This window comes from Rattus rattus, chromosome X (assembly GCF_011064425.1).
Source record: "Rattus rattus isolate New Zealand chromosome X, Rrattus_CSIRO_v1, whole genome shotgun sequence".
NCBI lineage: Eukaryota > Metazoa > Chordata > Mammalia > Rodentia > Muridae > Rattus > Rattus rattus.
The window spans coordinates 4,481,199-4,553,287 of record NC_046172.1 but is presented as its reverse complement, the minus strand read 5'-3'; the positions used below and the strand labels follow the sequence as shown (position 1 = coordinate 4,553,287).

The following is a 72,089-nucleotide window of genomic DNA, read 5'->3' as shown; positions in this document are numbered from 1 at the left end:
TTGATAGAGAGCTCAGGAGCTTGGTCACAACACACAATTAGTTGTACCTTGAAACAAGTGAGGATCCTTTCCTATCACCCTATGTATGAATGTTCTTAGACTACCTGGGATTACTGGAGGAGAATGCACTCTCTCTTGTCAGAAGACTCATTTGGACAAGAGCAATTCTGTACTAAAGCCAGCAGATGTAAGCTCTCAATAACTACCATTCTTGGTAGCTGAGGAAACTGTACAGACCCAGAAAACAGTAGTCTGGTGAGGCCTTAACATTGTCCACTAAAAGGAAGTCAGCATTGATATTAGTCAGTACAGCTCTTTCCCAAGCCTGAACAACAATACAACTGGACTTCTAATAAACATGCTTGGCGAAGAGTGTGCCAACATGTACTGTATTATTGAGAAGTTCTACTCTCATAATTTATTTACTTCTCAAAGGATGCAGGAGGTGCTAGTTATTTAATCTCTGAAGTCCTGGGATCTTATTTGTTCCATGTATGATAATTGAAAATTTTGCTGAGTGTAGTAGTCTAGGCTGGCATCTGTGATCTTTTAGAGTCTGCAGCACATTTGTACAGGCCCTTCTGACTTTTAGGGACATTGAGGTCAGGTATAATTTTAATATGTCTGCCTTTATATATTACTTGGTCATTTTCCTTAGCAACTTTTAATATTCTTTCTTTTTTTTAATGTTTAATGTTTAGATTATTATGTGGTGAGGAGACTTTCTTTTCTGGTTTTATCTATTTAGTGTTCTATATGCTTTTTGTTTTTACTTTTATAGGCATCTCCTTCTTTAGGTTAGGAAATATTTTTCTATGATTTTGTTGAAAATCCTTTGAGCGGGGATCCTTCTCTTTCCTCTATTCCTATTATTTGTAGGTTTGGTCTTTTGATAGTATCCCAGATTTCCTGGATGTTTTGTGTTAGGAGATTTTTAGATTTAACATTTCCTTCTACCATGTACCCATTTCTTCTATCATAGCTTAAATGCTTGCGATTCTCTCTTCCATCTCTTGGATTCTGTTAGTGAAGTTCTTTTTCGAATTCCTAAAACTTTCCTTTCCAGAATTCTCTCAGTTTATGTTTTCTTTATTGCTTCTATCTCCATTTTCAGGTCTTGAAGAGTTGTATTTGTATTCTTCAACTGTTTTTGTTTCCTGGCTTTCTTTTGGGGATTTATTCATTTCTCTGATTGTATTTTACTCAATCTATTTAAGGGATTTATTCAGTTCCCTTTTAAGGACCTCTATCATCTTCATATGGTTTATTGTCTTCTTGTGCTTCAGGCTATCTTGTAATTCAGGGCCTGCTGTAATAGGGTAGCCGTGCTTTAGTGAAGGCATTGTCCTGGCTATTATATTGATTGTATTTTTATGCTGGCATGTATACATCTGGGTTTGGGATGATTATGAGTCTAGCTGCTGATTTTTTGGAGGTCAGGAGAGGATGATGTGTGGGATCCACAGGAGCAATGGACAGGATAAGAGGAAGACTGAAGATTGGAGCGTTGGAGTGATTGGGTCATCAGAGAGAACAGAGATAGCTGAGAAGGGTTGTGGCCAGGCTATCTGGTCTTAGGGCAGGTATGGCCTGTGTTTGAGCAGAGGGGTGTCTATCTGTGCTTGGGTCTGGGACACAGGGTAAGTGTTTGGAGAAAAGCCAGGATGGGACAGTCTGTGGGATCCACAGGGCTTATGGAGAGGGGGAATGGGAGGCTGCAGCAGGTGTTCTGTTTTGGTGCTAGGGACTAATTTGAGGGATTGGGCCTGCTGGGGAAACAGAACAAGATTGAACTTTTAATGTGTTCAAATTGGTAAGGTATGTTGGACTTTTAAAGTTATTTGTGTTTTATATTTTGATGTTAATATTAATATGTCATCTTGGGGATATATTAAAATAGAATGGTTCTAACTGGAAAGTAGTATGTTTTTGTGTCAAGGTGACAAGAGATCAGTTGTGTTGGCTAGTTTTATCTTAACTTGAAATAAGTAATTAGAGAAAAAGGAGCCTCTATTAAACAAACATCACCATAAGATCAGGCTGCAGGGAAGGCTGTAGGGCATTTTCTTAACTTGTGATTGATGGAGGAAGGCTCAGCCCACTGTGGGTGATGCCATCCCTGGCCTGTTGGTCCTAAGTTCTTTAAGAAAGCAGGCTGAACAAGCCATGTGATATAAGCCAACATGTTATACCCCACCTTGGATGCTGTATCAGTTTCTGTTTGAGTTCCTGTCCTGACTTCCTTTATGATGAACAGTGCTATGGAAATATAAGCCAAATAAACACTTCCTCCCCAAGTTGCTTTGGTTGTGGTGTTTTGGCACAGTAATAATAATCTTTACTATGACAAACTCTATTTTCTTTGAAATAGGAATTGTTTTCAAAACAATCTTGGAGTCACATGATAGATTTAACTTTTCTTACAAGTGCTATTTGCTTCTTTACAGTCAGTATGAATGATAACCTGGGAATAACGTATATTTCTAAGGAAAATTACCACCAGACTTTTAAATGAATGCTTTGGAAGGCCAGATATCTCCAAGTTGCCTTTTGCTTTTAGAGTCAAACACAAACCTGAATCAACACCACCAGTGCCCACTTGGAAAGAATGTAGGCATTGCATTCCAGAGAGGTATAAGGTTGTATTACTCATGACCATTTTAGGCTGTTTTCTCTAAGTGCAGGGGAGGATAATTATTCTTACACTCTGTCCTCATTTCAACTTTCCAGTACTCACAGTCCTTACACTTCTTTGTGCAGTTTCCAAATGGTCATCTTTAGATTCCTTGGAAAGTTCTTCTCCCACATGAAGTGTATTTACTTGCCTGGAAGCATTATGGTTCGGCTGCTTGTGTTAGAAGATCTGGATCCTATGGGCATGTCCTCCGTAATTTCAGGAGAGAAAAAATGTTGACAAAAACCAGTCACAGATGATCACCATTCCCAAAGTGGACATGAAAGACTTCTGTTTTGAGCAGATGGACACCAATAAATGCTTTTTAATTGTATGTCAGATACCACCCACCGAGTAAACAATGAGGTTCTTAAAACAGAATGTTGTTTATCTTAGTTTGCAGTTTCCATGACAACATACCAAACACTGGGGTCTTATGAACCACAGAAATTTGTTTCTACTTGTTACAGACATTAGGAAGTCTGAGATAATGATGCCATTAGGTTTGGTGGCTGATGAGGACTGCATCTTGATCATAGACAGTGACATCTTTCTGTGTATTCTCTCAGGCAGAGGGTGTAGGGACATTGTTTCTGCAGTGTCTTTTATAAGGCACTGACCCCATTCAGGAGGACTCCACTATCATGACTTAATCACTTCCCAAAGGACCCACCACCAAACACCATCACCATGGGCTTGAGATTTTGGCATCACCATAGGCATTTGGTGGAATATGTTTTTTATTCCATCACATAAGATATATACTATTAATAAAGATACAGAAAATTAAAAAAATATAATTTAAGGAATTACTTGATGAGAGAGGAATTACTCTGTGAGACCTCTGTAAGTTGGGTGATGTTATGGGTAGGAATGTGGATCCAAAGAAGATATACATTAGAAGGTGACTATAGTAGTTGGTGCTTATTGCCCAAGGTACTCATCAGGTTAAGGCCAGAGGATAGACTGAGAATTTGAGACTAGCAGGGCAACATAGCAAAATCGTATCTATTTAAAAATGTTCGTAGATCTAGAGGTTGGTGCGGGAGGTCAGAGATAGATCTTACAATATGCCTAAGGTTCTGATTTCTATGCATAACACCAAAGGGGATATAGTACATGTCCTAAAAGTCAGTACCTATGAATATGACCTTATTTGAAAAAGTGTTTGCAAATATAATTAAGGATGTTAAAATGATTAAGTAATACCCAAATTTGTTGCTAAGTGCACATATAAGAGAAGAAACAGAAGAAAACTGCAGAGGATGTACATATAGAGCATGGGTCCATGGTTAAGAGGAATGCTGGCTCCTCTTCCAGAGGACCTGAGTTCAACACTCAGGCCAGCCAGTGTGTGCACACACACACACACACACACACACACACACACACACACACACACACAAACAAACACATGCACGCGTGCAGAGAGGGGGGAGAGAGAGAGAAAGAGAGAGAGAGAGAGAGAGAGAGAGAGAGAGAGAGAGAGAGAGAGAGAGAGAGAGATCTTAAAAAAGAAAACCTTTAGGTTAAATCACCACATGAAATTTAAAGGAGAAATTGGATAAAGCCATGAAATGCAGGTAGCCACCACAGTCCAGAAAACACAAGGCCTGGAACCTAAGAGGGAGCCTGGACCTGCTCTCGAATCATAATACCCTGTACCTGGCAACCTCCATACACACATGTGGGAGCTAACACATACATACGCATCACACATATATACACAAGAGGAAAATAATACCATACCTCACACAGACACTTTAGGCAGCCTGAAACAAAGCAACATTAAAAGCCACAATGAAGCAAAGTTAAAAAGAAGACTGGGAAGGGAAGTAATTCCAGAAGAGAATAAAGATTGAGTCAGTTAAGCTGCTGGGTCTTCTATTCAAGAAAGGACTTAGCAAGGAATTAAGCCAGTGAGCATTTCCTTTAAATCGAAACATGGAAATTACAGCAGAAAGAAAGTGATTGGGAACAGTAATGGCTAAGAAAAAGGAGGGAAGCAATTCAGAATTTACACCATCTTCAGCTCAGTCTCTGTCCTTGATTTTAACTTTCTATTTATGTTTAAACATTTCAACGAAGACATTGACTCTTATCTAGCAAGTTAGAAAAAAAATGGTAGTTTAAACTGGGTAACTTTGAGCAAATGAAATTCTTTACCATTTGAATAGTGATATGACACCGGCCCAGAATTGAATCTTTCTTCTTTCCCATGGGAGGAATTCTCTGCTTTCTCAGTCCTTATGATATATTGAGGCATTGACTCATCTGGAAATCATTGAGAAACCCAAGCATGGACATTCAGAGCATTTCATCCCTTTTACTACTTTGTGGGGTTCAGAGATGAGCAAACAATTTATACTCTGTGCTTCACTTAAGTTGAGTCTAGGGTTAGGGTTAGGGTTAGGGTTAGGGTTAGGGTTAGGGTTAGGGTTAGGGTTAGGGTTAGGGTTAGGGTTAGGGTTAGGGTTAGGGTTAGGGTTAGGGTTAGGGTTAGGGTTAGGGTTAGGGTTAGGGTTAGGGTTAGGGTTAGGGTTAGGGTTGGGGTTAGCTTTAGTGTTAGGGTTCGGTGTAATGTTAGGGTTAGGTTTTAGTTGTAATCGTACCTTGATGCCACAGATCAATAACTTTTATTTAGACTGTGAAATACCCTCTTCTCAAGCCCAGTGTGGGTCAACCAATCTTTTGGCTTAGGTTATACTTTTTTACTTGGAAGGCTGTACTGTATTGATATAAACTGAAACTCTGTTCGATATATGGTAAATGTAACCAAATACATTCACAGTGCAATTTGCAATGGGCATCTTGTAAATGGGACTAACAGGAGGCAGAACCACAAGTGTGTTTGGCTTTGGATAATTGAACAAACTTGAATTTGGCGAGCAACCTGCAAATTTGGATGTACCACTGGTCCAGGTTCTCTAAAAACCTGAACTGATACTTGCACCAATCAGTGGATAGAAGCCTGAGATCTGTGTGGTTGAATTAGGAAAAGCTGGAAGAAGCTGAGGAGGAGGGATACCCCATAGGAAGACCAGCAGTCTCAACTAAAGTGGATTCCTGAGACCTCTCAGACCTTGATCCACCAACCAGGCAGCACACATCAGCTGGTATGAGGGCCCCGACACTTATGCAACAGAGAACTGCCTTGTCTGGCTGGCCTCAGTGAGAGAAGATGCAACTAATCCTTGAGAGACTTGAGGCCCCAGGGGAGTGGGGAGGTCTGATGAGGTGTGGGAGGGACATCCTCTTGGAGATGGAGGGTGGGGGGAGGAAGTATGGGATGAAGAACAGAGGGCAGACCAGGATGAGAATAAAGACTGGATTGTTAAAAAAGATTAAAGAATTAAAAAATATTGAACTGATAGAATATAAGAATATAATATATATAACACATAACACACAACACACATATAACATACAACACATAACATATGGCATATAGCATGTAATATGTGGCATATAACATGTAACATATATATACATACATATGTATGAGATTTATTAGATTGGAGTATAAGATATCAAAATAGTACAATTACTGTTTTGTGCTTGAAATGTCAAGGATCTAATAGTTGTTTAGTTCATGAGGCTGTTTGTCTATTAATGGCCTGGAGGATTCCTGGAGAGCTGCTAGTTTTCAGTCAATGTTGGAATTCTGGAGACATTGTTCTAGTATTAGTGAAAGAATGTCATAGCAACATTATAGATGAAATTGCCATTGAGAGTGAGGTTGAGCAGGAGTACTTTCTGTCTTTCATGACCGCAGAACTTGCTGCCAGGAATTAAAATGGATTTTCTTGGTTTAAAAGAATCTGATCAGAAAAATTCCTCACAGAAGTGTCCAGCAGCTTGAGTTCCTATTGAATCCATATACATTCACATTAACAACCAAAATTAGTCATCACACCACCCAAAACAGAAATTATTAATACCAAGAATCACCTTAAAGACTCCTTGAACTTGCCAAAGTTTAGAGATAGGGAGGAGGCATGTTAGAGCATGTATCTAGCATGAGCTAGTCCCTGAATTTCATCCCCTGCACCATAAAATCTTATTCTCCAATTTTAAATGGACCATACATCATCTTTTCTTGAGAGAGGAGTACTGTTGGCATTTGTTCTTTGCAATGAATTTAGTAGAATATGTGAGAGGTTTTAGGGGTGGGGGTGTTGATGGTCTTGACTACTGTATTAGTCAGGGTTTTTTCTAGAGTAACAGAGCTTACAGAATGATGTGTAGTCCATCTAATCCAACAATGGCTGCCTATGAATGGAAGGTCCAAGAATCCAGTAGTTGTTCAGTTCACGAGGCTGGATGCCTCATCTGGTCTTCAGTATACACTGGAATCCCCAAGAAGTAGGCTTTAATGTCAGTGAGGGAATAAACTTGCTAGTGAGGCAAGAGCAAGCAAGCAGGCAAAGAACAAAAGCTTCATTCTTCACTGTTCTTATATAGGCTTCTAGCAGAAGGTGTAGCACAATTAAAGGCAGGTTTTATCAGATTGAAAGATCTGGATTAAGGGAGTCTTCCCACCTCAAATGATCTGGACTAGAAGAGGACCTCCAAATTAAGTAGAAATCCTTCAGAAGTAAATTAAAACCTAGACATTTGATTTTTAGTTATTTCTAGTTACAGTCAACTTGAAAACCAAGAATATCTATCTCAGCTACTTTTCTACCCCTTAACTATTCAACTTTTTAATCTTTTCTTTTCTTCATTATGGTGGTGAGCATGAGACTCAGAGCTTTGCTAGGTAGGCATTTGGTCACTGAACTACATCTCTGGCTTTTTTCTTCTACTTTCCATGGTTTCTGGGATGTTACATATGCAAAGTAGTCAATTCATATTCCTGGGAAGATGTTCTAAGACACTACTTCAATAATTTAATTATTTCAATAATTCGAATCATTTAAAAAGTTTACATTCACCTCTACTCCGGCAAGGAATCTAGTTTCAGACAAAATGTGTGGAAAGGTGAATATCTAACTTATTTCACATTGTGGAATTTTTCAGCAACTTCAAAACAAATAATGGCACTTAGAGTTCATTACTTAATATGCCAGCATGAATTGGAAATATAAACTGTAAACAGACTTTCTTGGATTTTTTCCTATTAAGTACAACAAACACTAAATATCTACTCAGTACATGGTATGAGTTAAGTAAATGTTCGTCCCTCTTTATACAACATAAGTGCGAGATACTCTCAAAGTAATTTCATAATCATTGCACAAGCTAGATAAAGACACTTACCATAAAGGTTGTAATATGTTTTAAATGTCAGAGCAGTAACTGAACAATTATAATAGTTAGGGCTTATTTTGTTATTAATTTGTCACTCTTACTGTGACATTAACTTTCTTCTTCCAAATTGCTCATTTGACATTTTTCCAATGCAGACTCTAGGTCGTGAGATGCTTCACAATGGACACTGAGTCATTTTTTCCATATCCTTTTTTTTTAAAGCATACAGAGACCCTCACCGGCTCCAGCACTTGAGAAAGTGGGCCCTGTGCCTGGACTGAGCAACACAGTGGAGCTGGCTCCAGGGATTGAGCCAACCCCAAGGGCATGAGAGCAGGAGGGCTGACCCTGTCTCTTGCCAATGGCAGCATTGAGTGGCCTAGCTGGAGCAGATCTGAAAAGCTTGTTCTGGTGGCACAGCTAAGGGAGAGCTGGCAGGCTGACGAGCTCAGCTACCACCCAGGTCCAGATCCAGGGTTTTGAGTTGACCTACACCAAAACTGTATCATCTGCAAATGGTTGGGATGCATGAAAGAGCAGATCCTACCAATCCAAAGCTGCATGATACAGGGCAACAGCAGGATAGCTGGGAGGAGTCCCAGTGAGGATCCAATGACTCATTGCAATGGACATTGGCAAGTGAAGATGTGTGGACAGAGGGACATACTGTGACACACTGCGACACATTACAGCTTCCATGATGAGATGGTTTTATATGCTTTGTTTTGTTTTGCTTATTTTTTATTTGCATGGATTTTCTTTTGAGAGGAGAGGTTGCAAGGGTGGACAGTAGATATGAGAAAACTGGGAGATGAGTGGGACTGAGATGTTTGATAATGAAACTCATAAAGAATCAGTAAAAAGTTTTTTTTTAAAGCACATACATTTCAGCATGATAACTTTATAAAAGATGCTCATATGAAGAAGAAGCAAATGCTTCCTTTCATTATCACACAGTCTTTCTGAAAGTGCTCTGGTGACTGGCTACTGCTTCCATGTCCCACCACTGTTCTCTGCATTGGTCTGCATCTGACAAGGTCCGATTCTGAGCTTTGTATGTATATTTAAAAAGTAGACCCCAGTGTATTTGTTGCCCTTTAAAATATATTTATTTTATGTTTATGATTTTTTTGTCTGTATATATGTCTATATCCATATACATATCTGGTGCCAGAAGAGCCAGAAGCATGCATTGGATTCTCTGAGTCTGATGTTAGAGGTGACTGTAAGCTGTTACATTAGTGCTAAGAATCAAACCTGGTCCTTCTAGAAGAGCAGCCAGTGCTCTAAACCTCTGAGCTAGCCCTCTATATCTTTGACTGAGTAGAATGTGTTACAAATTTCCCCTTTCAATACTGGTAGATTCATCTATACAATTGTTTAACAAATACCTATTCATCATTATTCTAGATTTCATTGATTTAAAGCAAATACTGGTTCTTCTTTTCCATGACTCCAGAAGAGGAGTATGCTTCTCTGTCAGTTCCAATAAAGTGAAGCTTGCTCATATGAATTGTAAATGCCAATTAAATAGTAGTGGAGGTGAAAATGTTCCATACTGTAACAGAAACTTTGAAAGGCATTGGAGATTCTAGTTTGGGGGGATTCTGTCCTTCACTAAAAGAATAACTAGTATCCTATGTCTACCAGGTCCCTGGCATAGGAAGCTACATATGGCAGATCTGAAACCAAACCCCAGCTTAGGTCAGAGTTGCTAGAGCTGATGTTAGGACCGCAAAAGAGAAATAAGTGCTTGTTGTTGTAAGGCCCTAGCTTCCTAGGATTTCTGTGGCTCAGTGTGATCTGAGCAAAGTTGACAGAGTTACCTTTTATTTGCCACACATTGTTCTAGATGGTACAGGGAAAATGACAAAAATAATTCTCCTTGTAGAATTTACTTTCAAAGGCTGTGTAGTAGTTGGAACAGAATCTATGTATGTAGTCCAGGCTGGCCTCAAACTTGAGATTCTCCTGTCTCTGTCTCATGAGTGGTAGGTTTACAGGCCTGTCCCACATCCATCTCCTTTACATCCCTGTCATTTCTATCTCCTCCTTCCCATTCTTTCTGCCATATGTTCACGTCTCCCTTCTTTGATACCTACTTGGAACATGGCAGCAACAGCAATTGGTGCATGCAATATCATCATGCAGCTTCTAGCCATGACCTAGCCTTATATACAAGTAAAAGACCTTGCCTCATCTTATCATCAAGTCTAGACTCATTTTCAAAACTCTGTCCTCTTTTTCCTTTTGCATTCTCACAGTTGGCTACATTAATGCGCTTGCTGGTTAAAGCTCACATTCTGTGGCACACTGTCTTCTGAGCTACTAGAATTGCCCATCCAAGACCATTGTCTTGATTCCCTAGCTGCTGGAAGTATCCATGGATAATGACTTTTACAGTTATCCCCCTGTAAAGGGCACACTCAATTGAAGAGAGCAACCTCACCCTTATACTTATACTCCCTTTTCATGGGCAACTTAAATCTAATGGACTTCGAAGATAACAGTAGTAAGGGGAGCTACGAAGAGCTGTCTTAGAATTGGAGATGACACTGTTGATAAACAGCTGGCCATGCAAACACAGGAACCTGAATTCAGATCACCAGGACCCATGTTTTTAAAGCTATGGTCAGTGGATGCCTATAATCCTATGCCTGGGGAGATCGAGACAGACAGTGTGGCTGAATTGGCCAACAATCTCCAGGTTTAGTCAAAGTCTCTGTCTCGGAAAATTATATGTAGAAGAATTGAGGACATTCAATATCCATCTTTGATACCCACAGGCCACATATATATATATATGTGTGTGTGTGTGTGTGTGTGTGTGTGTGTGTGTTGTACCTACAAACGTGCATGCATACACACACACACACACACACACACACATGCTTACACACATGCACAGCTGTCATGAAGCCACTGAGCTTTATTCCCATCCCAAGAAATAATTCAGCAAAGATGTATTTTTTTTCTTGAGGGTAGTTGCTGGCATAAGTAGGAGGACATCCTTGGAATCTGACAATATCCTTTCCTCCTTTCTCAAGGGGCACACAGTGATCCTGTGATAGTTGTGGAAGGACAGATTTATGATTTCAATAAAGCTCTAAGTTCATTTTTTCTTTTAACGTTTCTGTGTGTCTGTGTGTGTGTGTGAGAGAGAGAGAGAGAGAGAGGAGGGGAGGGAGGGAGGAGAGAGAGAGAGAGAGAGAGAGAGAGAGAGAGAGAGAAGAGAGAGAGAGAGAGAGATGGGGCTTTACATTTAAGTTTCTCAGTAAGCGTTAATGGCCTGTGTCACAGTTTAGGTTTCCTAGGAAACAGACTCTGAGACAGTTAATGTGCAGGATAGTTATTAAGGAGGCCTTCTGGGATCGATGACTGTGGAAGGGAGGAGGAAATAAGAGTGGTCCCAGGGAAAGGCTAAGTTGCATTAGTGACAGCCTCCCCTCTAGGGAATTGGAAAGCTAGATTGCTCTTTGAAGGTGTCTCAAATTAGGCCAAAGTGACCACTCATTTATACTCTTGCTTTAGATATCATTATATGTGGGCTGGCCACAGGATGGTGTGATTTTGTTAAAGAGGCTCTCTGCAAGTGAGGCTGACATTGAAAGGAACTGAGAGTTGAGAAGCATTAGCTCACTGGGCTCCTGCGACTATCAAGCCTTTCCTTGTAGGGGGATTTGAGAGGAGTATCACCATATTCAAAACAGCCTATGTCTTTTCCAGCTCTTCCCTTCTCTTCTGCTTTGTTGCCTTTCCTTTCTGTCTTAGTAGCAATAGAAGGCTCTTCACCTCCATTTTTCTTCACCCTTCCTCTCTTATTAGAATATAGCTCTCCCTTCATTTGTTGAGCAAACGTTCACATACTTTAAGGTGAATTTTTGGGCATTAACTCCACCAAGATGTTTCTCTGGGTTCCTCAAAACAAGAGAAGATGCTTTCAGGGTTAAGGGCAGCTCAGTGGTAGAGTGCATGCTTGGATTTGGGTTCAATCTCTCTATCACCTAAAATATATAACACCCTGGGGGTTGGAGATGTGCCTCAGAGGTTCATCATCTGGAGAGGATTAGAATTTGGTTCCAAGCATCCACTTTGGGAGGGTCTGAACCACCTATAACTCCAGTTCCATGCTATCTGACTTCCTCTTTTGGCTACTTTAGACTGTTTCATATACACATGCATATACATACATACATACATACATACATACATACATACATACATGCATAAACATAAATAAAAATAAAATCCCTAAAAAGTCTACTCTTTTATTACAAAATAGCCTTTCTGTACCACTCTGTTATTGCATATTTGTTTATCATTCCAGGTCGGAAATTCTTTCTGAGCCCAGCCCCAGGCAACATCTGACTCAACCTGGGGATTCAGTTTGTGTTTGCCAGATGCTTGGAAGAGTGATAGCTTTCATTAACACCAGTTGTGTGTGTGTCACCCACTGACTAAGAAATACAATCTACCTACTAGAATATCAAGTATGCTTATTCAACTTTTATCTGAATCCTTTGTACTTGCCTAGTTGTTTCTCAAATGAACAACATATAGGGTACTTTTCTCAGCTGCTCTTTACCAACTAATAGTTTAGGATGTTTTGGTAGATCATAAAGATATTTTTGATGTATAACAAGATCTTGGTTCCCCCATTCTCTGGTATCAATTTCCAATAGGTAGGATACTGTTGGTAGTAGTTGTGGTAGAGAGAGGAGATGAGATTCCACAGGCAAATACAGAAGTGTCTAAAGAACAGGCATTTGGGATAGCAAGCTCCAGTCTGGGTTAAGGTTGGGTCATCAAGTAAGAATATGCATTCATTATCTCGTTTGTATACTTACTTTGCACAAGGCTTGTGAACTAAGAGTTCAAACATGAAAAAAGGTGACAACCAAAGCTTCCTAGTATGAAGCCAACTGATAACACCAGTGCCAAACCAGGGCAAGCTGAAGATGGACAATGAGACTGAGCTTAGGATGGCAGACCACTCTGAGAGGGTATAACTATGTAAAAAAGGAAACTAGTCCTGCATATGGATGTGAGTCCCCACCCACTGCTCAGGCAATGTTCATACTGAGTGCTTGGATAGTATTAGTGAACATTTTTTCTTAAGTATGAGACTGGCAATTAATAGAAGTTGTGTGTGGACTGACTTGCTTTTGGGCTGCCCCTGCTTCTGTTTTCTCTGTTAAGAATGCTAGGCAAGCAGCAGCAAACCACTGAATTGAGAATAGGACCCCTGTTGAAGGAATCAGAGAAAGAACTGGAAGAGCTTGAAGGGGCTCGAGACCCCATATGTACAATGCCAAGCAACCAGAGCTTCCAGGGACTAAGCCACTACCTAAAGACTATACATGGACTGACCCTGGACTCTGACCTCATAGGTAGCAATGAATATCCTGGTAAGAGCACCAGTGGAAGGGGAAGCCCTGGGTCCTGCTAAGACTGAACCCCCAGTGAACGTGATTGTTGGGGGGAGGGCGGCAAGGGGGGGAGGGTTGGGGAGGGGAACACCCATAAGGAAGGGGAAGGGGGATGTTTGCCCGGAAACCGGGAAAGGGAATAACACTCGAAATGTATATAAGAAATACTCAAGTTAATTAAAAAAAAAAAAAAAAAAAGAATGCTAGGCAAGGACAAGTATGGGTAGACAGACCAGTTAGGCACTTACTGCAATAATCCAAGTAAGAAATGGCTAGAGCTTATAGGAGTTTGGCTCAACCAGCTGTTGTCTGAGAGGGACAGCTCTTACTGAGTTCCCATAAAATGGGGCCAGTATGTGAAGAATAGGGGTCATATGGGTCACAAGGTCACAAGTGTTGTCACTAGAATTTGAAACTTACTGTTTATAGCTTTACTATTTAAAAAAATTGGAGACAGGAAGGGAGTAGTAAATGTAAATCTGTCGATTTATTGGTGAGGGAAATTTTAAATTTCTCTGTGCCTTGCCCATAGCACTGTTAAAATTTATAGACAATATGAAACGAATATCAGGCAGTTAGCACATGCAAATGTTCTGCAAGGTAAATGATCAGAATCTTCCTGGGAGAAGGCTCCTCCTTTGGTGCCAGGGCCTCAGGAAATTTTCACCTATGGTTTGGGGGAGATGTTTTGATTCTTTATTGCCTACATTCCACAGCTACAATTCGATTGCTTAACACATTTAGGGCATTCTACCTTTAATGTAGGGAAACTATTTCCAGAAGGGAGTCACAATAGCTGCCTACTAAAGATGCTTTTACCTAAGACCACCTGAAAGTTTCAGAAAGAGAACTCCTGCACTTTCACATCTGGATAGATCTATAAAATCTATTACTCACACGATATGTTCCACTACACCCACACGCCCGTCTGCTGTATACCAAGCTGAGGTTTTCAGGAGCCCTTAGTTGATCTCAACCTGACACAATGTCTTCTTTTCCAGTCCCTGTATTCTCTCTTAGAAAAGTGTTCCATTCGTTATTTTCATCCCAACAAGTGACTTCAATGGTTCCACATGCATGTACCTAGTTTTCTTGAAAGTATGTGTTTGATTTCACCTCACACCAGTGAGAATGGCTAAGATCAAAAACTTAGGTGACAGCAAATGCAGGAGAGGATGTGGAGAAAGAGGAACACTCCTCCATTGTTGGTGGGATTGAAGACTGGTACAACCATTCTGGAATCCAGTCTGGAGGTTCCTCAGAAAATTGGACATTGAACTACCTGAGGATCCAGCTATACCTCTCATATACCCAACACATAACAAAGACACATGCTCCACTATGTTCATCGCAGCCTTATTTATAATAGCCAGAAGCTGGAAAGAACCCAGATGCCCTTCAACAGAGGAATGGATACAGAAAATGTGGTACATCTACACAATGGAATATTACTCAGCTATCAAAAACAATGACTTTATGAAATTCATAGGCAAATGTATGGAACTGGAAAATATCATCCTGAGTGAGGTAACCCAATCACAGCAAAACACACATGGTATGCATTCATTGATAAGTGGCTATTAGCCCAAATGCTCGAATTACCCTAGATGCACAGAACACATGAAACTCAAGAAGGATGACCAAAATGCGAATGCTTCACTCCTTCTTTAAAAGGGGAACAAGAATACCCTTGGCAGGGAATAGGGAGGCAAAGTTTAGAACAGAGGCAGAAGGAACACCCATTCAGAGCCTACCCCACATGTGGCCCATACATATACAGCCACCCAATTAGACAAGATGGATGAAGCAAAGAAGTGCAGGCCAACAGGATCTCTCCTGAGAGACACAGCCAGAATACAGCAAATACATAGGCGAATGCCAGCAGCAACCCACTGAACTGAGAAAGGGACCCCCATTGAAGGAATCAGAGAAAGGACTGAAAGAGCTTGAAGGGGCTCGAGACCCCATATGAACAACAATGCCAAGCAACCAGAGCTTCCAGGAACTAAGCCACTTCCCAAAGACTATACATGGACTGACCCTGGGCTCCAACCTCATAGGTAGCAATGAATAGCCTAGTAATATCACCAGTAGAAGGGGAAGTCAAGACTGAAACCCCAGTGAACGTGATTGTTAGGGGAGGGTGGTAATGGGGGGAGGATGTGGAGGGGAAGCCCATATAGAAGGGGAGGGGGAGGGGTTAGGGGAATGTTGGCCCAGAAACCGGGAAAGGAATAACACTCGAAATGTAAATAAGAAATACCCAAGTTAATAAAGATAAAAAAAGAAGAAAAATCACCTTCCTTAAGAGTGCCCATATGTATTGTATAAGCAAAAATAAAAGAGGAATATGAGGATATGAAAAAAAAAAGTATGTGTTTGGACTTCATATTGAATTTCCCAAAAAGAAGTGGAATGATCACAGCAGTATTTAATGTCACCTTAGTTTCTGAGTGACTCTTGAAGATGCTGGATGGAAGTTTATGTGACTTACAGGTAAACAGACTCTTCCAACATGGCTTTTAGAATGACAACGAAAAATTCTTAGTATAGAAATGGTCTCCCTGTCATTGTTTGGGTGGTCTCTGACATTTAACTAGTGTCTTTCCCAGTGTCTCACTGTAATCTCTCTTTTTATCTCCTTTTATTCTCTCACTGTTTTCCAGAATCTTCTATCTTCCTGCCAGTGTCCCACCTTCTATTTCCTGACTCAACTCATTGGCCAGAGGTTTTTTATTGACAGGTTTGGCTCATAAAAGATTCTGTGTACAACAAGTTCTTTGCAATGTGACCTTGTTATGCACACATCGAGAAATGACTTTTTTCTTCCCCATGGGTCAGCTTGGTGTTAGGATTTATTTTAGCTACTATTATGTAGTAGAAACAATGCTAGGAACTTGTAAGGATACAAAATATGAGATCTAGAGGTTTTGTCTTTACTACCTAGAAAACTGATAGCCCTGAGGTTACCATGATGTGAGGAAGTTTAAGTTGATCATATGATGATAGAGGCCACTTGGTGGAGCACTGGGGTGCCACATATGTATTGTACCTTCTAGTTTAGCCCTGCCACCATCTGAATGTAGTTAAGTGAGTGAGCCCAGCTGGTGTCATATGAGACAGAATTGCCCAGCTGGACCCTGTTCCAATTCCTGACCCACAGTATCACAAACAAATAAAACACAACTTCAGAGCATTCACAGTTGTCCCAGGTTGGGCTAATGAATACACATGGACATCAAAACAAAGAAGGTGGCCTTGGGAAAGCAGTTCTATGTAACTCAGACTGTCCCTGAAGTCTTAGGGTAGACTTCCAACAGCAGTGGGCTCCACAGATTCCTTTTAAAAGGAAGATCTGAGAAATGTATAGTGCCTAAATTATTCAACTGCATAAGGACTTGATTATAACCCTTTTCTGTTGGATTTCAACACCATCAGACACTCTTTCATAGTTTCTAAATATGCCACAATTTTCTGGTTTATATTCAAATTCTTCTTAAAAACTATTTTTGAGTTTATAATATAGTTAACGTTTCTTTTACCTCCTTTCTCCCTCCAAACCCTTCAATATGCCTCTCCCTATTGTCCTTCAAATTCATGGCCTCTTTTATTAGTTGTTATTGCATATATGTATGTGTATGTGTGTATGCATTCCTAAATTTAACTTGCTCATTATGTATGTTACTTGTACGTTACAATGAAAGTGATTTAATTTTTCCATGGTACAAAGAAAAAATTCATTTTTTTGAATGTGCAAATTATCATTAATTTGTAATGATGTCTCTGTCATGTTAACTGTTTAGTGCCTTGCTTGACTGCCAGTTTGCTCCTTTATCTGTTAGTGAAGCAACATCATAGTGTTTTAATCAGTGTGAATTTTAAGACTTGAACAGGACTCCCTCAACTTTGCTATTACTCTTTTCCAGGAGTGCCCAAGCTACTCTTGATCTCTATCATATACTGGTTTTGTGACTGGTAAATAGCTTATGTTTCTTTTCTTTCTATATTGTTAGGTAATTTTGTTCCAACAGAGATTAAATTGTAATGAAGGCTTTTATTACATTTTTTCTGCCTTCATTAATGGATAAAAAAATTGCATTGTTTTTCAGTGCTGGGAATGTAAGCCAGTACTTGGTGCATTCTAGACAAGCACTGAGCCATACCCTAGCCCTATTCTTATGCATTTCTCATCTATTTCTGCTGATAAGGTTTTGCTAACTTCTTGATACTTGGAAAGTTAGAACTCTACTTCTATTACCTGAACAAATTTTTACAACATTGGAAAGATTTCTTTGCTTAATGAAACTCTACAAACCATCTGGGTCCAATATGTTCATATAGTTATTTACCCACTCGGTGCTTATAGGACTACCCAAATTTTCTATTTTTCAGTCAGTTTGTTTATATTTCCTCTGCATTTTTTTACTTGAATTTTTAACATTTTTTGACATAATTTTCATAGAATTATCTGGTTTTTTGTTTGCCTGTTTTGTTTTGTTTTGTTTTGTTTTGAGACAGGATCTCATGAGTGCCACAATGGTCTCAAATTGGGTAGCCAAGGAACATTTTGCATCCTCTGTCTTTATGTCTCCATCCCTCTTGAGTGCTAGAATTACAAGAGTTGGCCAGTATGTGCATGCCTGACCATAGTATCTTATATTGAATTCATTCTTGGCTTATTTTTATTTGCTCTGTTGTCTGTTTTTTATTACTTAACTTTATTATTTCCATTCTTCTCCACTCTTTGGAGTTTTTATTTTCTTTGATTAAGTTCTTAAATTCAAGATTTAGCTCATCAATTTTCATTTTAGCTCATTTCATAATTTTAAAACTTTTGACATTACAACTGTAGATTTGTAGACAGTTGGGAAACTAATATAGTGAATTCCTTTGTCCTTTTAACCAACTCACTTTCTCCCACAGTTGTTGTGGTTTGCCCTGGAATTATCTATATTTTGATGCTAATTCCACTGCCCCAAGGACAGCTGCCTATTCAGTACTCAGGAATCAGGTGACTTCACCAGAAACTTCTCCCCATTGAATTTGTAAAATACAGGTGAGGGGCAGGTACAGGATAGAAGGAGGGCTGTTATTGGAGGAGAAGGGAGGATGGGTGGGAGAGAAGTTTGAAGGAAGAGGTGGAGACTGAAACAGAAAGGAGGAGAAAGGTGGGAGAGAGAGGGAGAAGCCAGGGCAGGACAATGGAGGCTGACTCTGTATTTACAGGAACATCTATCAATGTTCTTAAGGGATGGATGGTACCAGGCTTTGTATGTTTAAGTGGGCAATTATATCTTACCAATTCGGTCAAAGATTATTGTGTTGTGTGTTCTTTTATGTGACGACAATTTGAGTGTAGCAAAGTGTGCGGCAGCAAGAGACACTGGGCTGCTGCGGAGTTGGGATGTGTTTCCACCAAGATATCTAGCAGATAACTTGGGGCACCGCGGTGCCAGACCTAGCGAGGTAAAGACACCGATACTTTTTTTATATTTTACAACAACAGATGGCCCCTATAAAGATACGTTTTTTGTTTTTTTGTTTGTTTGTTTTGTTTTGTTTTATTTTAGGTTTCCATTGCTGTGAAGAGACACCATAACCAAGGTAACCTTGGCAAACATCTAATTGGGGCTGTCTTAGTGTCAGAGGTTCTGTTCATTATCATCATGGTGGGAAGCATGACAGCAGCATCCAGGCAGACTGGTGCTGGAGAAAGAATTGATAGTTTTACATCTTGATCTGAAAGCAGCAGGAAGAGACTGTGTTTCACGACTCAAGTAGCTTGAATATAGGACTTCAAAGCTCACTCCCACAGTGACACACTTCCTTCAAAAAGGTCATATCTACTCCAACAAGGCCATACCTCCTATTAGTGCCACCACCTGTGGGCCAAACATTTAAACACATGAGTTCATGGGGGTCAAACCTATTCAAACCACTACTGTAACCATGGCACAATATCTAGAAAAACAATATTGATGCAATGTATGGATATACAATTTTGTCCCATGTATTAATTTATGTAACTTCCATCACAATCAAGAATAAAAAATGATTCCATCCCTGCAACAATGTCTTTCCTGCTACTTTTTAGTAGTCACATCAATCCCTCCTACACCATTTCCCATCTCTAATTCTAGTTGCCTACAAAAGTGTTTGTCTTTAATAGCTATGTGAGTGCAATATGTTCTGCTCCCTTCTGCACAGGTAATTGTAGGGCACTGGATTATTTTTGTGAACATATCTCTGGAAGCTTATTTTATCCATTCAGAAGCTGTACAAAGACCTTTTCATGTTCTTCCTGGGCTTGAAGAACACAGAGGAGACAGATTCCACTGCACTATGTGAACAATGGTAACTTGGAACCCTGACTGGTAGACTGCAGGTCTCAGAAACCATCAAGCAATCAATAATAAATGAAGAATACAGATAGATGCTTTGGAGGCCATAGGTAGCTGTGAGCTACTCATTCCTCTCTCCAAAGCACAGGACAGATTGACATCATTGTGGAGATCTGAACAATAACACTGACACTGTCCTGAATGCCACCATTCCTTATTGTCCCTGTTGCATCACTTAGGGTCTTGCTAGGCATGGACAGAAAAGTTCTCCTGTTCTGGTGGGTGGTATCTAGCTCTTGCACCTGCTTCTTAATTCTTTCCAGCCATATAACTTGCCCTCTTAACAGTTACTAAATCTGGTTCTTTGCCTAAATGATCAAGCACTTCATTCTTGCTGCATGAGGAGTAGTAATAGGAAGAATATCAATTTCACAACCTATCACTTGTCCAGCTTTTCCAGCAGGCTTTACTCCACATTGAAAAGAAGCTGATACATGTCCAGGACCTCTTGGTAGGTCTTATACATCATATAAGATGTAAATGTCTTTCTCATTCCTTTTTGATAGTCTCAAAGGTAATGAGGTAGGCTGAGCCTGTCTTAGATTCTTACTCAGGATTCATGGAGCCTGGGGAAAACTGAGTCCTGAATCCCTTAGAGCCAATGAAATCCTCCAGAAGTTGACCTCTGTGTCTCAGTAGGTAAAAAGTTAATGCTCACCCAGGCCCTGGGTTTGATTTGTTCCACCAAAAGAGAAAGAGAAAATACCAATATCTACCTATTCTCGATTCTGTAGTTGGACATAGTTAAGGAATCATTTGGGAAGGATTAATGGCTTTATCTGGGCGCAGGAAGTCAACCCAGCCTTGGAAACGCAGTGTCTACTGTGTAAGAAGTAAGAGCCCATGATTTGACTTTGCCACTTTTCATGGACCAGGAAGGATGTGCTCTGCTGCCTTCTGATGGAAGGCAGAAGAGGCCGAGGGATATTTCTTACCAATTCTTCTGGAAATTCTTCATTGCCTTGAGCTGTAGAAACAACAGAGATTTGGGAGGGGGACAGATTTTGCAGTTCTGAGAAGGAACTGCAAAAAATGCTCTGGTGAGTTTTTATGTTCAGAGGGGTCACTAGTTGCTGGGAATCCTACCCATATTACCTAAAGCTTTTACTGTCATAGATGATCTCCTTCTCCAGGGCCACATCCTTGGAAGATCCACTCCCTTTTAAGTAGTCTGTTGCAAGGTAGAGACAGATGAGAACCCATGGGGCTGACAAGGCCTTTTGGTACTCCAAGTCTCTATCTTCTTCATGGTCCTCATTCACCTTCAGCTCTGCCTCTGAGTCAAAGGCAAAGCCAGAGATGTCATAACCAGGCTTCGTGTATCAGTTACAGTTTTCTAGAGGAACAGAACTGATAGGATGAATATATTTGATTGTGTTTATTAAAGTGGCTTACAGGCTATGGTTCAGCCAATCCAATAATGGCTTTTTATCAATGGAAAGTCCAAGAATTCATTCACAAGGGTTTGTTTTCAGTTCACAAGGCTGGAAGACCAGTCTCAGCTAGTCTTCAATATATGACAGAATCCCAAAGCAGTAGGCTTTAATGCAGGTAAAGACATAAACTTGCTAGCAAGAGGGAGGCCAAGCAGATCTATGTCCTTTATATAGGTGGTCACACAACATAAAAAGTAGATCTTCCCACCTCAGAATATCTGGATTACAGTTATGTCTTCCTACTTCAAAGGATTTAATTAAGAAAAACCCTCACAGATCTACACAGTTGTTTGGGTTTTAGTTAATTGTGGACATAATCAAGTTGACAATCAGTAATAGCGATCACATTCCTCCTACTTGAGCCTTAGAGGAATTTCTGGCATGTTGGTACCTCAGAATTCCCACTAGCCTATTGGGGATTGCTGGAGCAACAGTGAGGATACCCTAGTTTAAGTATATTTTCAGTGTGTTTGTGCCACAGCTTAGGTTTCTGCACTCATTGACCTAAAATGCAGAAGCCAGCCTTCCTCATCAACCTTCACATGCACATGTTGCCTGAGATCTTACTGATGAACTCGGTCTTCTATTCACTTCCAAAGCTGAAGGGGACAGACATGAACAACTGGAATTCAGGAAGTAGTACTCTGTAGTATTTTGCCTCACTGGAAAGAGGCTCTGGTAGTTCCAGATTGCATTCTTTGCATAATGGAAGTCTTGGCCTTAGACTTGGATGATGATTTGATGTGTACTCATGCCTGGGATGGGAAAGAACTGACTTTCTGAGAGTACCAGCTTTGGCTAGTATGAAGCAAATTCTAGGTTATCCCTGTTGATCACATTCCGTGTAATCAAGGTCCATGGGCAACCTAGATACTACAAATACATCGTGGATCTCTAAGACACTTCTTCAATCCTGGAAATATTGATGTCTGATTCATTACAGATACCATTTCAGGCCTTCAAGAGGGTAGCAGAGATATGGGCCTACCACATGATATATCTCATATGTGCACCTCATGATGCATCTCACAAACCACCAAATGATATCCTTTTGCACTCTGAAGGCTAAGCTCCCAGTTCTACTTCTTAAAGTTGGACATCAATGTATACTGTACCAGAATCATGGGCTCTTCATTGGTGTCAACACTGATCTCTGCTTAAGACTGCAGCAGTCCCTGAAAAAGAGGCAACCACAGATAGAAATGGTTAAGGCCTGGTAGGATTGTAGGGCTGCAGAATGCCATTTCTGGAACATTCACAGGTAGGCTCAGTAAGTCCTTTATGTAGATGCCACTGTTCACATGATGTTGCCTGCAGCAGAAGGTGGTACTTGCTCCCTCAGCCCTTTAACTTGGTTTTCACTGACTAAATACAGTATGGATATGTGGATATGTACACTATTCTCTCTCTCTCTCTCTCTCTCTCTCTCTCTCTCTCTGTCTCTGTCTCTGTCTGTGTGTGTGTGTGTGTGTGTGTGTGTGTGTGTGTGTGTGTGTGTGTGTGTGTGTGCACGCCAGCGTGCGTGTGTTGATGTGGATAGAAGTTCAAGGCCAGCCCGGGAAACTTAGTGGAAAAAATGTCTCAAATTAAAAGAAAATGAAGGGCTAGGGAGCAGACAAGATGTCCCACTGGGTAAAGGCCTTGCTCCTAAGACAAACAACCTGCCTTTGATATCTAGATGCCCACATAGTGGAAGGAGAGAATTGACTCTTGTAAGTTGTCCTCTGACTCCTACATGTGTGCATTGTACAAGCACACAAACACATCAAATAAAAAAAATTAAACTGAAGTTCTGGATTTAGCTCTGTGCTAGAGTGCTTGTACAGCATATACAGAGTTCTGAGTTAAATCACTAGTTCTAGCAAAACCAGTTAGTTGGGAAATGGTCCATCTTCTCTATTTGGAATTGGTGGGGTAGATTTCATAGTACTGCTTTTTAAAGATATTTAATGAAATTTTCCTGGAATTCATGTTTGATAGAATTCATATGGGCTTGGGGATTACTTTCTTGAGAATTTTAAAGTTACCATTTCGATTTCTCTAATAGTTAAAGGATTATTTTAATTATCTAGTTCATATTGGTTAAACTGCTATAATGTGTGCTTTTAAAGAAATTGGCCTATTTCAATTACTTGATCAAATGCATACATGTTGAGTTGGTCACGCTATGCCTTCTTTATTCTTTTAATATCTGCAGAAACTGTAGTGATATCCTGTGTGGTATTAGTAATCTGTGTCGTTTCTTTGTTAGTATTTGTATGCCTTGCTAGAAATCTGTGAGAATCAGCTTCACCTTATTGATTGTTTTCCATTATTTTTCTGTTCAAAATTTCATTGAATTTTTTTTTACTTTCATTTATATTGTGTCTTCTGATTTATTTTGCCTTTCTTATTAAAAAATACTTGGGTGAGGATCTCACTGTCTAGCTCATGTTAATCTTATATTCAGCCTCCATAGTTGAGGGATTACAGGTATACAGGTATGTACTCCGTACTGTGTCTATTGCCTTCATGTTTTCTTGTTTTCCACCAGGTCTGGGGATTGAAACCAGGATATCTAATGATAGGCAAATGTATCAGTATATCACATCCTCAGTCCATGAATAGGTTTTTAAAGGCGTGTAGGTGACTGATTTGAGACTTTTCCTCTTTTTGACGTACATAAATATTATAATCTAACACTTTCTTTCATAGTACTAGTTTAGCATCTCACAAATTTCAATGCATTCTCTTTTTACTTTCATTAAACTAAACCTATTTTTTGTAAACTTGGAGTCTTTGTTATTTGGAAATGTGCCTTTTGCTTTTAAATGGATTGATATAAGGTAAGAGGCAACTTTTGTCTCAATAATAATAAAAATCAAATTGAGACAGAAAAAGGGCAACCTTTCCAGGCAAATCTTTAATTGAAAGCTAATATTTCTCTTATGCAAGAAATGAGAAGCAGCAGCAGAAGGAGTTCACAGCCAGCTTCCTGCAGAGACTTTGCATCAAACAACAAACAAACAAAACAAAACAAAACAGAACACCCCAAGATACTAAGGGGGAAGGGACAATAGTGAAGGAGGGATAATTGGGGAGGGAATGGAAGGGAAAGGAACAGGAGGGGGTGAGGAAGCAATAACTAGCATTAAGGATATTTGAAAAGGACATATTAAATCCTATGATTTTATAAACTTGCATATATGTAATAGTTTAAAGGGTGCTACTTTACAGTTGGCATAATTCTCTCAGAAGTCTGGAGAAGTAGGAACTGAATGTGATTGAAATATATTATGCATGTATGAAATTCTCAATCAATAAAATTATTATATAAAAGAGGATTTTAAAAGACTTTAATTGAAAGGAAAAGGATCCAGGAGAAAAAAACATCGCATTGCTAAGAGATTTAGACTATTCCCAATTAGAGAAGAAGGAAGTTCTTATATCTGATTGCTAGAGTGGCTAACATTTTACAATTAATTGTAAGAATGGCAGAATTTAAGAATTATCCTCCCTATTTAAGAGATTTTTTTCCTTGTGTAATAAGGATCAATGGCCAGTTCTACTTTGCAAACATCACAGGATTACTTGGGAGCCAATGGGTTTCTGTATTTGTGTTTGTGTGTGCTTTTGTACATTTTGTGTTTGTGTTGTGCATCTCCTTTTCTCTCATCTCTCTCTCTCTCTCTCTCTCTCCCCCTGTGTGTGTGTGTGTGTGTGTGTGTGTGTGTGTGTGTGTGTGTGTGTGTGTGGTACATGCATGGGAGAAGGGGACATACAGGGCTAAAATTTAACATTAGATATCTTCCTTGATCTTTATTTTTTGAGACAGAAGCTGAGCTCTAGAGCTTATTACTTCAGCTACACTTCCTGGCCAATGAGCCCTAGGATCCAACTGTCTTCATCCTTCTGGTGCTGTGGTTATAGATGCATGAACCCACATACCTTACTTTTCCTCAGGTGCTAGGGCTCTGAACTTAAGTCCTAACACTTGCATAGCAAGCATTTTACTGACAGAGCCTTCCTCCCAGTCCTTTATCTTCAATTGATACAAGGAAGGAGAGGATTGTGAGCACATGTACTTTTGCTAAGATGAGATGTTTTAATTTGATAAATTAATCTTGTTCATTTTAAAAATGATTTTTTTAATTTTATATGTCAAATTGCTTTGTTTGCAAGTATGTATGTGTACCATGTGTGCCTGTTCCACATAGAGGTGAGAAAAGGATGGTAGATCCTCTGGAATTGAGGCTCTAGATCGTTGTGAGTCACCATGTGTGTGCTTAGACACAAACCAGATTCCTCTACTAGGGTGGCCAGTGCTCATAACTGCTGAAGTCCTGTTTGGCTAGTGTTTGAGACAGGATAGCATATTTTTGGGTCTCATATTGTCATACAAATATGTATGACATACATATTGTGTCATACATTTGTATGTCATACAAATATGTCAAGCATATCAGTATGCTCGACAGATCTCAGGTTTAAGGTAATCCTTTTTCAGTAGTCTTGGTTAAGGGGATTACTTCTGGTGTAATTGATAAGTCCGTCTGTCTGATGATTCTGTTATGACTTGGTAAATTCACAGATGTGGTTGTCAATGGCACACATGAGGTGTTCTGGATGATGTAGTTGCTGTACTTGTATAGACAGGACATAAAATCATTATGCCATTACATGTGCACTAAAAAATGGAGTAATTCAGGTCAAAACCGTTCTCTTTATAAAACAGAATGGCTGCAGGTTAGGCATAATTTATAGTTGCTATCCTGTACAACATAAGTTACCCAGAGCAGGCCAAGCCTGTTTTGCTCTCATGTCCTGGTTCAGCCTTTAAATTTTGATTATTATATTTTCCAGTTCTTAAATCTCCATCTGCTATTTTCTGTCTTCTAATTCTGTTTCATTGCTTAGACTTTTGTATTTTCTCAGTTTGTTTCTCTTATCTTTATAATTGTTTCTTAAAGTACACTTTCATTCCTGTTCCTTTAATATACTTGTCAGATAATTCAATTATTTGTTAATAACTTATTGCTGGCTTCTGTTAATGGCCTTTGCTTATTGAAGTTGGTTTCTCTCTGCAAAGGATGATGGTTATCAGTTGTACCCTGAATGTTTTCAGTATTTATGATTACCATGGTTTGAATGAGAATGTCTCCCATAGTCTTGGCCATTTGAACAGTTAGTCATCAGTTGGTGGTTGTATTTGGGAAGGTTCAGGAGGTATGGCCTTGCTGGAGGAAATGTGCCATTGGAATGGGTTTTGAGAGCTTAGAGAGTCTCCCCATTTTTTTTTCGTTCTTTCTGCCTTCTGCTTGCGGTCAAGATGTAAGCCCTCTGGCTCTCACTCCTGCCATTTTGCCTGTCAATTGCTACTATTTACCCTTTACCATGATGGTCTCCTATCCTTCTAGAAATGTAAGCCAAATAAACCTTTTCTTATATAAAGAGCCTTGCTTGTGGTATTTTCTCATTGCAATGGAAAAGTAAGAAATACAGTGACACACTGGATCTTAATTCTTTTTTAGTAGTCACCTATGATGTCATACTTTCAGGTCATATTGGTTATTTCCCTTATTACTATGACAAAATATCTTATAAAATAACTTAATAAAAGTTTTATTTCATCTTACAGCCATCCATGTGCAGCATATATCATTGTTTCCTTTCTTTTTCATTCCCAAATAATATTCCATTTTATGGTTATACTATATTTTAGCTATCAGTAAATGGACCTGGGGATAGTTTCCACTTTGAATATTTGTGAGTATTCACTATTGTGAATAATGTTATGAGCATTTATGTACAAATTTTTATGTGAACATGAGTTTTCATTTCTCTTTGATATACTATCAAGAGTGCAGTTTTTGACTCACATGGCAACTTTATAGTGACTGTTTTGAGAAACTACTAAATCATTTTTTCATAGAGACTATGTCACTTTCCATTCCTATTTCCAGTGTATAAGCCTTCTAATTTTCTACACCCTTGTCTAATTTTCTACTCACATAGTCAACCATCTTTGTTAGAATCTTCTTATTGTAGCCTCTCCAATTAGATGAAATGCCATCTTCTTTTGGTTTTTACTTTTGTTACACTTTTGTTAACATTTTTTGGGCTTATTGCACAATTGTGTATGGTCTTTAGAGAAACATTTACTGAAATTCTTTCCTTGTTTTTGAACATTGGGATATGTTATAGGACTGGCAAGATGGTTCAGTCGATGAAAGATAACCTGACCTCCATCCCAGGACCCACAGTGGTGAAAAGAACTGATTCCTGTGGTTATCCCTTAACTTCCATATGCATGTCATGGTATATGTGAGTACAGGCAGGCACACATATGAAGACACACATCTAAATAAAAAAAATGTGACTTAAAAATTGAGATATCTAGCCGGTTGGTAGTAGTACAAGCCTTTAATCCCAGCAATCAAGAGTCAGAGGCAGGCAGATCTCTGAATTCAAGGTCAGCTTGGTCTACAAAGCAAGTTCCACGATAGCCAAGAATATACAAAGAAATCCTGATATGAAAAAACAAACAAACAAAAATTTGAGATATTTGAATTAACAAATTCTTCATAAGAGACCAGATTTGGAAATATTTACCTCTCTCTCCCATTGTATTTTATTCTCTATTTCTCTCTCTCTCTCTCTGCTGGAGATGGAAACGACAGTCCCATACATGCTGGGCCAATGGTCCAGGGTAACCTACAACTTGCAGTTGTTATGGCTAATGTTATATTTTCAGTTTAAATTACTGTGTTTAAAAAGCTTATAAGCATAATTGCCTCTAACCTGGAAGCCCCACTTGCTCAAGGACAGATAACTTCCAGGAATGCTGGGGGCTATTCTTATAATTGTCTGGCCTTGTTTGTGCAAGATAATGGCCACAATATTGCTGCTTCTGCTTCTGTAAAAAAAAATCTTGCTTGCTTGATATAACCAAGACATCTGTTTGCTATCTGAACCCCAGATTGCAGAATGCATGCCTGCATATTGACAGAATGTAACCTTCTGATTACAGGATATATAACCTTATGTGTCCTTTTTTGCATTATAAAACCCTGACACATCCTTTTTTGCATTATAAAACCCTGACTAATGTGTCTCAGCACTACATTTGTGTATCCTGAGTTCCAGGTGTATTCTTGGTGCCAGTATCTGAAATATATTCATGGTCAGATTGATGAATTCCTGAATCACTCCAAACCTGTAACGCCATTCTGTTTTATACTTCCCAGAGTTGGGATTGCAGGCATATGCTTCCATGCTTAGTGGTGTTATCTTTTGATACAAACAAAAGTATTAAATTGTAATGAAGTTCAGGTATCTATTTCTTCTCTTTGTTCTGTGTACTCTTTTTGGTAAACAAATTCACTGACAAATTCAAGGCCATTAAAGACTCACTTTTATATCAAACAATTTTAATTACATTACATTTAGGTTTGAGGTTCCATTCAGGGTTATTTTTTGTGTGGTAAAGTGTAAAAGTGCAATTTAATCCTTTTGTATGTGGACATCTAGTTCTTTTAGTAACATTTATTGAAAGGACTATTCTTTTTCACTGAATTGTCTTGACACCATTGTCAAAAAGCAGAACTAGGGGTACAGTTGAATAGTAGAGAACTTGACTGATATGTACAATGTATGATGCTCAGCATGGAGAAAAAAATTAAATGACTGTGAATATCAATATTTATTTCTAGGCCTTTAGTCCATTGTTCAATATGTCTATATTAATGCTTGTACTATATATACATATTTGTGTGTGTGTGTGTGTGTGTGTGTGTGTGTGTGTGTGCATGTGTGTATTGGCTCTTGATTACTCTAACTTTGTAGTAAGTATTGAAATCAGTTATTTGGGACTTAAAGCAGGAAATGGTGGTGCACATTTGGAATCCTAGTTCTCAGAGCAGGAGAGTGTCTGGTTCCAAATCATCTGGAGACGTATTTAAGTCCCAGGCCAACTTAAAAAGGTGGTCAACAAATAATTGGGGACTGAGAATGTAGTTCAGTGGCTTAAAATTCTAAAGTCTGTTTCTAATATTAAAAATACAAAGATAAGACAATAAAAACTTCATGACAATTGAGTCCTTCAACTTTTGTATGTGTATGTGTGTTCTTGCCTATATGTATTTCTGTGTATCATATGCACATGGTACCTACAGATACCAGAAGAGGGCATCTGTCTTTAGAGACAGTTATGAATTGCCATTTGGGTCCTGGGAATTAAACCCTGGTCCATTGTAAGAGCAACAAGTGTTTCTAATTGCTGAACCATTCTGCTAGCACTCACCTTTGTTCTTTATAATGATTTATTAGAGTTATTCATAGTGATGCATGCCTGTAATTCCCTGCACTCAGGAGATAGAGGCAGGAGAGTCAGAAATTTGAGGCCAGCCTTAGGCTATTTTTCTGAAACCTTGTCACAACAAAACAAAACAAAACAAAACAAAACAAAACAAAAACAAAACAGGAATTCAAGATTATTTTAACTACTCAGTATTCTTGAATTTTGGTAGGGGTTGAATTAGGTCATTTTGGATAGTATAATGTTCTTAACAGTAAATCATCTGACCCCAAAACACAGATTGAATCCCCATTTATTTGGGTTTCAATTAATTTATTTCAGTAATGTGTAGTCCAAATTTTGGTTTCATAAAAAAATCCAGTGGTGTTATGTGAATATCTTTTTGTTTTAATCCCACGTGTGGGGTAAGAGGCCGCTTTACATCAAGTAATCAGGATTTTCCTCATGCATTAGCAGGGTGCGATTATTATTGTTGTTATTTTTGCCAGCTGCAGATCAATTCTGGGAATCTGAACAGGGTATAAATGAGAGAGCACTGAGAGGGCCTGTGGCAGCTGCTGCTGGTTTCTGTGCTGTGTTTGCTGGATTGCTGTTTGGAGATAGTCAGATGACAAAGATTGGAGGCCCTCTTTCCCTTCTAACCTTTCTTTCTTACCTAGTATTGAAGGGTTGGAAGGGATTAGGGTGGAATAAGGGTTGGAAGGGTGCTAGACATAAGACCCAATAAAATAGCTAAAAATAACACAAAATAGTAAATATTGTAGTTTTTAGTGTTCACATATTGAATTTCTGTGGGTATAAATGTATCTTTTACTCACTTGATATAATTGTTTTCTCCAAGGCTTACTGCTTCAGTGTGCTAAACTAGGCCTAATCTGGAAGCTTCTAGCCTCTGTACAATCTAAACTAGGTCTAGAATGTTCTCAGCCTCTGAGACTAACTGCTGACTAAGCTCACCCCTTCCTAGTTCCTTCTGAAATCTGGCTGGGTGATTCAGTCAACTGTTCTGGCTCAAACTCCTCTCCAAGATGACTGATTCAATCTGGCTTCTCCCAGCTTCACTGAGTTGCTCTGCTTGACCTCATACTAACTCTTGCAATCTATTCTAATCTTCCAGCTCCTGCTAATTCTCTGACTCATTCTATCTTTACCCATGTCTAACTTGTTCTATTTTCAACCTGTCTCCATAAAACTCCTTCTTCCTGTCTCTGCACTGCCCCTTAAGTAGTTTCTATTTTTTCTCTCTTCTCATGAGAGTTGGACATATTCTATTCTAACAAATCTTTCTCTGATTCATTACTTTGTCTGCCACTTAATTAGATATTGCTTTCAAACATGGATGCTTCCTTCTACAAATTAACTTTACCTTCCCTGTTTGGGATTAAAGTATGTACTAAGGGCATGTCTGTATTCCAGCCAGAAGGATTAAATGTGTATGAAAACAACACAATCCAGAAATTCACAGTATAATCAAATATCCTACCATGTGGGTAATTCTTTCCTCAGTATTTTTTATTTTCTAAGATCTTCATAAGTATGAGTACCATATCATAGCTTAGGGCCCTACACACAACTGAGTATCCAAAGAGCTCTAAGCTACCTAAAATTTCACTTCTATGACAAAAACAAACTTCTGTTTTATGCAGATGTGTGTTATTTGGATTAATCTGTCACTCATAATTGGGATAAAGTGAACAAATCTAAGATGCAATGATGTTTATTCACTCATTCAGCAAGTTCCTTGTTTTGAACATAGAAAGTGTCTTAACATTTCAAGGCACTAAGATGAAAAAGGCATCTGAGTTATCATCCTTATTTGCAAATGCCTTGGTTCGCTGGTGGATGAGACATACATTCTAATATCATTTTATAGAACATTTTAACATGGTGATCGTTGCCCACCCAAAGGAATACAACAAACCATGCTTGCCTCTGACTCTATGAAAATGGTAATGAGAATGGCAAGAGTTGTGATTCCTTAGAGCTGGAGTCTGAGGTGGGAGCTGTTGAGGGAGAAGTCTTGAATTAGAAAAAAAGGATACTTATGAAGTTGGGTAAAACTTTGGGAGAGAAGGAAATAAATGTTGGCAGTCTGAAAATGAGATCAAGGACATAGGAAAACAAGACCCACTGGAGAACAAAGCTAAGAAAATAGTAAGAAAATTTGGAGGGCCTAGCTGCACAGTCTATGGACAAGATGAAGATGCTTCAGAAGTATGAGCCAGAATAGGTTTGTTTGACTAGACACCACAGTTTGGATGTCATTTACTAGACACCACATTTTGGATGTCATTTGTTCCCTAAACATTCATGTGCTGAAAGTTTGATCCTAGACATGACAGCTAGTGAAAGTTTTAGCAGGTGGAGTTTAGTGAACATTGAACTATTTAGCTTTCATCTCTGACCTTTGATACTCTCATAAACAAATGTTACTGTCTGAGTTATCTGCCATATTGAAACACAGCATGAGGACTGCACCAGATGTTGCTGTCCTAGCCTCCAAGACCATGAGCCCAAACAAACTTCTTTATAAAGTACCTGGTCTCAGCTATATTATAATAGCAATATAAGATGGACTAATAGTGGCATATGAAGGGACAGAAAGAGTGGGGAAATTATGATTTGACTACGGGCAATAAGCAGGTACATTGTTTATAGAGAATTTAAAGCAATGTCATTTTGTCATCAGAGGTCAAAAATGGATGTTATATCCCCTTGGAACTGGAGATATAGATGGTTGTGAGCTTCCCAACATGGGTGCTGGGAATCCAATTCATGCTATTATCTGCTGAGTCATCAATCTCTCTGGCCCTATCTATCCACCTTTTAGTTTTGTCTTGAACCAGCAATTTTGAATGTCAATGATAAAATAGTCTTTGACTCAAAATATTTTGTCAGTCTAGGGCAGCACTAGCCAATAGAAAAATGTTATTTTTTTCCAAAAACAGAATCTCCTCTCTTCTGCATCACCCCTTGTGAACTTAATTTTAATAGCTCAACAATTCAATAACTATAAATTACTATCACTTTAACACACAATAAGAATAAAAATATTAGCAAAGTAGTTTATCTGTCTTTTTCATAAGAGGTGTTCTAAATGTGATATTTTCTTCTTATGGGACACCCTAATCTAGACTGGCTGTGCTTCCAATGCTCAGTAACCATATGTAGCTCACAGCTTCTGTATTACTTAGTATGTGTTTACGTCTGAATAAAACTGTGCTTACCCTTGCCTTGTAATAATATGTTAGGAGCTTCAACTTGGACAATACTATTACTTGCCCTTTTCATAAATATTACAGTTACATGAGGATCAGTTTGGAGAACTCTTAAACATGAGGATTCAGGGGAATGAGTTGACGTGCAGATTTTGTGGTAGTTTACAATTATCAGAGTTGATTTAGGCACATTTTATTATTTTTGTTGCTGTTCTGTTTTTTTGCTGTTTTCCTTTCCTGATCTTTTAAGGATAGGGTCTCACTGTGTAGTTCAGGCTAGATTGGAACTTGATGTCCTCCTTCAAAGTAGTAAGATTACAAGTGTGCATGACTGTGTCTAGCCTTGGGTACTGTTTTTACTTCTATTACTATGATATCACTGAAATGAGGCAGCATGTTAGAAATGAGCAATGCTACAGCAGTTATTCCAACTAGAAGAAATAAACCACTAGATGGGTTAAACCTAGCTTATGTTATCAGTTTCTGTATTTGCTTTTATATTTAGTTTTATCATTTTACATTTTGTTGTTCCCTAAGGTGGGGTCTCTGGAACTGAGGATGGCATCTGTCTATGTAGTCACAGATGGGATTGAATTCCTGATTCTCCCACATCTAGTTCCAGGTATCAGGATTACAGGAATGTACTATGAAACCCAACTTTTTAAAAAAATTCAAAACAGTACACATTATATGATTTAATATTTTTGTGGGTAAGCAGAAACACTGTTTCATACATACAATATTTTAGTGTATTTAAATAACATTGTTTTCTTGCTCTTTGAAATGCTATTACAAAACGTTATAGACTATGCAGTTTCTAAAAAATAAAATTTAATTTCTAACAGTTCTAGAAACTGGAAAGTCTTAATCCCAAGGTGCCAATAGATTCCATGACCAATGATGACCTGTTTCCTGTTTCTCAGTGATTTTGGTGTCCTCACATGGGGAAAGAGGCAAAAAAGCTCCCTTGGGTCTCTTTAATAACAGCACCAATACTACTCCACAGAGCATTTGAGCTAATTATCTCCAAACCCTAATCACCACCAGCTTAGGGATTAGGATTTCAACATGAGTTTGGGGAGATGGAAACACACAGATCATAGTAATTGTTAAAGTTTAAATATATTCTTCTAAACTGTTAGTATCATATTATTAAACTAAATAATCAGAGAATGATTAATATATTTTATATAAGCTTTCCATATCCATCCTCTTTGCCCTATACATATATTTTTAAAAATAGTATAAGTACACTGTTGTATAATCATTTGGAAAGCTGGGGTAGGTAGGGTGTTGAGTTCCAGGTACATCTGGGCTCATTGCAAGATCTTTTCTCAAAAATGTTAGTATAAACAATACTGTGACCTTCATATTATGGACTATGCCTGAGTATGTATGGCATTCACAGCCTTTAAATCTATTGCTCTTGCAAATTGTTACAGCCACTACCATTATTAGAAATAGATCCACATGTTGAGAAGATCGAAGCAGAGCAGAAGAATACAGCTCTGTGCCTGAGAGAGAAAATAGAATCTCCATCCAACTGTGTGCAGAGAAAATCAAAAGCAAAAATAAGATTGCCAGCCTGAACAATGAATCACAATGTAAAGAGATGAGAAATAAATGAAATCATTTCCAAATTTGGGGACTTAAAGGGCAAATATTTTGTGAATGAGAATTTTGACAGGGACATCCCCATTAAGCAAGCCTATATAATTATAGAATCAATCTTGGCGCCTAAAACCAAAGATGATATAACAAAAACCTGCTATATTAAGTGATTAATGTCCCAGTGTCCCTGACCTGCTCCTGTGTTAATGTGGAAAAAACATTCCACTTTGTGGCTGCTTAGATATCAGTTTCTCCTGCAACATTAGGAAGAGATGGTAAGTTCTGTCTCTGTCTGTTGCTTGGCTTGGAAAACAAAATAAAATCACACCTCTCCCCCAAATAAAACAACAAAAATAAAAACCACCACTAACAACAACAAAAACCAGGTGTTTCATTTTTATTTGTGTCATTATCTGACCTTACGGGATTTTTTTCTTAGAGGTAGCTATTTTTCACCACCATTCATCATAGTATCATAAGTCTACCCTGAGTGGCAGTTATTACAACCTGCCACTTCAAGATCTTTATATAGATTCCCCCTCTCAAACACATTGAGACCAGAAATTGCATCAGAAAGTGGGCACTCTGTATCACATCACAAATCTCGATATTTTTATACAGCCTATGCAGCCAGAATCCCAAACTAATGGAGATGTCAAATCCGCCCATTCTTTACACAGAGCTATTAGTGGGACATACAGTTTTTAAATAGATAAATTGTCAATAAGTGCAACCTCCAAATGTAGGAAAAAATTGATGTGAAGTGACTCTTTGGAACTGTGTGATCTTGTGATACTTGAGATGCCACTCTTCATCCAGGAAAAAAAAAATAAAATAAAAACATTGTTCACTTGCTATAAAGCCCTTGGGTGTAACATGACATTTACACTGTATAAAGTATGTATACCATGTTTATTTATTATGTATTTCCTCTGGCTAAAAAAACCTGAATATGTAATCTACAACATCCAAATAAACGATTTGACATATTTTATACAACACATGTTCAAATAATTAATTTTTCTCATGGAAATGTCATACCATTTAACTCATAGCTATGAGCCAAATATTTCTGCAAGAGTTTGTAATGAATATATGCATAACTACAGATTTCCCCTACTAATTCTTCCCTTAAATATAATTTAAAGGGACAGAATTAGAGTCTGCTGCACTCCAATTATCAAATGCTTGGGCATAGTAGCCTGTCAATAACATGGTTCACCCATTTGGCAGATTTTATCACATGTTATGAATTTAGTTTGTTGCCTGATCTCATTGGAATCTCACTTTATTACTAAATATAACTATATGTGATATGTTTTGAGAATTCTTGATTGCCAAGAAACATAGCAAAATAATTATGCATATACTGGAATAAATGATGATCCAGAACTCAGTGGAGTCGGGAGCACCTGTATCATTTAGATTGGTTCTAGCAACAGGTAACAGAAACAATACACAATGTGACTTAGGTGAAAGTCATTACCACGATGGAAGGCAGATCAAGCTTCAAGCACTATATAAGCAAACAGTGTGCACACTAAAACTTGTTTAAAGAGGTCAAAATCATCACCATTTAAGTATTTCTGGGAGCTCAATGGTTAAGAGCACATACTGCTCTTGAAGAGAACATCAGCTCTGTACCTCACATCCACATCAGATGGCTAACAGTCACCTATAACTCAAGATCTATATACTGGGATTGGACACTGTCTTCTGGCCTCCAGTGGCACCTACACACCTAGCACACATAAACTCATATATGTATATGTATGTGTATGCATATGCATATGAGTGTATGTATGCACATGTACATACATATACATAAAAAAGAATAGGTTCTTTCTCATAAGGTAGAACCTATTCTTTTTGTTTGTTTGTTTCAAAGGCTTTATTTTTACTTCGTACAAGACGTGGGATAGGCTGAGGCGGCTGGTGCAGAGCAGAGGGAGCCTCTTGGAAAACCGAGAGGCCTAATGGTGCTTGAGAATGAGGCGCTCAAAGAGATACTCACCCAGAGATGCCTGGGTCATGCCACTCTGTGCTGGTTGTGGCCCTGCCAGTCTATAAAGGTTGGTCAGGTGGTGGCCCATCTTCTTGATGAGCTTCACCTCTTTATCCAGGAAGTGGCTTCCCAAGAAATCACAGAGATGAGGGTCTGTGCATGCAGACCTCAGGGCATGCATATCCAAGAGGGCCTGAATCAGTTTCTTCTCCAGGGCCAAGGCAGCTCCCATTGTCTCCTGGGATTTACCTCACTCATCTTGAGATGGCTTCTGCATGTCCTTGAAGACTGCACTGCCCTGGTGATTGTTCTGCAACTTGAGGAGATGCTCTGCGCCCTGTGCTTCTCAGCCAATTCACGGAAGAAGTGGCCTACATTCTCCAAAGCCACGTCATCCGGATCAAAGAAGAAGCCCAGAGAGAGGTAGGAGTAGGAAGCCTGCAGGTGCAAGTTGACCATGCGGTTCGTGGCAGCTTCCACTTTGGTGTAATAATTCTGAGGAATCTGAGAGGTCACGGCTGATCTGGAGCATAGGGCTGAGATGGAGCCGGTGCTGGCTGGTCCTAGGAGCCGGAGGCTGCAAGGAGATAGCCCAGAGGTTGCGACTGGAGAGACTTTTAAGGTGGCTCAAAGCTAATAAAGTGGGAGTAGTCCCCGGGTCTGTTCCATTCAAACACTATTGAAGCAAGACACAGGACAAGGGCCCTCCAAAGAGCTGCTCTGAAAGAACCTATTCTTAAATATTTAAAAAATATATATAATGATAGCCTTGTCTGGCATCAATGAGGAAAGGCCCTTGGTTCTGTGAAGGTTTGATGCCATAGCATAGGGGAATGCTAGGGCTGTGGGGCTGGAGTGGGTAGGTGGGTAGAGGAGTACCCTCATGGAGGCAGGGGATAGGAGGAGTGGAATGGGGAGTTTTCAGAGGGAAAACTGGGAAGGATAACATTTGAAATGTAAATAAAGAAAATGACCAAAATTTTTTTTTTTTTAAAAAAAAAGAAGCATTCTATCACCACAAAGATTAGGACTCATCGTCTCCTAAACATCCACTCATCAGTGAATTGAGGACAGAGTGGGGGGATGTGGTCAGTCCTCACAAGGTTTTTACATGTTTTAATGTTTACTTTCTCCTTGGTTATCATATATTAAAAGCTCATGAAGAGGAGGGTAGGATATAGTTCCTTGTCATGGTGCTTGCCTAGAGCAAGGCCCTAGATTTGATTGTCAGCCTTGAAAAACCAGTAAAACACAGGCTTTTGCTTTTGTTTGTTTTGTGAAGAGAACCTTGTTACCTAGTCTGTCTCTGTTTTTTATTTTAATTCATTCCAAGGTCTTTCTCTGTACACAAAGCTGGCCCAGAACTCACTATGTAACTCAGGTGGAACTTGAACTTACAATGTTTCTGCCTCAATACCCCAAGTGCTAGAATTTCCAGGCATGGATGACCTTGCCCAGGCTTTCCTATACGTTCTTTACTTTCTTCAGTTAATCTTGATTTGGGAAGGAAGAAAGGAGGAAGAGAAGGAAAAGGAGAAGGAGGGGGAGCAGAGCGGAGGAGACCACCAACGCTGCCCACCCCTGCCCACATCCCTGGCCCAGGAGGAAACTGTATCACGGCCTCTGGGCACCGTAGAGGAGGGCCCAGGGAGCAGCAGATCCACTGCGCCTGAGACACCACCTGAAGGGACCGACCGGATAAACAGTTCTCTGCACCCAAATCCCGTGGGAGGGAGAGCTAAACCTTCAGAGAGGCGGACACGCCTGGGAAACCAGAAGAGACTGCACGCTGCACACAGTACTGACCCCAGAGGAAAACAAAAGCTATCTGGAACCCTGGTGCACCAAACCTCCCAGAAGGGGCGGCGCAGATCTTCCTGGCTGCTGAGGCCGTGGAGAGCTCATAGGCAACACCCCACTAGCAAACTTGAGCCTGGGGACCACAGGTAAGACAAACTTTTCTGCTACAAACGACTTGCCTGGTGAACTCAAGACACAGGCTCACAGGAACAGCTGAAGAACTGTAGAGAAGAAAAACTACGCGCCCGAAAACAGAACACTCTGTCCCCATAACTGGCTGAAAGAAAACAGGAAAACAGGTCTACAGCACTCCTGAAACACAGGCTTATAAGACAGTCTAGCCACTGTCAGAAATAGCAGAACAAAGTAACACTAGAGATAATCTGATGGCGAGAGGCAAGCGCAGGAACCCAAGCAACAGAAACCAAGACTACATGGCATCATCGGAGCCCAATTCTCCCACCAAAGCAAACACAGAATATCCAAACACACCAGAAAAGCAAGATCTAGTCTCAAAATCATATTTGATCATGATGTTGGAGGACTTCAAGAAAGACATGAAGAACTCCCTTAGAGAAACACAGGAAAACATAAACAAACAAGTAGAAGCCTACAGAGAGGAAACGCAAAAATTCCTAAAAGAATTCCAGGAAAACATAAATAAACAAGTAGAAGCCCATAGAGAGGAGTCACAAAAATCCCTGAAAGAATTCCAGGAAAACACAATCAAACAGTTGAAGGAATTAAAAATGGAAATAGAAGCAATCAAGAAAGAACACATGGAAACAACCCTGGATATAGAAAACCAAAAGAAGAGACAAGGAGCTGTAGATACAAGCATCACCAACAGAATACAAGAGATGGAAGAGAGAATCTCAGGAGCAGAAGATTCCATAGAAATCATTGACTCAACTGTCAAAGATAATGTAAAGCGGAAAAGCTACTGGTCCAAAACATACAGGAAATCCAGGACTCAATGAGAAGATCAAACCTAAGGATAATAGGTATAGAAGAGAGTGAAGACTCCCAGCTCAAAGGACCAGTAAATATCTTCAACAAAATCATAGAAGAAAACTTCCTAACCTAAAAAAAGAGATACCCATAGGCATACAAGAAGCCTACAGAACTCCAAATAGATTGGACCAGAAAAGAAACACCTCCGTACATAATAGTCAAAACACCAAACGCACGAAATAAAGAAAGAATATTAAAAGCAGTAAGGGAAAAAGGTCAAGTAACATATAAAGGCAGACCTATCAGAATCACACCAGACTTTTCGCCAGAAACTATGAAGGCCAGAAGATCCTGGACTGATGTCATACAGACCCTAAGAGAACACAAATGCCAGACCAGGTTACTGTATCCTGCAAAACTCTCAATCAACATAGATGGAGAAACCAAGATATTCCATGACAAAACCAAATTTACACAATATCTTTCTACAAATCCAGCACTACAAAGGATAATAAATGGTAAAGCCCAACATAAGGAGGCAAGCTATACCCTAGAAGAAGCAAGAAACTAATCACCTTGGCAACAAAACAAAGAGAAGAAAAGCACACAAACATAACCTCACATCCAAATATGAATACAACAGGAAGCAATAATCACTATTCCTTAATATCTCTCAACATCAATGGCCTCAACTCCCCAATAAAAAGACATAGATTAACAAACTGGATATTAACGAGGACCCTGCATTCTGCTGCCTACAGGAAACACACCTCAGAGACAAAGACAGACACTACCTCAGAGTGAAAGGCTGGAAAACAACTTTCCAAGCAAATGGTCGAAGAAGCAAGCTGGAGTAGCCATTCTAATATCAAAAAAGTCAATTTTCAACTAAAAGTCATCAAAAAAGATAAGGAAGGACACTTCATATTCATCAAAGGAAAAATCCACCAAGATGAACTCTCAATCCTAAATATCTATGCCCCAAATACAAGGGCACATACATACGTAAAAGAAACCTTACTAAAGCTCAAAACACACATTACACCTCACACAATAATAGTAGGAGATTTCAACACCCCACTCTCATCAATGGACAGATCATGGAAACAGAAATTAAACAGAGACGTAGACAGACTAAGAGAAGTCATGAGCCAAATGGACTTAACAGATATTTATAGAACATTCTATCCTAAAGCAAAAGGATATACCTTCTTCTCAGCTCCTCATGGTACTTTCTCCAAAATTGACCATATAATTGGTCAAAAAATGGGCCTCAACAGGTACAGAAAGATAGAAATAATCCCATGCGCATATCAGACCACCGGCCTAAAACTGGTCTTCAATAACAATAAGGGAAGAATGCCCACATATACGTGGAAATTGAACAATGCTCTACTCAATGATAACCTGGTCAAGGAAGAAATAAAGAAAGAAATTAAAAACTTTTTAGAATTTAATGAAAATGAAGATACAACATACCCAAACTTATGGGACACAATGAAAGCTGTGCTAAGAGGAAAACTCATAGCGCTTGAGTGCCTGCAGAAAGAAACAGGAAAGAGCATATGTCAGCAGCTTGACAGCACACCTAAAAGCTCTAGAACAAAAAAGAAGCAAATACACCCAGGAGGAGTAGAAGGCAGGAAATAATCAAACTCAGAGCCTAAATCAACCAAGTAGAAACAAAAAGGACCATAGAAAGAATCAACAGAACCAAAAGTTGGTTCTTTGAGAAAATCAACAAGATAGATAAACCCTTAGCCAGATTAATGAGAGGACACAGAGAGTGTGTCCAAATTAACAAAATCAGAAATGAAAAGGAGACATAACTACAGATTCAGAGGAAATTCAAAAAATCATCAGATCTTACTATAAAAGCCTATATTCAACAAAACTTGAAAATCTGCAGGAAATGGACAATTTCCTAGACAGATACCAGGTACCAAGTTAAATCAGAACAGATAAACCAGTTAAACAACCCCATAACTCCTAAGGAAATAGAAGAAGTCATTAAAGGTCTCCCAACCAAAAGAGCCCAGGTCCAGACGGTTTTAGTGCAGAATTCTATCAGACCTTCATAGAAGACCTCGTACCAATATTATCCAAACTATTCCACAAAATTGAAACAGATGGAGCACTACCGAATTCGTTCTATGAAGCCACAATTACTCTTATACCTAAACCACACAAAGACCCAACAAAGAAAGAGAACTTCAGACCAATTTCCCTTATGAACATTGACGCAAAAATACTCAACAAAATTCTGGCAAACCGAATCCAAGAGCACATCAAAACAATCATCCACCATGATCAAGTAGGCTTCATCCCAGGCATGCAGGGATGGTTTAATATACGGAAAACCATCAACGTGATCCATTATATAAACAAACTGAAAGAACAAAACCACACTATCATTTCATTAGATGCTGAGAAAGCATTTGACAAAATTCAACACCCCTTCATGATAAAAGTCCCAGAAAGAATAGGAATTCAAGGCCCATACCTAAACATAGTAAAAGCCATATACAGCAAACCAGTTGCTAACATTAAACTAAATGGAGAGAAACTTGAAGCAATCCCACTAAAATCAGGGACTAGACAAGGCTGCCCACTCTCTCCCTACTTATTCAATATAGTTCTTGGAAGTTCTAGCCAGAGCAATCAGACAACAAAAGGAGGTCAAGGGGATACAGATAGGAAAAGAAGAAGTCAAAATATCACTATTTGCAGATGATATGATAGTATATTTAAGTGATCCCAAAAGTTCCACCAGAGAACTACTAAAGCTGATAGACAACTTCAGCAAAGTAGCTGGGTATAAAATTAACTCAAATAAATCAGTAGCCTTCCTCTACACAAAAGAGAAACAGGCCGAGAAAGAAATTAGGGAAATGACACCCTTCATAATAGATCCAAATAATTTAAAGTACCTGTGTGACTTTAACCAAGCAAGGAAAGATCTGTACAATAGGAACTTCAAGACTCTGAAGAAAGAAATTGAAGAAGATCTCAGAAGATGGAAAGATCTCCCATGCTCATGGATTGGCAGGATTAATATAGTAAAATGGCCATTCTACCAAAAAGCGATCTACAGATTCAATGCAATCCCCATCAAAATACCAATCCAATTCTTCAAAGAGTTAGACAGAACAATCTGCAAATTCATATGGAATAACAAAAAACCCAGGATAGCTAAAACTATCCTCAACAATAAAAGGACTTCAGGGGGAATCACTATCCCAGATCTCAAGCAGTATTACAGAGCAATAGTGATAAAAACTGCATGGTATTGGTACAGAGACAGACAGATAGACCAATGGAACCGAATTGAAGACCCAGAAATGAACCCACACACCTATGGGCACTTGATTTTTGACAAAGGAGCCAAAACCATCCAATGGAAAAAAGATAGCATTTTCAGCAAATGGTGCTGGTTCAACTGGAGGTCAACATGTAGAAGAATGCAGATCGATCCATGCTTATCACCCTGTACAAAGCTTAAGTCCAAGTGGATCAAGGACCTCCACATCAAACCAGATACACTCAAACTAATAGAAGAAAAACTAGGGAAGCATTTGGAACACATGGGCACTGGAAAAATTTCCTGAACAAAACACCCATGGCTTATGCTCTAAGATCAAGAATCGACAAATGGGATCTCATAAAACTGCAAAGCTTTTGTAAGGCAAAGGACACTGTGGTTAGGACAAAACGGCAACCAACAGATTGGGAAAAGATCTTTACCAATCCTACAACAGATAGAGGCCTTATATCCAAAATATACAAAGAACTGAAGAAGTTAGACAGCAGGGAGACAAATAACCCTATTAAAAATGAGGTTCAGAGCTAAACAAAGAATTCACAGCTGAGGAATGCCAAATGGCTGAGAAACACCTAAAGAAATGTTCAACATCTTTAGTCATAAGGGAAATGCAAATCAAACAACCCTGAGATTTCACCTCACACCAGTGAGAATGGCTAAGATCAAAAACTCAGGTGACAGCAAATGCTGGCGAGGATGTGGAGAAAGGGGAACACTCCTCCATTGTTGGTGGGGTTGCAGACTGCTACAACCATTCTGGAAATCAGTCTGGAGGTTCCTCAGAAAATTGGACATTGAACTGCCTGAGGATCCAGCTATACCTCTCTTGGGCATATACCCAAAAGATGCCCCAACATATAAAAAAGACACGTGCTCCACTATGTTCATCGCAGCCTTATTCATAATAGCCAGAAGCTGGAAAGAACCCAGATGCCCTTCAACAGAGGAATGGATACAGAAAATGTGGTACATCTACACAATGGAATATTACTCAGCCATCAAAAAAACAATGACTTTGTGAAATTCAGAGGCAAATGGTTGAACTGGAAACTATCATCCTGAGTGAGCTAACCTAATCACAGAAAGACATACATGGTATGTACTCATTGATAAGTGGCTATTAGCCCAAATGCTTGAATTACCCTAGATGCCTAGAACAAATGAAACTCAAGACGGATGATCAAAATGTGAATGCAGATCGCCCTGAGAGACACAGCCAGAATACAGCAAATACAGAGGCGTATGCCAGCAGGAAACCACTGAACTGGAGAACAGGACCCCTGTTGAAGGAATCAGAGAAAGAACTGGAAGAGCTTGAAGGAGCCAAGACCCCATATGTACAGCAATGCCAACCAACCAGAGCTTCCAGGGACTAAGCCACTACCCAAAGACTATACATGGACTGACCCTGGACTCTGACCTCGTAGGTTGCAATGAATATCCCAGTAAGAGCACCAGTGGAAGGGGGGCCCTGGGTCCTTATATAAGAAATTCAAGTTGTAATAAAAAAAAAAGAAAAAGAAAAGAAAAAAAAGGAGAAGGAGGGGAAGGGGGGAGGAGGAGAAGGAGGGAAGAGGGAGGAGGAGGGGAGGAGCAGGAGGAGGAGGAGGAGGAGGAGAAACTATTCTCATCAGCTGTTATTGAAAATAACATGGTCATATTGGCTGTAGCATACAGGGTTCTCATGTCTTTCCTAGTTATTCAATATTTTTTGAAATGGCTTAGAAATATGACTTAGTGGGTTTGGGAAAATAGTTCAATTGATAAAGTGCTTGCCTAGTATGCATGAAGCCCTAGGTTCAATCCTCAGCACCACATAAGATCAGGAGTGGTGGTATACTTCTATAATTTCAGCATTCAGGATGTAGAAGCATGAGGATTCAGAGTCCAAGGTTATGAATCTTGGCTACATAGCAAGTATGAGATCACCCTGAAATACATGACTTTTTCTCAATGGAAAAAAAAACTGGATAGAAAATTCTGTGAGCATGGTTTGGCTATCGTGATTGAACATAAGGTTTAAAAGACAAAGAAATGTTAGCAGGATGGGTCGTCCCACTAAAGGACTCCTTTAAGGGCTCTGGTCACTTATGCGGAGGAAATGTTGACTGAACCAGAGTAACTTGGGGAAGAAAATCAAGCAAGATCCAGGCTGCATGCTCCAGTTACTTTCTATGCAAGCCACTACAAGAAAGACTGCGTGTGAGCCACAAAGAGCTGTGCTTTGTGGTTTTCTGAAAGAATGATGTCCTTTTAAAAAGGTATACTTTCCATATATTTCAGAACCAAACATTAGGGAAATAAAAGTTACCTATCTGAGACAAACAACAAAAAAGAACTGGCAATGTCTTCTTATTTATTTTTTTAGCTCCCCCATCTTTTCCTGTGCATATGCTAAGTAAAATTTTTCCTATGAAAAATTGGGTCTTTCTTCTGCTGCTGTTTTAGTCAGAATTTCAATTTTCATTATTGTAATTCTGTAGATGTTTCCCATGAAAAATGAGGCCATTCTTATGTGTGATTCTGGGCCCTGCCTTTCTTATGGGTAAGCATTTTCCCCCATGCTATTAAAGCCTTCTGAAACAAAAAGTCTACATTTTTAATTTTTGTTTATTAAAGCTTTTTATCTTAATTTTTGTGTTCTTTTTGAGATAGAGCCTAGCTGGGTAGCCCAGATGGTCTCCAGCTTGTGGTATCCTTCAACCTCAGAAACCCAAATGTTCACATCACAGGTATAAGCCATTATAAATGCAATTAACACGTATGAACTTTATGTATAATAACACATATGAATTTTATAAATGGAGTTCAGTACAATATTTTATATGTGTATATACTGGCAAAATCCCCCTCCCCGTTTTCTAACCCCTGCCCCTGCACTCAACCTAATCCCTACATCTCACTAGTCTACTGAGATTTGACGTGACATAATTGTCTTCTATAACTGCTACAGTTGATTTAACAATCTCTTGTTTCTCATTCTTTTAATGGGTTTCTTTCAAGGTGAATTCCTTCAAAAATTGCAGACCAAAATGCACAGATCTCCAGAATACAGTTCAATGAGTTTTGGTAAAGCTGAACTAATGGAGGTGACCGTTCCCCTCGTCCCTCGTTGTGCATTAATGCCTCCTTCTATTCAGGCCTCCACCTCCCTTGCTACTCCTGTTAGCTCTTACACAGATTTGTTTGGTCTGTGCTTGAACTTCATGTGTCATTGTGTAGAACATATCTTTCTGTGTCCGACTTTGTTTTTATACATTTAAAAAAATTTTGTTTCACATTTCGATCGAAACTCCCTCCTTCTCTTTCCAACCTCAGCCCCCCCCCAACCCATCCCTCTTCTCTTCTTTTTTCTCCCCCAGAGAAGGAGTCCATCCAAAGGTACCAGTAAATGCACAAGTCACAGCAGGACTATGCATCCTCTCCACTGAGGCTGGACATGGGGGCCAGCTAGGGGGAAACTATTTTGAGAGAGTCACCTGTGATGTGTCTGTCAGAAGTCCATGCCTTTTCATAACTAGTCAGAATCTTTTGTATAGACACACAGCAATATGTCTCCACCAGCTGATAGGTATGCCAGGTCCTTCCAATCTCAGTCTATTAGAAGGATACTAAGCACTTTTTGTTTCAAGTCTATCTTAAGGAAATGTTTAATAGTAGTAAAACGATAAGTAGCTTAGTAATGATTCCCCACCACCACCCCTCTTCCTCTCTCACTCACATTCTGGGGTAGGAAGACCCAGTGTCCCAAATACAATTTTTCTCCTTTTCCTCTTCTCCTTTGCTTCCCCTCCTTTTCTTCTTTTTGTTTTTGTCCTCCCACCTCCTCTTTCTACTTTTTGAGATAGTCTCAGTATGTAGCACTAGCTGGCTTCAAGCTTCTGTTCCTCCTGCTTCAGCCTCCCAAGTTCTGTATTACAAGTGTTCAAAATCATATCTAGATTTCTTTATTTCTATATGTTTATGGGTAGTTTGAGTGTATTCAATGTCTGTGCATCAAGTGCATGCTTGGTGCCTACAGAAGCTAGAAAAGGGCATCAGGTCTCCTGGAAACTGGTGTTACAGATGGATGTGAACCACCATGTGCATGATGGGAATCTGGAAGAGCAGCCAGAGCCTTTGATTGCTAAGCCCTCTCTCCAGCCCCTTATTTTTGCTTTCAAGGGAAGATACAGAAGCTAGGTATATGACTCAGTGGAGGTCCACATACATTTAAAGTCCTGAGCAGGATCCTCAGCAGTGGTGAGATGGGAGAAATATAGTTGACAGATTCCAGGGAGGGTCTTGAGAAAATGCAAAACAAGATGAAAGGGGCTTTTGAAGAAGACAACCCAAGGGGAAAATTAGTTTTTAAATAAGTACAAAAAAAGAATTAAAATTGGGCAAGAATAACAAGAGACAATAAACAAAACAAAACAAAACAAAACAAAAAACAAGTAAGCATAGAGGAACAAAGAAAGGTTTGAATCAGGGCAGTATGTAAGGGAAGCCAGGAGGCCTTCTCATTTAAAAAGTAAGTGTTGTTTCTGTCCCACACTCCCTTAATTGAGGTTCAGGCTGAACCTAGGACACAGACTGGTAGGAGACTGGCTACAACCTGGTCATACCAAACAAGAACCTGACGATGTGCATTGAAAGGCAGGGTGGTGTTCTTTCTTTTCTCTCTCTCTCTCTCTCTCTCTTTTCTTTCTCTCCTCCTTCTCACTTCTGTCTCTGTGTTTGTGTATGTAAAAAGCGTTTTTTTTTGCCTGTCTGTCACTGTATCTATCTGTCTATTTACAGTTACAAGGTCTTCACAGTGTTGGGACTGCAGACTTATGATGCCTGCCTGTATGGGCTATGCCCCAGAAAAATAATTGACTCCATATTACCCTCTTCTGATTTTGGTAGACAATTTTCATAGGGTTTTATATGTCTTTGAACAGAGACATAGGGAAGCCAGGAAAGTCAAGACAACCCGGGGTATGTTGGAGAATTACTGATCCAATCCAGAGCCTTAACAGTGAACTGCTTTCAGATCTCTGATGTTTTGTCTTAATGAGATTTTTCAAGAAGCCAGGCAGAGTGATACACGCCTGTAATCCTAATACAGAGAGTTAAGAGCACTTACTGTTCTTGTAGAGGTGCAGAGGACCCAGCTTTATTTCCTAGCATCCACACGGCAACTCACAATTGCCTGCAACTGTACTTTCAAGAGATCTGACTCCTCTTCTGGCCTTTTGTGGAATCTTTTACATGTTTGTGGTGTACATAAGCCTGCCACACAAACACATGAAAAAGTTAAACTAAAACAAAGAAACACACACACACACACACACACACACACAAAGGGTGGAGATTTGCTGATTTCAAACCAAATTACACACTACAGTTTTTTTCTTTTAGTGATGTTATTGCCAATTAAACATAAAACATTTGTTTTCTATTACAATCAGACAAGAGATACAAAAACAACTCAAAGAAGTTGGAAGAAGGAAGGATCTGGAATTCTGTAAGGCGGGTGGAGGCACATTATTGATAAAGTCCTAGGGGCTTTATGGCATTCTTAACCCACTGTGGGTCTCAAGTGAATTGGATGGTTAAAACAGTGAAAGGGGAGGAGAAAAGGAGACACAAAGGCAAATACTGAAAGATGGGAAGATGTTTATTTGGTCCATAATTCCCAGGGGAAAGACTGGGACTGTAGCTTAGAAGGAAAGAAAGCATGTACATTTGCAAAGCCTTGGGTTCAACCTCCATCACAACACAGAGACACATACACTGTATACTCCCAGAGAACATAATCCTGAGAAAGACAGTACAATTTACAAAAATTCTGATTGTAAATGAGGAACTATGTCTTGATGTGAGAACTATAATCAAATATATCTTGATGTGCTTAGAGGAATAAAAGTGCTATGCATATTCAAAGCATCATTACTATTCATTCCTTAAGGGAAATAGTGCAGCTTCACCATTAAAACACCCCTGAATAGAAATAGAGGTAACTAATCCCACAGTAGCTGTAGATCTCAAAATACAAACCCCAAATCCACTGGGGACAGGGTGAGATTACACTATATGTTTGGGTCCCACGGGGACATGATGTATTCTGCCTGCTTCTTCCAGTTCCCAAAAGTTTATTCCTTTAGTTTACTGTCAGAAAATTCTTAAATGATATGTATGAAGGCATAGCATCTGTTTGGTTTCAGGGGATGTGATAGGACACACATTAACCCTTCTAGGGGCTTGCTGAAGTCAGAATGCATATCTAATATCTCAGCACTGAGGAGACTGAGGCAGAAGAGCTCCTGTAAGGTTAAGGGTGCTAGCCTGTCCTACGTAGTAAGATCAAGGCCATCCTGAACTACATAACCAAACACTATTGCAAAAAAAATAAATAAAAGGAAGGGGGAGGCAGAAACAGACAAAAGGGAAGGAGGGAGAGAGAGAATGAGACTGAGAGAATAAGACAGTGCAAATTTCTGTCTATTCAGTGCCTTGCAGGAGTCACATTAGAGTAGGGAGTCAGGGGTTGGGGATTTAGCTCAGTGGTAGAGCGCTTGCCTAGCAAGTGCAAGGCCCTGGGTTTGGTCCTCAGCTCCGGGAAAGAAAAAAAAAACTCCTTTAGAGTAGGGAGTCTTTCAAAATCGGGTGTTCTGGAATAAATTGGGACCATGTGTGTGGGTATGAAAAGAGTTCTCTTTGAAAAATCATTTTCCTCCCCTCCTTCTCCTCCTCCACCTCCTTCTACTCCTTTTTATTCTTTTATGCTTTGAAACAGGGTCCAGATAATATCTTAGGCTGACCTCAAACTCACTGTCTTCTTCTCCTGTCCTTCCCAGGGTTACAATTATAGTTGTGCACCACCACACCTGGTTGTGGGAAGCCATTTTCATAAAGAAAATAATAGTTTCCCTTTTTGTTTTACAGCATGAGAAGGTAACTGGACTTTTAGTTCTGTTCTGGATCCTTCATTTCTGTTGTGTTGTTTAACACTTACAATCCTGTGAGACAGTGTGTCTATTCTTTGTTGTCAACTTAACTACATCTGGAATTAACTAATATCCCAAAATAGAGGGCACATCTGTCAGGAGCTTATGCTTAATTTGAAGTTAGAAGATGCAATTCCAATCTGGGTCTTTGAGGAATGAAGTTACACATTTAATCCAGATATTTAGTACAGATCTAATCTGGGCTATACCTTCTGTTGGAAGTCTGTATAAGAAATGGAAGAAAGAAGCTTTTTGTTTGTTTCTCCAATATATATGCCTGTGTGCATGCGTGTGTGTGTGTGTGTGTGTGTGTGTGTGTGTGTGTGTAAAACTAGAAAACTTTAATAATAGGGCCTTACAAAGGAGTAAGGTGAGACTTGGAGTGTGTACAGAAATTGGCCAGTGTCACACAACTGGAATAGAGATAGTTTATCTGACTCTATAAAGCCTGAACAGGGAGCACTGGTCATTCTCTGTCATAATTTGCTTTTTATTGCTGTGATAAAACATTCTGATCAAAAGCAATTTCAGAGAGGAAAGGGTTTAATTAGCAAACACAAGGAGTACTGCTTGTTCCTCATGACTTGCTCAGTGTACTTTCCTATACAACTCAAGACCACGTTCCCTGGTTCCACAGTAGTCTGAGCCCTCCACAATCCACCATCAATCAAGAAAATGCCCATATAGGCATACGCACACACCAGTCTAGTAGGGGAATTTTCTCCATTGAAGCTCCCTCTTCTTGGGTGGCTCAAATTTGTATCAAGTTGACAAAAATTAACCAGAACAATCAATTCCTTGTCAACTTGACACATAAGCACATCACTATTAAATTATAACCTTTCTTGTTTATCCTCAAGGTCTCATGTAAATATCACAATATAAAAATAGGATAGCTTTTAAACTTGCATAGTCTTTTAAAAACTCAAGCACTTTAAAAGACCAAAGTATCATTAAAATTTCCTGTAAGAAAAAAAAGTTAAATACTTTCTTACTCCAAGATAGAGAAACCAAGGCACAGTCATAATCAAATCAAAGCAAAACCAAATGTCAACAGTGTAAATAACTTAGTGTCCAACATCTTGAGATTATGATCTTCTAGGTTCCAAAGATCTTACATACCCCCACCATTCTGGATTTGCCATCTTCAGCACACAAAACTTGCTATATCAGCTCAGACTGGTTCCTCTCTAGATCTGCTGCTTTCCTTGGTGATCATTCCACAGTACTGGCATCTCTTACATACTATGGTCTCCACTGTACCTTCATTAGTGGCATCACCTAGTCTCTGTTAAAGGACTATTGACCTACCACATACTGCCCAGCCCCAGCTTCTCCCTATGAGCCCTTGAATGCTTCGGTTTTCATGTCATCAAAACCAGGACCATGTGTGAAACTCTTAAACATTACCAAGTTCTGTTGACAGCTTGAGATGCTTCTTGATTCCCTGTAGACCACAGATTCTGTGTGCCAACTCCAAGGAAATGTTTCATCAAAGATTTCACCTCACTGATGCTGGTCCCATTAACTGCAGTTGATTTCTCAGAATCAGCTGAGCAGAATCAATTGACACAGTATGAGTAAAGCAAAGTTTTTACTTTAGGGGTCCTGGTCTCTTGTTAATCCCATCTGAGGCTTCATAACCCTACTACATAACCCAAACCACAGAATCTTAATACAAACTATCACATAGATAGATACTATCTTTTTTGCCTCTGAAACTTTATAAGCCAGGCCTCCATCTCCTCTCTCAATGTTCTTATCTTTCAAGTTCCTGTAACATCTCAGTGAGCTCAGAGTATTCGATGAACTTTCCAGTCCAAAGCTCCAAAATCTTTCCATAATCCTCCCCCCAAAACAATATGGCCATGGTCTTGTATAATGATACTTCATGATTATGGTACAAATTTCTGTTCTACTTTGCTCTTTATAGCTGTGATAAACACATGACCTCTGGGGCAGAAACAGAAGGAGAAAACCTGGAAGCAAGAGCTAAAGCAGAACCACAGAGGAATGCTTGTTAGCTTGGTCACCATGGCTTGTTCAGCTTGCTTTTTATACAATTTAGGAGCATCTGCCCAGGGGTGATGGCTGGGTCCTCCCACATCAATCATTAGTCAATAAAATGCTCCCTCAAGTTGACTACAGGTAATATGATAGGGGAATTTTCTCAATTCCCTCTTCTCAGATGATCCTAGGTTCTGCCGAGTTGACAAAAATACTAACCAGCACACTAACTCCCCTTCCTGCACCATGCTTACATGTCTATGTTCTCATTGGATTCTCCAAGAACCAATTCTGCAGCAAAATGAGAAAGAGTAAAGTTGGGAGGTGTTCCTAGGAAATAGTGGGGAGGAAATGGAAAAGTAAGGAAAGGATGATGGAGAGAGAGCAGTCAAGAGAGCAGATTCATTGTAGGCAATCAGAGCTCTGTCCTGGAGGGAGCTTTAGAAACCATGTTATCCCACTGGAAGAGCAAGGGGGCTGATACATTTGCATTGCATCTCCTCTTATCTCTTAGTGGTTGAAAGCTGCTGGCTTGATGTAGAGGGGGTAAGGGAAAGGACATTGATTTCTTAGCCTGACAAAACTAGCTCTCAAGGTGAAAGACTGTCCTTAAATTGGACAGTATGTTTTATTTGAAGATGCTAAAAGTGGACATTGTCTAGAAGTGGACATGGGCGAGTGATATATAGAATCTTATGGACTATGGGCCTCTCGGTGGCTATTGGTCTGGCTGGCTAACATGATATTTAGCACAGAGACTTAACTGCTTAATACTGATTCCTGAATCACCAATCCCATGTGAGATGGGAACAATGAGGGGATCAGAGTAGAGACCAATGTAAATGTTGTTAAACTTTCTTTGAACAAAAGAAAAAAAATCTTTGTAGGATTTACAGCTACCTATAAAGCCTGTGATGAGTTCACCATCCAAAAGAAAGTGTAGTGTAGAACTATTGAATCCAGTACTGCCTTGCCCACACTAGACTAGTGTTTTACCACCAAAAACAGATCCACAGATATTTTTGTTTGGATCCTAAATATCCCCCAAATGCCCATCTGATAGAGGCTTACAGCAAAGGTTATTGTGTTTGGGGGTAGATTGGTAGACCTTTTAGAGGTAGGGTCCGTGGAAGCTATGCAACTTCCTCAGGATATTCCACTGAAGGAGACAGTAGCCTGTTCTCTTGCTCTAAGGTACGTGACTTTACTCTGCCATTGCTTTCACCATGGTGTACCTTTTCACCACAGCCACAGACAGAAATCTCCTAATTTCTAAGTCATTCCTACTTAAAAGGTGTTTTTTTTCCTCAGCTATTTTTATAAGTGACAGAAAACTGGATAACATAGATGAATTAAAGCAAAGAATAGGCTTATAGTAGAAAGTATACCGATTCTTTCAGATGCTGTATTACAGCCATTTCCTCTGTGTGTTGCATAACACACTACAAGACTCCCAGGTCTCTTAGCAATTAGCATGTATCATTAAAATCTTATCAACAATTACACTCTCCAATCTAAATTCTAGTTGCAAGATTGTTTTCCTGGTTTTTGCATCCCTGAGTGCATGAGTACTTTGGAAGCCTGGAGAACAGACGAGCCCACAGGGAATGTGCTATCCCAAATCACCCTGAATATTTATCAAGAAGGTGAAATTTTAAAATGAATCTTTGAAGGTGATATTCCTTCACATTGAAACAAAAATTCACAGGTTGTTGAGTTGTTATTGTTAGTTTGGCCAATGTGTCTATTTTAGTAACACACAATATTTTGGCATTGAAAAGAAGCAAAATATTAATGGGGCCCAATGACAAGGTGAATGAGTCTGCTGGAAGCCATCAGAGCCACATCTGAGCTGTACATATAAGTACATTTTCAAACAAAACAAATTGTTCCTGTATTTCTTAGAATATTTGGAAGTAAATTGAGGGTTCTAGTAATATAATACACAGATCCAAATGTACTATATTTTGTCCAGGGATATAGCCTAGTTGGAAATCCCTTATCAGGGCGTGTGCAAGGCACCCATGTTGTTGGATGGTATTAAGGTCACTGAAAAGTGGGAGAGGGGCATATTCAGATTTAGTGAGTCCGATCGTTTCTAGGATTGAGCTATTCATCTGTAAAATAGAATCAGGATGATTTCTGAACTTCTCCTGGACATTTAGGAAAGTCAGTGAGTCACCTTCCCAGGGAACAACCTTTGGTCTGAAAATGACGTGGAAGCCATAGAAGCAGAAAGTAATTGACCCCCAAAAGCTCTCTGATTCATTGGAAATAATATTTCTTTTCACATTGTTTTTATGTTGTGTGAACAATTGTATACAATAGGAATCATATTTGATGTGTTGTCCCACAATATATTTATTGAATAATAGAGAATAGATATTTCAGTGTCAAGCACGAGCATCTTTTTTAATTAATTAATTAATTTTTACACTCCAGATTTTATCCCTTCCTGGTGGTCCACCCTCATACCTCTCCCCCTACTCCCCCCTCTCCCAGTCTCCACAAGGATGTCCCCACTGCACCCACCCCACCAGACCTCTAAACTCCCTGGGACTTCCAGTCTCTTGACAGTTAGGTTCATTTTCTCTGACTGAATCCAAACCCAGGAGTCCTCTGCTGTATATGTGTTGGGGGCCCCATCTCAGCTGGTGTATGCTGCCTGGTTATGTGATCCAGTCTGAGAGATCTCGGGGGGGTACACTGAGACTCCTGGTCCCTCTTACAGGGTTGCCCTCCTCCTAGCTCCCTCCAGCTTCCCTTAAATAAAACCAGAGGGGTCAGCAGCTACTGATCCTGGTTGAGTGTACATCTGCATCTGACTCTTTCAGCTGCTTGTTGGGTCTTTTGTACAGAGTAGTCATGGTAGGTCCATATTTTCTTGAACAACCCATAGCTTCAGCACGGTGTCAGGTCTTGAGCTGGATCCCACTTTGGGCCTGTTGCTGGACCTTCTTTTCCTCGGGTTCTTCTCTATTTCCATCCCTGCATTTCCTTCAGACAGGAAGAATTATGGGTCAGAGCTTTGGCTGTGGGATAGCAACCACATCCCTCACTTGATGTCCTGTCTTTCTGCTGGAGGTCGATTCAATAAGTTCCTTCTCCCCATTGTAGGGCCTTTAATCTAGGGTTCCCCACCGCCTTTGAGTCCTAAGAGTCTCTCCCTTCCCAGGTCTCTGGTATATTCTAGAGGGTCCTTCCAACCTCCTCGCTCCTAAAGTTGCCTGTTTTCATTCTTTTGCTGACCCTTGAGGTTTCATTCCTTTTCTCCCACCCTCTGTAGTTCATTGCATGTATTTTTAGTTTTTACTATCTCCCCTTTTCATTGACACTAAAGTAATCTTACTTCTCTGCCTCTTCCTTCCCCTGCTCCTTTCCACAAGGTCTCATTCTAAAGCTCAGAATGTCCTTGAACTCTTGATCTTTCTGCCTCAGCCTACCAAGTTTACATACACATGCCAACATGCTTGGCATTTTATGTTTTATTTTCCCCTATGGTACATAATACCCACTACAATTGAGGCCTATGTTCCAAGCAGTACTGTACACTATATCTTATAGCTAATTTAATTGTTATAGAAAGACTTGTGAATTAAATAGTATTATTATATATTTTGCTGTACAAGTTCTTGTGTTGCTGGAAATTGAACCTAGGGCCTTGCACATGCTGGGCAAAATCTCTACCAGAGAGCTGCATCCCCAAACAAGTTATCAAATTATGGATGGGTTTTGGGTGAAACGAGTTAGGTATCTTGACCAAAATTAGTAAGCAGCTCTACCATATATATATTGGTTTTAAAGGGACTGAATTCTGAGGTAGCAGAATAAACTCCATTTTGTTCTTAAAACTCCATTCTAAGTTAACTTGCCCTTAGAGAGTCATGGCCCCCTCCCTTGAGGTGTGAGAAAAATCATGAAATGTCCCTGGCAGTAGCAAAATAGACACAGCAGCTGCAGCTGGATGATAACAACAGAGTGGGCTAAGGAAACATAAGTTGTTCCCAGGTTAAGATGCTCCTTTTTGATGTAGGCTCCCTCCGTGTGGTTTAACCAGGTGCTGTAAACCAATTAGCTGAAAGACCAACATTCCTTTACCCTCTCATGTAACACCAAGGCTTGGAAACCCCCACTTGCAGTTTTTTCCTTTATAAACCCCCTTCACCTAGACCTGGGGGTTCACTCTCCTTCCTGTTCCATCAGGAGGGTTTGTGACCCAATCTCCCGAGCTTGAATACTCTCATGTGCTTGCCTCATAGTTGTGGTTCCTGGTGGTTTCTGGGGTTTTTGCAATCTGGGCACAACAGTTTCAGACTCAGAGCCATTCCCTACCAATTTTCTCCTTTGTCCTTCTCCTGGGATTTGACTAGAAAGCCAATTTTCATTCTTCCCAGTTTTCTTTGTAACTAAATCAATGGGACATATGACAAGTAGGGGCATCTACAGAATGCTTTATGCTGCCTGTATGTGGTCTTGAATAGAGAAGAGATGATTGCAGATGACGTGTACCATCAGGCCAAACCTATCAAGTTAAGTTGGCAAACCAGTGGCAGGAATCGAATGTTTTGAAGTTTCATGGAGTATGATAAAACCAATTCCTATTTCTTAAAGCCACTACAAGTGTGCTTCTCTGCAACTTAGAGCTGAAAGTATTCCTATCTGTTGCATCCCCCATTTCCTCTTTCTTCTTATTCCAGTGCTGAGGATAGAAACCAGGACCTTGTGCATTTTATGTAAGCTCTCTGCTATTGAGCTGCACCCTCAGCATCAGGATGGGTTTTGCTGCTCAGTAACTGGTACTCTTGGTGAAATACAGTCCCTGTAGTTGGATGTGTAAGATATTCTTCCTCAAAGTTGTGGTAATTATATAATGTATGGTTACATTATCTGAATTTCTAGAACAGGCAAAGGCACTTACAGTAGAAGAAAATAGAGTAGTCATTTCTTCTGAGAATGGGACTAGACCTGAAAGGAAAAAGTTTAAAATTGTCCCCTAGACAAAAGTTGAAGCCAAAAGCAGGCCCTGGAACTGCCTGTTCCAGAAACTAGCTGATCACAGAAAGAATAATTGCACCAGCTGGTTCAGCCACTTTGTTCCAGCAACTAGCTAACCACAACAGCTCGTCCAAGATCCACTTGGAGGTGAAATATTGTCCGTGTCCTTGTGTTTCTGTGTCGGCTGAACTCTGGGTCTGAGTTCTGGTTTTGCAGTCGCTCGCGGTCTTGGGTAGAGACGGAGACTTGCGTCTCCGGTAGAGGCGAGGAGTGTGAGTATTGGTAGATGTGCCAGGGGCTCACCAACTGTGTCACCCTGGGAGACATCCCGGGAGGTCTGTAGGGACCCCAGGGATGCCTGGGAGATTCCCATCTGGGTGCTGGTGAGGATTTGGTGATTCTCCTGGAGTTGGAGAAAAGAATCACCCTTCCAGCCATCTGGGTGCTGGTGAAGACACAGTAGTTCTCCTGTACTGGAGAAGCAAAATGTCCTCCCAGACGACTGTTTTTCCAGAGTGGTCTTGCCTGTCTAGGTGGAAACGGGCGTCTGATAGTCTTTGTCTGTGTGTCTTAAGTTTCTGTTCTGTGTTACTTGTGACTTTGATGATGGGACAGACTGTGACGACTCCTCTGAGTTTGACTTTAGACCATTGGACTGAATTAGGGCTAGAGCACACAACCTGTCAGTTAAGATTAAGAAAGGACCATGGCAGATTTCTTGCTCCTTGGAGTGGCCAGCATTTGATGTCGGCAGGCCTCCAGAGGGCACCTTTAACTTAACCATTATTTTTGATCTGCTCCCCTTGGGAAGGAGGAGTAATGTGGAATCTGCTCTCCCCGTCATCTGTCTGTGGTGAGCTTATGGAAGATCCCATCTGAATCAGTTATATTTTGTTGTGATCTAGCGGCAGGTGCTTGTTTTTGGTTTTTGTGCACATTTCTGTTTTTGTCTGTTAATCTTTTGATTGTCTTTCTGTGTGACTTTCTGTTCTGTTCCCATCATTAATACAGTTCATGCAAAGTGATTTCCATTGGCCTATTCAACATTCTGGAGCAGTCTTGTAATTTGTCTTGCATGGTTCTGAAGTCATGAATTTAGAATCATGACTTCTACTTCCATGATCCCACACCTCTCTGGAGCTCAACTCAGCCCTAAGGCCCAGCTCAACCCTGTGACCTTGCAGCCTCTGCAGCTCAGCAATGTTGCTTTGTGCCTCCAGCATTTCTCCAACTGAATTCATTAATATCTGAACACCGCAGGAATTTTCTTTATTTCTATGAGCTCTGTTGCTCCCTTTATTGAAGTGCCTTTGAACTCCTTGAACCCTGCTTCAGCCATAACCTTTTTGTAACCAAAATATATCTAGCTAACTAGAAACACAGACATATAGGTAGACAATTTACAAATATAATTGCTGTGTGATGTATAATGTGATATGAGGATTAATAGTAGTAATCAACATAAGGACAAAAGAACTTGTATTTTTCAATAGCCAACTATCATAGGAAAGTGAAAGTACTGGGAAAATTGCTTTCAACAAAACCTATGATACTTTGAATTTATTGTTATTCATTGAATTCCAACACTGGAAATTATCCACCTATGTTTCTAGTAAAGTGCTCTCATGACAATAGACATTTATTAAAACTCAGTGAGTGGATACCAAAGTTATTTGCATTTTATTATATATCAGTTCTATGTCAGAATAATAAAACTCAGGAAATAATTATGGGACTCAAGTAAATGACATGTAAACTTACATACTCAGGAAGGAAGTTTCCAATTTACTTTCACCTGCATCAAAATCTAAGATTGACATTCACATTCATTAACATAGCTACTAAACATTTAAAAAGCAGAAACATGGTAAATGGTGTTGGTGAGAATGTTTAGAATTGCAGCCCTTGTGTACTATTGGTGGAAATGGAAGATGATGAAATTGCTATGACAAACAGTATGATGACTTCTCAAAAAGTTGGAAACTGGACCAGGCATAATGGTACACAACTTTAATTGCAGCTCTTGAGAGGCAGAGGCAGGAAGTTCTCTTGTGAGTTGGAGATCAGCTGGTCTACAGAGTGATAGCTGATCTGTCTCAAAACAAAACAGAAACAAAACAAAATTGAAAATCAAATTATCTTGTAAAATAGTGGTCTTATTACTACACATACACCTATGCTCAATTCTGCTTTCTCAGTTAGTTGGTAGAGTTTGTCTCCTACTTAGACTTGAAGTGATACAACCACCCTGTTTTAAATTGCAATAAACTTGCAAGGACATCTATTACACGTAGTATACCCAGTTAAGCTGTCTTCCTTCCACCAGAAGTGAGGCTGCCTGCAGGCAAGGGTTTTACATTTTGCTTACTGCTGTATCATGGTTGCTTAGGTTAGTGTCTGATACATCTTTGAAACTGAATACTTGTCCAATGAATCTATAATGTATAGGAACAGGAAGGCCTTCTATAAGATCCACCATTACAATAGAAGAATTGAATTCCCCTTTCTTTTCCTGTCACACTGAGAATGGAGAATACAGACTGAGGAAGTAAATTTTTCTACCTGCTTATAAAAATTTCAACTATGCTCTTAATGGATTCAGAGAACAGTCACCAAGACAGCTTAGATATGTTGGTGCCTTATTCTTTTCATCTTCCTGCCCTTCTCCCTTTCTCCTCTCATTTTTTTTTTTTGTTTTGTGTTGGGGATTGAGCCCAGGGCCTTTTGTGTGAAAGGAAAGAAACCCTATCTCTGAGCTGTACCACCAACTCTGTGCTATTCTTTTCAGCCAGGAAATATTTTAAAAGTTGAGTAGAATAGGGACAGGGGAAGGAATCACTTCTTGAAGATGATAGGAGTTGTAAACATGAAGAGAATATTGTACTCTCTCAAATATTGTAGCTACATTCCTCTGCAGTGGGAACTGATTAGCTCAGAGCATTAATCTATTTAGGAAACCCAAAGCAATGGTTTTCGGAAGAGCAAGGCACAGAATAGGCTTACCCAGTCTCTTTCTCTGGGGGTCTGCAAATCAGACTGGCCCACAGGGCAGAGTAGATGCCAAGAATTTTAACATATTTCTGAAGTAAAACTTTTATAGTAAGAATTTTGGTTTCTTTTTATTTTTTGCATTTTTATTGGACATTTTATGTATTTACATTTCAAATGTTATCCCATTTCCTAGTTCCCCCCTCTCCCAACCTCCTGACTCCTTTGAGGATGCTACCCTTCCAACCAAACCATTCCCACCTCAATGCCCTGGCATTATCCTACACTGGGGAAATGAGCCTTCAGAGGACCAAGGGCTTTTCCTCCTATTGATGCTGGACAATGCCATCCTCTGGTACATATGTGGCTGGAGCCATTGGACCCTTCATGTGTACTCACTGGTTGGTGGTTTAACCCATAGGAGCTCTGATGGGGTCTGGTTGGTTGATATTGTTGTTCTTCCTATATGGTTGCAAACCCCTTCAGCTTCTTCAGTCCTTTCTCTAACTCCTCCATTGGGATCTCCATGCTCACTCCCGTAGTTAGCTGCAAGCATCCTCATCAGTTTCTGTAACACTTTGGTAAAGTCTCTCCAGAGACAACCATATCAGGTTCCTGTCAGCATGCACTTCTTGGAATCAGCAATAGTGACTTGGTTTGGTGGCTGTATATGGGATAAATCCCCATGTGGGGCAGTCTCTGGATAGCCTTTCCTTCGGTCTCTGCTCCACTCTTTGTCCCTGTATTTCCTCCGGGGGTATTTTGTTCCCCATTCTAAGAAGGACTGAAGCATCCACACTTTGGTCATCCTTGTTCTTGAGCTTCATGTGGTCTGTAGATTGTATCTTGGGTATTCCAAGCTTTGGGACTAATATCCACTTATCAGTGAGTGCATACCACATTTTTTTGTTTTTTTTCTTTTTTTTTTTGTTTTTTGTTTTTTTTTTTTTGATTTTTTGGGGTTTTTAGTTCATTCCATTTGCCTAAAATTCATGAAGTCATTATTTTTTCTCACTCTTGTGTGGGATGTACTACATTTTCTATATCCATTCTCTGTTGGGCATCAGGTTCTTTTGGCCTAAAAAATGCTATGAACATAGTGGACATGTGTCTTTGTTATATGTTGGAGCAACTTTTTTTTTTAATGTAGGTACTTGCCCAATTTTTGTAGAGTGGTTGTATCATTGAATTCCCCAATGGATGATGTTCTCTTTGACTACATCCTTCCATCTGTTATCATCTAAGATTTTTCTTTTTTTCTGTTTGTATTTTTTATTTGCATTTCAATGTTATCCACTTTCCCAGTTTCCTGTCCATAATGCCCTTATCCCATTCTTTCCCCATGCTTCTATGAGGGTGTTCCCCCACCTATCTACCATCCTACCCTTTCCCCCTTCCCCACCCTGACATTCCCCTACACTGGGGGGTCCAACCTTGGTCCTGCTTCTCCTCACATTGATGCCCAACAAGGAAATCCTCTGCTACATATGCAGCTGGAGCCACAGGTCTGTTCTGTGTACTCTTTGGATGGTGGTTTACTTTCTAGGAGCTCAATTTGTTTGGTATTGTTGTTCTTATGGGGTTGCAAACCCTTTCAGCTCCTCAATCCTTTCTTTAACTCCTCCTCCAGAGGAGGGGGGGGGCCCTGTTCTTAGTTCAATGGTTGGCTGCAACATCCACCTCTGTATTTGTCATGTTCTGCAAGATCCTCTCAGGAGAGCTATATTAGGCTCATGTCAGCATGCACTTCTTGGCATCAGCAATAATGTCTGGGTTTGGTGGATGTCTGTATATGGGCTGGATCCCCAGTTGGGGCAGGTTCTGAATAGCCATTCCTTCAGTTTCTGCTCCAAACTTTGTCTCCATATCTCCTCCTATGAATATTTTTGTTCCCCCTTCTAAGAAGGACTGAAGCATCCATACTTTGGTAGTCCTTTTTGAGCTTCATATGGTCTGTGGACGGTATCTTGGGTAATTTGAGCTTTTGGGTTAATATCCACTTATCAGTGAGTGCATACCTTGTGTGCTTTTTTTGTGATTGGGTTACCTCACTCAGGATGATATTTTGTAGCTCCATCCACTTGCCTATGATTTTCACGAAGTCATTGCTTTTAATAACTAAGTAGTATTCCATTGTTAATGGATTATATTTTCTGTATCCATTCCTCTGTTTAAGGGCATCTGGGTTCTTTCCAGCTTCTGGCTGTTATAAATAAGGCTGCTATGAACATAGTGGAGTATGTGTCCTTGTTATATGTTGGACTATCTTTTGGATATATGACGAAGGAGCTAAAACATCCAGTGCAAAAAGATAGCATTTTTCAACAAATGGTGCTGTTTCAACTGGCAGTCAACATGTAGAAAAATGCAAATCAATCCATTCTTATCACCCTATATAAAATCCAAGTCCAAGTGGATCAAGAACTTCCACATAAAACAAGATATACTCAAACTAATAGAATAAGTGGTGAAGATCCTAGAACACATGGGCATAGGGGACAATTTCCTGAACAGAACATCAATGGCTTATGCTATAAGATCAAGAATTGATAAATGGGACTTCATAAAATTGCAAAGCTTCTGTAAGGAAGAGAATCAAATAACCCTGTTAAAATTGGGGTACAGAGCTGAAAAAGAATTCTCAACTAAGGAATATCGAATGACTGAGAAGTACCTAAAGAAATGTTCAACATCCTTAGTCATCAAGGAAATGCAAACCAAAACAACCCTGAGATTTCACCTCACACCAGTCAGAATGACTAAGATCAAAAACTCAGGTGACAGCAAATGCTGGCGAGGATGTGGAGAAAGAGGAACACTCCTCCATTGTTGGTGAGATTGCAAGCTGGTACAACCACTCTGGAAATCAGTCTGGAGGATCCTCAGAAAATTGGACATAGTACTACCTGAGGACCCATATATATACCATTCCTGGGCACATACCCAAAAGATGTCACCTGAGTTTTTGATCTTAGCCATTCTGACTGGTGTGAGATGGAATCTCAGGGTTGTTTTGGTTTGCATTTTCTTGATGACTGATGACTAAGGATGTTGAACATCTCTTTAGGTGCTTTGTGGCCATTCAGTATTCCTCTGTTGAGAATTCTTTGTAACTCTGTACCCCATTTTTTAATCAGGTTATTTGATTCTCTGGAGTCTAACTTATTGAGTTCTTTGTATATTTTGGATAGTGGCCCTCTATCAATTGTAGGACTGGTAAAGATCTTTTCCCAATCTGTTGGTTGCTGTTTTGTCCTAATGACACCGTCCTTTGCTTTACAGAAGCTTTGCAGTTTTATGAGGTCCCATTTATCGATTCTTGATCTTAGAGCATAAGCCATCGGTGTTCTCTTCAGGAAAATTTCCACTGTGCCTATGTGTTTGAGGCTTTCCCTCACTTTCCCTTCTATTAGTTTCCGTATATCTGGTTTATGTGGAGGTCCTTGATCCACTTGGACTTGAGCTTTGTACATTTGTTGAAAATGCTATCTTTTTTTCATTGGATGGTTTTAATTCCTTTGTCAAAGATCAAGTGACCATAGGTGTGTGGGTTCATTACTGGCTCTTCAGTTTTATTCCATTGATCTACCTGCCTGTCTCTGTAGCAATACCATACAGTTTTCTTTTTAAATCACATTTGCTCTGCAATATAGCTTGAAGTTATGGATTGTTATTCCCTGAAGTTCTTTTATTGTTGAGAATAGTTTTCATTATCCTGGGTTTTTTGTTATTCCAAGTGAATTTGAAAATTGCCCTTTTTTAACTCTTTGAAGAATTGAGCTGGAATTTTGGTGGGGATTGCATTGACTCTGTAGATTGCTTTCAGCAAGATGGCCATTTTTACTGTATTAATTCTGCCAATCCATGAGCATGGGAGATCTTTCCACTTTCTGAGATTTTCAATTTCTTTCTTCAGAGAGTTCAAGTTCTTGTCATACAGATCTTTCACTTGCTTGGTTAAAGTCACACCGAAGTATTTTATATTATTTGGGACTATTGTGAAGGGTGTCATTTCCCTAATTTCTTTCTCAGCCTGTTTATCCTTTGAGTAGAGGAAGGCTGATGATTTGGTTTCTTTTAAAACACAGTTTTGTTATATGAATATGTTTTTGTTTTAATCCCAGGTGTGGGATATGGAGCTGCTTCAGGCTGTCCACATCCTCTACTATTATTGTCCCATGGTCCAGTAGAGACCTGACTTTTGCCGGCTGCAGATGTTTATGTTTGGAATTTTGGGGACTCTTGAGAGCCCCAAGAGAGCCTGTGATAGCTGCTGCTTCCCCTGCTGCAGCTGGTCCCTCTTGCTGCTGGATTTCTGTTTTTGGTATTGCTGGATTGCTGGTTGGAGATATCCTGACAACAGAGTTTTGACTTGCTCAAAGGAACCCAATGTCCCTACTCAGCAGGAAGTAGTCGAAAGAGGTCTATACCCCATTTCCCCTCTAACCCTCTTTCTGTCCTACTCAGTATTGTGGGGTTGGAAGCAACTACAGTGGAATAAGGGTTGAAAGGGTAGTAGATAATAGAACCAATAAAATTGCCTAAGACCTATACCAATAAACTTTTGGGAATCGCTGGGCAAAGGAATTAGTCAATGTTAATTATAAAAGTTTAAAATGTGCATTCCTAGCTAGATGTGGTAGCTTATATCTGTAATTGCAGCACTGGTGCGTGGAATCAGGAATTTACAGAACAAGATTCCTTGAGAGAAGGGCATGGGGGTATCTTAGCGTTTCATTGCTGTAAACAGACGCCATGACCACAGCAACTTTTATAAAGGACAACATTTAATTTGGGCTGGCTTACAGTTTTAGAGGTTCAGTCCATTATCATCATGGTGGCAGACATGGTGCTAGAAGAGCTAACAATTCTACATCTGTATCCACATGCAGCAGAAAAGTGTGTCACTGGACCTGGCTTGAGCAACTAAAACCTCAAAGCCCACCCCAAGTGATATGTTCCCTTCAACAAGGCCACACTTTAAATAGAACCATTCCCTATGATGGGTATCATTTTCATTCAAACTACCACAGGTCATGTATAACATATATAACATGAAAATGAAAAGACAAAGGCACAAAGGAAGAAGTGGTGGTGGGAATGGAATAAGACAAAGAAAGAATAAAAATAAAAATAATAAAAAAATATACACCGCCCGGATCTGAAGAGACCCGGTCAACAGTTCTCTGCACCCAAATCCCATGAGAGGCAGAGCTAAACCTTCAGAGGGGCAGACACACCTGGGAAGCCAGAAGAGATTACACTTTGCCCACAGTTCTGATTCCACAGGAAAACACTTAACACCATCAGGGACCCCAGTACACGGGGCGGTGGGGAGGCTCCCCGGAAAGGGCAGCTCAGGCTTTCCTGGTTGCTGCCCTCACAGAGAGCTCAAAAGCAGCCCCCCAGGAGTCACTTCAACCACGGGACCACAGATAAGACCAACTTTTCTGCTCCAAGCGACCTGCCAGGTGGACTCAGAACACAGAGGGGCAAAATTCCTCTGGGACAAGACACTTCTGGTTTTTAGCTGGATTCCAAACCTTGCTGATCCCAGTCCACAGCTAATTGCTCCCAAACCCCTTGGGAGAGAGAACTCACCGTCCGGACAGGTGGGCACTCCTGAGACTGTAGAGCGGGAGAGACCACAAATACTGCCCACCTCTGCCCACATCCCTGGCCCAAGAGGAAACTGTATACAGCCTCTGGGAACCAGAAGATAGGGACACTCGAACAGCAGATCCCACACAGTCCAGACAACGTCCGGAGCTGAAGGGAACTGTCAACAATTCTCTGCACACAAATCCCATGGGAGGGAGAGCTAAACCTTCAGAGAGGCAGACACACCAGGGAAGCCAGAAGAGACTACACTCTGCCCACATTTCTGACTCCAGAGGAAAACACCTAATGCCATCTGGGACCCCGGTGCATGGGGGCCCCAGGAAAAGGCGGCGAAGGCCCACCTGGTTGCCGCCCTCACGGAGAGCTCAAAAGCAGCCCCTCACAAGCAACTTGAGCCGCTGGACCACAGGTAAGACCAACTTTTCTGCTCCAAGCGACCTACCTGGTGGACTCAGGACACAGGCCCACAGGAACAGCTGAAGACCAGTAGACAGGAAAGACTACAGGCCTGAAAGCAGAACACTCTGTTCCCATAACTGGCTGAAAGAAAACAGGAAAACAGGTCTACAGCACTCCTGACACACAGGCTTATAGGGCAGTCTAGCCACTGACAGAAATACCAGAACAAGGTAACACCAGAGACAACCTGATAGTGAGAGGCAAGCGCAGGAACCCAAGCAACAGAAACCAAGATGACATGGCATCATCAGAGCCCAAATCTCGCACCAAAGCAAACATTGAATATCCAAACACACCAGAAATGCAAGATCTAGATTTAAAATCACATTTGATCATGATGCTGGAGGACGTCAAGAAAGACATAAAAAACTCCCTTAGAGAAATGCAGGAAAACATAAATAAACAAGTAGAAGCTTACAGAAAGGAATCACAAAAATCCCTGAATGAATTCCAGGAAAATACAATCAAACAGTTGAAGGGATTAAAAATGGAAATAGAAGCAATAAAGAAAGGACCCAGGGAAACAACCCTGGATATAGAAAACCAAAGGAAGAGACAAGGAGCCGTAGATACAAGCATCACAAACAGAATACAAGAGATAGAAGAGAGAATCTCAGGAGCAGAAGATTACATGGAAATCATCAACACAACTGTCAAAGAAAATGTAGAATGGAAAAAGCTACTGGTCCAACATATACAGGAAATGCAGGACTCAATGAGAAGATCAAACTTAAGGATAAAAGGTATAGAAGAGAGTGAAGACTCCCAGCTCAAAGGACCAGTAAATATCTTCAACAAAATCATAGAAGAAAACTTCCCTAAACTAAAGAAAGAGATGCCCATAAACATGCAAGAAGCCTACAGAACTCCAAATAGATTGGACCAGAAAAGAAAATCCCTCCATCACATAATAGTCAAAACACAAAATGCACAAAATAAAGAATATTAAAAGCAGTAAGGGAAAAAAGTCAAGTAACATATAAAGGCAGACCTATCAGAATTACATCAGACTTCTCACCAGAGACTATGAATGCCAGAAGATCCTGGACAGATGTCATACAGACCCTAAGAGAACACAAATGCCAGCCCAGGTTACTATATCCTGCAAAACTCAATTCACATAGATGGAGAAACCAAGATATTCCATGACAAAACCAAATTTACACAATATCTTTCTACAAATACAGTGCTACAAAGGATAATAAATGGTAAAGCCCAACATAAGGAGACAAGCTACACCCTAGAAAAAGCAAGAAACTAATCGTCTAGGCAACAAAACAAAGAGAAGACAAGCACAAAATATAATTTCCCATCCAAATACAAATGCAACAGGAAGCAACAATCACTACTCCTTAATATCTCTCAACATCAATGGTCTCAACTCTCCAATGAAAAGACATAGGTTAACCAACCGGATACACAATGAGGACCCTGTATTCTGCTGCCTACAGAAAACATACCTCAGAGACAAAGGCAGACACTACCTCAGAGTGAAAGGCTGGAAAACAACTTTCCAAGCAAATGGTCGGAAGAAGCAAGCTAGAGTAGCCATTCTAATATCGAATAAAATCTATTTTCAACCAAAAGTCATCAAAAAAGATAAGGAAGGACACTTCATATTCATCAAAGGAAAAATCCACCAAGATGAACTCTCAATCCTAAATATCGATGCTCCAAATACAAGGGCACCTACATACATAAGAGAAACCTTACTAAAGCTCAAAGCACACATTGCATGTCACACAATAAGAGTAGGAGATTTTAACACCCCACTCTCATCAATGGACAGATCATGGAAACAGAAATTAAACAGAGACATAGACAGACTAAGAGAAATCATGAACCAAATGGACTTAACAGATATTTATAGAACATTCTATCCTAAAACAAAAGGATATACCTTATTCTCACCACCTCATGGTACTTTCTCCAAAATTCACCATATAATTGGTCATGAAACAGGCCTCAACAGGTACAGAAAGATAGAAGTAATCCCATGCATCCTATCAGACCACCACGGGCTAAAGCTGGTCTTCAATAACAATAAGGGAAGAACGCCCACATAAACATGGAAGTTGAACAATGCTTTACTCAATGATAACCTGGTCAAGGAAGAAATAAAGAAAGAAATTAAAGGCTTCTTAGAATTTAATGAAATTGAAGGTACAACATACCCAAACTTATGGGACACAATGAAAGCTGTGCTAAGAGGAAAACTCATAGCTTTGAGAGCCTGCAGAAAGAAACAGGAGAGAGCATATATCAGCAGCTTAACAGCACACCTAAAAGCTCTAGAACAAAAAGAAGCAAACATACCCAGGAGGAGTAGAAGGCAGGAAATAATCAAACTCAGAGCTGAAATCAACCAGTGAGAATGGCTAAGATCAAAAACTCAGGTGACAGCAAATGCTGGCAAAGATGTGGAGAAAGAGGAACACTCCTCCACTGTTGGTGAGATTGTAGACTGGTACAACTATTCTGGAAATCAGTCTGGAGGTTCCTCAGAAAATTGGACATTGGACTACCTGAGGTCCCAGGTACATCTCCTGGGCATATATCCAAAAGATGCCCCAACATATAAAAGAGACAAGTGCTCCACTATGTTCATAGCAGCCTTATTTATAATAGCCAGAATCTGGAAAGAACCCAGATGCCCTTCAACAGAGGAATGGATACAGAAATGTGGTACATCTACAAATGGAATATTACTCAGCTATCAAAACAATGCCTTTAGGAAATTTATAGACAAATGGTTGGAACTGGAAAATATCATCCTGAGTGAGGTAACCCAATCACAGAAAAAACACATGGTATGCACTCATTGATAAGTGGCTATTAGCCCAAATGCTAAGAATTACCCTAGATGCACAGAACACATGAAACTCAAGAAGGATGAACAAAATGGGAATTCTTCACTCCTTCTTTAATAGGGGAACAAGAATACCCTTGGGAGGGAATAGGGAGACAAAGTTTAGAATAGAGGCAGAAGGAACACCCATTCAGAGCCTGCCCCACATGTGGCCCATACATATACAGCCACCAAACTAGATAAGATGGATGAAGTGAAGAAGTGCAGGTCGACAGGAACCGGATGTAGATCGCTCCTGAGAGACACAGCCAGAATCCAGCAAATACATAGGTGAATGCCAGCAGCCATCCACTGAACTAAGAATGGGACCCCCATTGAAGGAATCAGAGAAAAGCCTGGAAGAGGTTGAAGGGGCTCGAGACCCCATATGAACAACAATGCCAAGCAACCAGAACTACCAGGGACTTAGCCACTACCCAAAGACTATACATGGACTGACCCTGGGCTCCAACCTCATAGGTAGCTATAAGAATAGCCTAGTAATATCACCAGTGGAAGGGGAAGCCCTTGGTCCTGCCAAGACTGAACCCCCAGTGATTGTTGGGGAGAGGGTGGTAATGGGGGAAGGATAGGGAGGGGAAGCCCATATAGAAGGGGACGGGGAGGGGTTAGGGGGATGTTGGCTCAGAAACCAGGAAGGGGAATAACAATCGAAATGTAAATAAGAAATTCTCAAGTTAATAAAGGTAAAAAAATGTTTGTAAAATGCCATGATGAACTTCTTTATATATAATGAACTTCCATTATATATATTAATAAATGGCAAAATTTTAAAATAATTTTAAAAACCAACCAATTAACTTTATATAAAATCTCTCTTTAGCAATGATTGTTCATTCAGTTCTTTGTCAATTTGGAATTATTTTCTTTTATTATTCATGTGGAGGGCTATGTTTATGTAAACGTTCATGTGTGTGCACATGTGTGTATAAAGGCTTGAGGTCAACATCAGTTTTTCTCCTCCATTCCTCTCTGCTTCATGATTGCACAACAAACACTTATGCTCATGGAACCAAATCCTCAGCCACTTTCAGTGACTTTTGTGACACTTTTGTGTTCTCAATAGGATATAACTTAGATTTACAAGAAATAAGGAAAATGTCGTTGGCTATGAAGCCAAAGGCTTCAGTGAATTCTTTCTATTGACTTTTTTGTGTCCTTTTAAATTTTAACTGCCAATAAAGGATATTAAAGATTAAAGTGTACAATATTTACAATATTAATAGTGTACAAATTCAAGTGTACAAAAGACTAAATTTAACAAATACATTAGATTATTTGTTCATCAAAGTGAGTTTTACAATCATTATGTAATTTAGCAGGAATGTGTCAAGTGGAAATAATTTTTTCCAATAGGATTTTTCTTATTGGTAAGGCCTTGACCCAATAGGAAAGCATACAAACTTAGCAATACTACTTATATCTACATGGTGGGAGATTTTTAGATAAAATTTAATCAAGTTTCAAAGGGCTCATTCAATAAAGAAATAAAACACAATTCCTTTTTCCAAGCTAGTTTGAAAATGTTACTAAGGACAGAGTAACATTTTATATAAGCCTTATTGTAGCAAACACAATTGGGTTCCAGGCCTATACCACTGTATTGTATTTTGACTTTCAGTATTTTTAATAACCTTCAAGAATAGTCAACTTAGTCATAACCATGTCATCTTTTTAAAATTTCAACTTTATCCAGCCTTCTTCCACATGTTTTAGCTTTTTTATTTTAGTTCTTATCTTTCTTATTTTGAAAGAATACTGTAGGACATAATCTCATTTTTACCATACAAAATCCCGTTTTTTTTCATCTAAAATTTTTTTTAGCAAAAATATATCCAACAGCTATACATTTTTTTTTAAATTTTATTATTGACAGGTCATTTTCGTCTTAATTTTCTCCATAGGTTTTTAAAGCCATTAGTTAATAAAATAGCTTTTATAGTTTAATGTAAGTTTCAGAGAGCTGTATCTGAAAACATGGGTAAATCACATTAAGAATCCTGGAATCAGGGGCTGGGGATTTAGCTCAGTGGTAGAGCGCTTTACCTAGGAAGCGCTTGAAGGCCCTGGGTTAGGTCCCCAGCTCCGGGAAAAAAAAAAAAAAAGAAAAAAAAAAAAAAAAAGAATCCTGGAATCATTTGTTTTCTCTTACCAATAACTCTGAATTAAAGAATTTGTTTAAGATTTAAGTCTTTTTGTAACGGGCACTCAGAAATTGCCTTTGCTAGAACGCATTGACTTCTCATTTGGGCCCACAAGGCAACTGAAAACAGGTCAAGTTATATCTTTTCCTTCGTCTTGTGCCTGTCTCCTTAATTTGAGTCAGTTTCCTGTTTGTCTCTGCAGTTAGCATGGTGATCACTCAAGGAGTGTCTGTGTAAGTTATTTAATTATCCCTTTAATGCTGAAAGCACAGAGATAATTGTTATCTTATACCTTCAGTCACCTTGGATTCCAGAACAGTATAGTCTCTTGGGGCGGGTCATTTCTCTCAAAAGGATAATTGTCCATAAGGTTGAGGCTCCATCCTGGAGCATCAGCAATTGTCTCTTGTGAACCAGCCTGTTTTTTCAAGCAATAAGGACTTCTTACTCATCACATCGTGCCAAACCAGAGCTCAGACAATGATCACACCTTGCTTGACCAGCACTGTTTAATGGTGTGTATTTCTTGGTCCTTCTAATTTTCTTTCAAATTTAAAGATAATGCTACTACCCTGAAGATGGACTTGTAGTTATTGGACATCTTCATTTACCCTTCTCAATATGGGCACTTTTGATCAAACTTTCCTTCTTTGCCAGAGATCACTCCTCCATCTCTCAGATGGGTATATTGGGACAAACCTAGCTAGTTTATTGAGGTTGAAAGAGCTGGGGCTTTTGATATAAATTCTTGCTGCATTATGAACTAAAAGAAATTTGGATTGTTGGACTAAATTTACATGTGTACTTACATATAAGCCACTTTGAATTCCCCATTGGGGAGGACTTTGTCATGTAAACACATCATATAACATATCTAAAACAGCACACAGAAACATACGTACAGATAGATCAAGGTGTCTTTTATGGTAAAATTTAGTCATAAAGCAAACTAAAATAAACTTTCCAGTTTTAAAAAAGGAATAGGAATCTAAATTTATCACAGAACAAACACATTAAGACCACCTGTTCATTTGGTAATACTTTAAAACTGTTGCCAGAAAATTTGGGGGAGTCTTGCCAGAGTCACCATGTGTTAGGCTTCTATTGCTGTGACAAAACAGTATGAGTAGAAAGCAAGCTGGGGAGGAAAGGGTTTATTTGGCTTACACTTCCAGGTCTTAGTCTAAGTCAGGAAAGGAACTCAAGCAGGGCTAGAACCTAGAGGCCAGAGCTGATGTAGAGGCCATAGAGGAGTCCTGCTTACTGGCTTGCTTCCCATGGCTTGCTCAGCCTGCTTTCTTACAGAACCCAGGCTGATCAGCCCAGGGGATGGCACTACCCACCATGGATGGGCCTTCTCATATCAATCACCAATTAAGAAAATATGTTTTAGCTGGGTCTCATCGAGGCATTTCCTCAACTGATAACTCTAGCTTGTGTCAAGTTGACACAGAGCCATCCAGTACAAGAAGCCTGAGGATAATTCTATTGGAGTTTAGAAGAAAAATCCCAGGTCAGGCAAATAACAAATCAAGCTGCAGGCAGCTTCCTGTGGTAGATAAAGGAAGAGAGAAAGCTATGCCTTTTGATTTGGATCAGAGTGAGATCAAAACATGGCAGAAAAACATCTAA

General features: G+C 39.7%; 1 pseudogene; it reads right to left on the bottom strand.

Annotated features, from left to right (window-relative positions):
* Window positions 1-36,291: 36,291 nt before the first annotated feature.
* Window positions 36,292-56,702, bottom strand: LOC116888953 (annotated as a pseudogene).
* Window positions 56,703-72,089: the final 15,387 nt, after the last annotated feature.